The 57,425-nt window shown below is 35.9% G+C and overlaps 1 protein-coding gene and 1 pseudogene across 1 annotated transcript; one reads left to right on the forward strand and one right to left on the reverse strand.

The window, feature by feature from the left end:
* Positions 1–5,903: 5,903 nt before the first annotated feature.
* Positions 5,904–49,200, forward strand: LOC130239444 (putative ATP-dependent RNA helicase DHX57). Its single transcript, XM_056470650.1, is given in 25 exon segments — positions 5,904–6,007; positions 6,271–6,339; positions 11,781–12,200; positions 14,083–14,286; positions 16,623–17,497; positions 17,587–17,771; positions 20,594–20,715; positions 20,799–20,997; positions 23,412–23,536; positions 23,611–23,744; positions 25,127–25,181; positions 25,311–25,531; positions 31,306–31,422; positions 31,509–31,605; positions 34,008–34,181; positions 34,286–34,417; positions 34,419–34,484; positions 38,442–38,718; positions 38,807–38,902; positions 41,940–42,023; positions 42,104–42,241; positions 44,671–44,745; positions 44,815–44,949; positions 45,125–45,325; positions 48,853–49,200. Coding segments are annotated over 24 exon segments (4,278 nt in total). The 5' UTR covers positions 5,904–6,007; positions 6,271–6,337; the 3' UTR covers positions 48,997–49,200.
* A 1,375-nt stretch (positions 49,201–50,575) lies between these two features.
* LOC130239683 (galactose mutarotase-like) lies at positions 50,576–56,845 on the reverse strand (annotated as a pseudogene).
* Positions 56,846–57,425: the final 580 nt, after the last annotated feature.

Here is a 57,425-nt window from a genome sequence, read left to right on the forward strand (position 1 = left end):
CATGCCATGAAAAAATCAACCATGCCATGAAAAAAAAAGTTTTTTGCCTAAGAAAGTATTTCACAGTACTTTAGAAATACTCAAAAAATGTCTCTGTCCGTGTTTTTTTGAACTATTATATTTGATTTACAAAAGTCACACAAGTGGCAATTTCACATCTGTCACATGCAAAACGCATGTTTTTTTTCCCTCATTTAAAGTACAAAACATGTTTACAGATTGATATTTTTCTGGTCCCTAAATATAAACAGAAGTTTCAATATAATGTTAACATATACTTTCTATGTTAATTTATGTTTTGAGTTTTTACTGCAAACGTCACATCCATAACGCTGAAATTGCTCATTTATAGATATGAAAATGTCTTTATAATGTTTGTTATAACGTTAATGAACAAAAAAATCCTAAAAGATTTGATAACATTTTATAGTTTAAGCATGAACAATGATTTATACGTACAGAAAATTAAACATTTTTCTATATATATATATATATATATATATATATATATATATATATATATATATATATATATATATATATATATATATATTGAATTTTATTTACATGTTTCCTTTCAATTTATATTTGATGTTTAAAGATTAATTACATCACTATGCAAATGAGTGGTGACAAGTAATGTGTTAAGAGCATACTATGTCTATTGAATCATTCATTATAGAGCCCTGTTTAGAAATTCTGATTCATCTAGTAACAAAAAGGTCAGTCATAATAGTAATAATTAGTCTTTAATAATAAGTTTATTAAACTAAGTAATGAAACTTATGTTATTTTGTCTCATTTTTTTCCTGAAGCAAAGCGACTAGTGACTGTCACACAAACAAAACCATGATTGTCAGTACTTATAGAATTAAACAGCTTTTGTGGCATCCATACTCCTAAACAAAACTTTACAAAAGAACCCAGTTCCACCAGAATAGTGATGTTACTATCGAATATATGGGATCTCTGCAGTGACCATTTGGTGGACTAACTAAGGGGATGTATGAATTTCTCAAAGCAAAATATAAAGAGCATAACCACCCACAGATTGTCCTTTAATTTGTGAACCACCTGGTTAAACATTTATTTATGACTCATTCTGAATTTAATTCCATTATCCACATTCCATTACAGTATGGACGAGGAAGAGCAGCAACAACATGGAGACGGAAGAAATGGGTGTTTGGCATGCTAGGTGTAAAGGACAAATCTCGGCACCCTGTCTTGCGCCTTGTGAAAAGAAGATCAAGACAGCACCTCATCCCCATAGTTGAAAAACATGTACGTCCAGGCACAACCATTATTTCTGATGAGTGGAGAGCCTACAGAGGGGCTTTGGCCAATATGGGTTATAGACATTTTACAGTGAACCATTCACAGTGGTTTGTAGACCCACACAGTGGCGCCCATACACAACACCTAGAAAGAGCACGGTTGACATATAAAACAAACATATGGAGACTACGGGGGAACAGGACAGAAAAGATGCTTAAAGAACATCTCTCACTCATAGAATGGACTTACTGGCTTGCTGCGAAACACAAGCATGGACCTCTTGGATGCTTGATAAAAAATATCCATCATCAATTTCCTGTTTAGAGAAAAAAACTACTGAACATTAAATGCTATGGAATAGAGTACAGTTTTATTAAATCCTGATGTATGGTGTACTTTAGTTTTAAGAAATGTTGTCAAATTTTGAAAAAAGTTTTGAATTTGCTCATTTTCAACTGCATGTGAGATTAAAATGATCTGATCTAATAATACAGTTGATTGTTGTATTTGGTAAGAGTGCAAAATAAAGTCCTTGGTGAATGTTAATAATGACTTCAGTTCATTTGCATCTTAGTGATGGTAAGCACCTGCACATACTGTGTTGTCTGTGCACATTAACTCATTCTTAACTACTCATAGATTAACATAAACTCATGAGTTGTTAATGTATTGTTATGTCATGACTTTACTTTGGGGGGCACATCATGATTAACTCATTCTTAACTACTCATAGACTTAACGTGAACTCATGAAGTGGTTAATTTATTGTCATGTCATGACTTTACTTTGGGGGGCACATCATGATTAACTCATTCTTAACTACTCATAGACTAACATGAACTCATGAAGTGGTTAAGGCACATCATTGTAAAAGTATTATAAATTAGATGTACCTACACAATTTGCTCATCACTTATCATCTGATGCTGTTTAAACTGTACATTATGATATAAGGACAGAATACACAATAATTTCTGACACAATAAAGGACAATTGAGCAGTGCCTTGAGGCCCGATGCACTGTTACCACTCAGTCAAAACATGAATAATGAACATGTGATTAATAACAGGTAATAAAATGTTTTTTTTATATTGTGCCTTCCTTGAGGAAGATAATTATTCCATATATAATATAGATAATATATAGATAATTAACATACAATGGTGTTTTTCATGTACACTAAAGGTATTCTTTTTCAGAGCAACTTATTTTTAGCTTAATCTAAAGTGTTAATTAATACATTAATTAACAAACATGTACTAACAAGTAATTAAGGTAGCCGTTATTCACACATGAACTCATGTAACTCAGGCAGTGGTTAAGGTTAGTTCATGATTAGTTTATGCATTAACTCATCATGAGTTCATACTAAAGTAACGATTAATTTACATATTAGTACATCGTTATTCATGTAAAGTGTTACCGCATTACCTTTATTTAACAAAAAACAACTTAGATATTCACTTAGAAATTAAAAAGTACTGAGTTACTTTACTAGTTACTTCAAAAAAGTAATCTGATTACTTCCCTCACAACACTTCCAAAACAGCAAAACAAAGAAGTGTGACTTGTTATGAAGAGCTATCGTGGCGTCTTCAGAGCCCACATTTCATTGTCATGATAATTACAGCTCTGCACAAGTGACTTGTTGAAGACGGCAAGACTTTGAGCTGCAGGAGAATGAAAAGAGTGAGGAGGAGTGGACAAAGTGTGAGGTCTTCTAAAACAAAGCCGAGTGTGAAAACGGGGAGGGAACGGAGGAACGTCAGCACATACACATACAACTCAGACAGCGATGAGGGGATAATGGGTCTGACCCCCAGACAAAGGGGAAACATTAGCCTGTAAATGCCACCCAGGAACAGCAGACAGCGGGAGCCTCCTGAAACAAAAGGAGAAACGCTGAAACGTCCAACGATCAACACCTTCTGCATTCGTTTAAATACACAAGGCAACATTTGCAAAGAAAGCCACAGTTCAGTCCTGAAATGAGGGAAAATGAGAAGGCCTAGTTGTTTAGAAAGGCGATTGTTCGATGAGGGGAGTGTCGTAACCTAATCTGCTGCTGCAATAACAGATGCAACCAAACTCTCCACCCAGAAAAGAAAAGAAAAAAACATGGCGGCTTGAACTCACATAAGCTGATTGTTGGTGGGAATGGTGTGAGAGTGTGGTGGAAAGAGAAGCTGATTGTCCTGTGGCTCTTCGGTGTGGGAGTGTGAGGCTTACTGTGGGGGACAAAGGCCCTCTGTTTAGGGGAAGGACTGGGTTTTACCTGCAGAGGCTTTGATTTCTCCTTCTGGAGTTCCAGCTGGTCTGCAGAGTGACAGCGGGACATAAACACTGTCTCTGCAATGTGGAGATCATGAAAGAAGGTTTATGACTATCAACTTTTCTTGTTGATTAATTGCTGAAGCTTTAATCATGGTTTAGTACGCGGCTGTCTCGAATACTTGATTCTGATTTGTCAGTTGTGCCATTCCAAGGTATGTTATTCAGAGGGAACAACCGCTGAATAACCCAGGATCATCTGTGAATGCGTTCACATCCATTTACTAAGATCCACATTCATATGTATTTGCTTGTCTGTCACATTGCGGTTTTTGACTATTTGACACAGTCTTGTGAATATGCAAGTTGGTATATGCTCCATTCCAGAGATGGAAAGTAACAAACTAAGTAGATTTTTCTGTTATCAGTACTTTACTCCGCTATTTATTTTTTGACAACTTTTTACTTTTACTCCTTGCATTTTTACACAAATAGCTGTACTTTCTACTCAAATAATTTGTAGAACTTGTAGTACTTTCTACTTGTATATATTTATTTTTTCTTTTTTAAATATTTCCCAAATGATGTTTAACAGAGCAAGGAAATTTTCACAGTAATATTATTATTGTGTAATATTATTATTATATGATAATATTTTTTCTTCTGGAGAAAGCCTTATTTATTTTATTTCGGCTAGAATAAAAGCAGTTGTTAAACTTTTAAAAGCCATTTTAAGGTCAAAATTATTACCCCCGTTGAGCTATTTTTTTCGATAGTCTACAGAACAAACCATCGTTATACAATAACTTGCTTAATAACCTGCCTAGTTAACCTAATTAACCTAGTTAAGCCTTTAAATGTCACTTTAAGCTGTATAGAAGTGTCTTGAAAAATATCTAGTCAAATATTATTTACTTTCATCATGACATAGATAAAATAAATCAGTTATTAGAAATGAGCTATTAAAACTATTATGTTTGGAAATGTGTTGAAAAAAATCTCTCTGTTAAATAGAAATTGGGGAAAAAAATAAACAGGGGGCTAATAATTCAGGGGGGCTAATAATTCTGACTTCAACTGTATATGAAGAGTTTAGATGCAAAACTCTCTAAATGGCGTCTGAAATTTTCTTATAAAATGAATATTTTTATCAGTCTCCTTTGTGTATGTTCAGATATATCACTTTTATGGCAAAGAGTGAGTCCTTTTCCTGGTCTTTAAAATAAAATATCTCAACATGAACAAAGGAGGCTGAGGAAAAACATTAATTTTCAATGGAAATTTCAGACGGTACTTAGAGGTTTTTGCATCTGAACTCTTCATATTTTCAATATATTTAATCAAAAACAATTCAACAAATTCAATATATTTTGGACAGAATTCTGTGTAAAATGGAAGACATTATTTATAAAGATATACAGGCCTACAGAATTATTTTTAAAGTGTGTGAACATGAATGACAGCTGTTGTTTTTGATCTAATTTATATGTATATATGTATATATATATATATGTGTGTGTGTGTGTGTGTGTGTGTGTGTGTGTGCGTGTGCGTGTGTGTGTGTGTGTGTGTGTATGTATATATATATATATAACTGCAATAAACTGTTTCTTATTGCCAATGGAATATAATACAGGGAATATATTTGTGTTTAAATTCACAATATGAACAGCTGCTCACTTTGACTTTAGCCTATATAAGTTCTGTTTAGAATATGAAGTTATCTGTTCTGACTTACCGTGTTAAAGCATTTGTACATTTGACTGTAAAATTACATTGTTTTGGTCTTGGTTGAGGTTGTGTGTAAAAGTTCAAGCATTCAAAATTGGTGTTAACTCCATGCATTTTGTATCAAAGCCATAAGAAATGTGATAATTGTATAGCCTACAAAGACTGATATTGTGCTAACCGTGTTAAGAGTTTAGGAAAGTTGTTAAATGTTCTCAAAAAAACTGTCATAGCAATTGTAAAAAAAAAAAAAAAACTGTAATATTTATGATATATATTCTTTTGGTATTATTTTTATTATAATTTGTTTACATTATTTTCCTAAATGTTGATTTCGTATTGTGAATTTTATGTTTTGTGGGGTACAAAAAGAAAAAAAAAAGTAAAACTATGCTGTAGGTTTTATCACAATTAATCAGTTCACTAAAGTTATGGTCACTGCATTTATTGGCAACGTGTTATACTATAATATATAGCCTGTAGTGTAATACATTTTAATATAGTTTGATTAACAAAAGCTCTATTATTTTGACTTCAAAATACAGCAGCGAAGTAAATTCAAAGACTTTAAGCTTTTATTTTGTAACAAAAGACCTTTATTTTGAAAAGGAAGCATGTTTCGTTTTGATGCACTCGGCTTGCTGCAAAATTCCACCTGCATTTTCACAATCATACAAAAGTAGTTGTAACTGTACAGCAAGAGATTCGTGTATAACTTCAAATTGATTTGTGAGTTGTGTTCCATTGTTAAATATCATTTTAAACGGAACTGTTGTTGTACTTGTAATTTTCGTCTGCCTGTAATGCATTAACGTTACCATTTAAACGTCATCATAACTCAACACGTTGAGTCACTGGGTTTTCACATTTGAACATTTGTTTAGTGCTTGCTATCTTCATCAGCATAAAATCAACGTTGATAAGAAATTCTGATGAAAACATATACTAAATTGTTAAAAAGCTGCTTTAAAGATGTACATGATGTTTTCCAGGAAGTGTTTCATAACACTTGATTCATATGATTCATCTGAATGGATGCTCTAAAAGGTAGCTGAACTAATGAGTGGAAGGAGAGAAGCACGGGATCAAACTCGCTCATTGGAAGGAGAGGAGGAAGCGGAAGCTACGTCACGGATTGAGACAACAACAAGCTGGAGTTCGCGGTATCTGTAACATTTCTTAAAAATAACAACTTTAAGTGAATAAACAGTCATCGCTTGATCTGATCTGTGCTTGTTGTGCAATCATGGATGATGACTCGGATGAGTCAATGATAAATGAAAGTATGGGCTTTACAGAAGTATTTTCCAAAAAGAAAAACTCTAAACGTAAGAAAGCCATGTATAAAGAACAGGAAGACTATGAGGATACGCATAATGTGGTAAATGGAAATAAAAAAAAGACTAAAACGAGTGAGAAAGATAATAAGAAAGATCAAACGCAAAATGAAATATCAGGATATAAAGTAATGATGACGTTTGACAAAGGTACAGGGAAACATCTACATCCAATTGGGCTGTCTAAGGCTATAGATAAGCAAATCGGAACAGTTAGTTTGGCAAGATGTCTGGGACAAGGAAGAGTGCTAATAATAGTTAAGGACATTGCACAAAGAAATAAATTACTTGGAATTAAAGAGATGAACGGAGAAAAAGTAAGTTCTAGAGAAATTGGAGTAGCCAAAATGAGAAGGGGGTAATTGCAGGTGTTCCAATACATATTTCCAACAAAGAGATTGAGGAAAATATAATAGGAGGCAAAGTAATCAATGTGAGAAGATTGCTTAAAAATGTAAATGGGGATAGACAAGAAAGTATGAGCATTTGCTGACATTTGAAGGTAAAATGCCTGAAAAGGTGAAAATGGGATACATCAGCTACACAGTTAGAGAATACATTCCAAAGCCCTTGAGATGTTACAAATGTCAGCGTATTGGTCATGTAGCAGCAGTATGTAGAGGAAAAATGAGATGTGTGAAGTGTGGGGAAGATCATGAATATGACAAATGTACAAATGATCTAAAATGTTGCAATTGTGGGGGTCCACACAGTGCGGCATATGGAGGATGTGAATTTCAGATAAAAGCAAAAGAGGTACAGAAATTCAAGATAGAACACAAAGTTTCATATGCAGAAGCAGTCAAGAGCTGCCAGAAAAGGGAGATAAGAACAGAGGAAGTAATGATAAATGAAAAACAACTGGAAATGAATACTGAGACTGGGAACAGAAGGGAAAATAATTGTAATCACAAATGTATAAAGGAAAATGACTTAATAATGACAAAAGAGAACTTTCTGGTATTCATTGTCAAAGTGATTAATGTAACAGCTGTAATGACAAGCAGGTCAGCTAAAATTAAAACAATTCTAGATGCTGCAGCAGAGTTTTTAGGAATTACAGGAATTTCTGCCCATATGATTCATGACATTCTCACTCGATCAACAATAAATGATGCTTCTCAAGTTTCTGATTAGCTTAATGGTTATAAGTATTCTACAATGGAATGCAAGAAGTTTGATTGCGAATGGGCAAGAGTTTAAAAAATTTGTTTTAGAGTTAGAATATAAACCAAATGTAATATGTGTGCAGGAAACATGGCTTAAACCAAATATTCAGTTTGTTTTAAAAGGTTATAAATTGATACGGAAAGACAGGGAAGGGAGTCAAGGAGGAGGGGTAGCTACATTTATAAGTGATGAAATGACGTACAGAGTCTTGGGAGAGGTGGAGGGATTAGAGTGTGTGATGGTTGAGGTTTATTATTGTGAAAATTCACTGGTAATATATAACTTTTATAATCCGTGTAAAAACATTTCAATCAATTCACTTGAAAAGGTTGAAAGAGGAAAGAAAGAACTTTGGTGTGGGGATTTTAATGCTCACAATTGGTTATGGGGGAGTAAAAAAATAGATGATAATGGGGAAATAATAGAACAATATATGGAAGAAAGATCTTTAGTTTGCCTGAACACTGGAGAAGGCACTAGGTATAATATAATTGACAATACAGTATCATGTTTAGACCTAACATTTATTTCAAATGAAATAGCTAATATCTGTGAATGGAAAGTATTAAGTGAGAGCACAATTGGAAGTGATCATTTTCCAATAATATGTCAATTAAATGTAAGGAATTTAATAGTGGTCAATATCTACAGAATTGCTGGAAATATGAGAAAGCAGATTGGGTAGCATTTGGGAAATACTGTGAAGAAAATTTAGTAAAAGTAAAAGAGGAAACAGTTGAAATATTATGCAAGTCATTGACAGATTTAATAATACAATCAGCTAATTTATACATCCCTATAAGAACTGCAGGTGAAAAAAAGAGGAACATTCCATGGTGGACAGAAGAGTGTAGCAAGGCAATTAAAGAAAGGAATAAGGCATTCAAACAGCTTAGGAAAAACATGAACTTTGATAACATGCTGATTTACAAGAGAGCAAGAGCTAACGTAAGGAGACTGATAAAAATCGCTAAGAGGGAGGGATGGAGAAAATTTTGCTCGACGATGGGGAAAGATACCACCATAGATCAAGTATGGAAAATGTTAAAAAATATGAGTGGAAAAGGGAAAAAGAGAAAACAAATACCAGTGTTGATTGAGAAGGATGTAACTGCTATATCAGAAATTGAAAAGGCTAATATGCTAGGAAATGTTCTACAAAGATTATATAGTATAGAATTGGGGGACGAGTATGAAGAAAGTAGAAGGGAGTTTATGGAAATAAATCCAAATATTATGCATAATAAAATAAATGGAAATAGTTGTATGGATGTAGATTTTACAGCTTCAGAATTGAAAAGAGCACTGGGGAAATGTGCAAATACTGCCCCAGGTGGAGACAGGATAAGCTACAAAATGATTAAACATCTTTCAGAAAAAGTTATTTTATTGATTCTTAAACTATACAACAGAATATGGAAAGAAGGAGTTATCCCAAAAATGTGGAAACAAGCAATAGTAATACCGATTCAAAAACCAATGAAAGATCCTACAAAACCGGAAAATTACAGACCAATAGCATTAACATCAAATTTAGGTAAATTAATGGAAAAAATGATAATGAATAGAATTAATTATGATGTGGAGAAAAAGGAAAAATATAGCAAATATCAGTGTGGTTTTAGAAGAGGACGATCAACTATAGATGCATTAAGTAAAGTCACTAATGAAATAGAAAAAGCAATTAACATGAAAGAGTTTATGGTAGTCGTGTACTTTGATATTGAAAAAGCATATGATACAGTTTGGCGAGAAGGATTGTTAGCTAAAGTTGATAAAATGAACATAGAAGGAAAATTATATAACTGGATAAAACAATTTCTGAATGATAGAACATTTATGGTTCAAGTGGGAAATGCTCATTCTTCATCTTTTAATGCAGAAAACGGTATTCCTCAAGGCAGTACTATTAGTCCATTGCTTTTTAACATAATGATTAATGATATTTTCAAAGACTTAGGACCTGGGATAGGAAGTGCTCTTTACGCTGACGATGGAGCTATATGGAAGCGAGGAAGAAACCTAAAGCAGGTACTTAAAAATATACAAGCTGCGATAGATAAGGTAGAAAAGTGGAGTAATTTTTGGAGATTCAAAATATCGATCAGTAAGTCATGTTATATGATCTTTAGTAGGAAAAATAAGATATCAAGTGACATTAAATTATCAATATATGGAAAATCATTAGAGGAGGTTAAAGAATTTAAATATCTAGGGATTTGGCTGGATAGCAGGTACACATGGAAAAAGCATATTGAGGAAGTGGAAAAGAAGTGTAGGAAAACTTTAAATGCAATGAGGGCAATAGCAGGCAAAGAATGGGGAGCAGAGAGATCATTAATGCTCACAGTGTATCAGGCTTTAATAAGATCGGTACTTGATTATGGGTGTATGATATATGCGGCAGCATCAAAGACTATTTTAAAAAGACTTGATAGAATTCAATATAGAGCACTTCGAATGTGTATAGGAGCAGTAAAATCAACACCGGTTAATGCTTTAATTGTTGAAACAAATGAATTACCATTATATCTGCGTAGGGAGAAATTGGCGCTGGCGTATTGGTCATCTATTAAAAGCTATGCTGGAGAGAACATTGTAAAAGAAACTTTAATGGATTGTTGGGAGTATACAAATAATAGAGGAAGAGGATTTGGATGGGATATACATAATATAGCAAAAAAACACCAAGTATTTGATATAGTGGGTAATAAAAGCCCAGTATGGAGTGAAGTCCCCCTATGGATAATACCTGAAGTTGAAATTAATCTTGAGATCTTGGATAAAAGAAATGAGTGGGAGGAATCAGGTACACTCAAACAAAATGTATATAAGCATATAGTTGGAAAATTTTATGGGAGTACACAAATGTATACTGATGGATCTAAAGACCCAGACAAGGGTGTTACAGGAATAGGAGTGTGTGTTCCTGATTTGGAGGTATTTATAAAAAAAAGAACAACATCAGAACTGTCGATATATTCTGTTGAAATGGTTGCTATCATTGTGGGACTTATGTGGGTAGAAGAAGTGACACCAGACAGAGTTGTGATTTGCTCAGACTCTGCTTCAGTATTAAAATCATTAGCCAGTCATCAGTCATCTAGAGAAGATTTAATGAATGAAGTCTTTACATTAATATGGAGAATCCAAAGGAAAGGAATTCTAGTTGGGTTTTGTTGGATTCCAGCACATATAGGGGTGGTGGGAAATGAAATAAGTGATGAATTAGCTAAAAATGCAACTAAAAGAAGAGAAATAGATATTAATGTTCCATTAAGTAAAGGAGAAATTAAAAGTATTATTAAGAAAAATGTGACAATACATTGGCAAGAAGTATGGAATACAGATTTGAAGGGAAGAGGTCTATATAAAATCAAAAAGAATGTAGACAATAAAATGATTATTCATGGAAGGAATAGGAAGGAGGAGGGCATAATTACCAGACTGAGACTGGGGCACACCGGATTAAATGATTCATTGTTTTTAATTGGTATACATGAGAATGGATTATGTGACTCTTGTGACGTTAAAGAAACAATTGAGCATGTAATATATGAATGTTTAAAATATAGAGAAGAAAGAAAGGAACTAATTGAATATCTTAAGGAGAAAGGAAAGGAAGATAAAGATATAGGATACCTATTGGGGTATGAGTTTAATTATGATCGTATAGGATATAGGACTCTAATAAATTTTTTATATAATACAGGATTAGATAAAAGGATATAATAAAATAATATATAACTAATAATAATATAACTAAAATATAACTCATGTAAGTAAATAAAATAAGTGCTCTGTTACAAGTCTAGGGATTAAGGAGTTCAGTGTGCAGGGGGGAGGAGCTGAACACGCAGCGTCAACCGGCGCCTGGACTCTGAGGTCTGTGGGATTGGGGCAGAGCAATCACAGAATCTGGTTGCACAACTAGCACAGTAGGTGGCGATATGCACAAAGAATGCAATTCGCCAAAAAACGAAGAAGAAGAAGAAGAGTGGAAGGAGAAGGAGCAAACCTAACCGGGGTGGAGGTCGGTTTAATAAACCCAGGGGAGGTGGTGGTGGAGGAGGTGGTGGAGGAGGTGGTGGTGGTGGAAGCAAGAAATTTGCCAGTGGAGGCTGGGATGATGGAGATGATTTCAGCCTGGATTTTGGTCCCAGTCGGTCATTTAAGCCTCCCTCCTCTAGAGGTTCAAGAGGTGGAGGTGTCCGTGGGGCTCATGGTGGAAGAGGCAGAGGAAGATCTCAGGGCCTGCCTAGAAAACACGATGATGACGAGGAGAAGAGATCCAGATTTAAATCAGAACAAGTGCAACTTCCCTTGCAGAAGATTCACATGACGTCTGAGAACAAACTACAGGTCAAAGAACTGCTGCGGGAACTTCAGAACCAGGAGTATCAAACCCCAAACAGGTGAGCTCGTGTTTGCTTCTACAGGGGCAGCAGTCACAGTTTATTTAGTAGTTTTATTTCTGAAAGTATTGGTCATGTTTACTTTCTCTGTTGAGATTAATAATACGTTTTCAATAATTTTACGACACAAAGCAAGCCAACCAATTTCAAGGTGGATCGAAACATTCGAAAATATTAATAATAATAACAACAACAACAATTAAAATAATTAAAGCTCTAGTTATTAAGTTGAAATAGAAGAAGAGAAAAGAGAAAAAATAGAAGAAGAAAGGAAGAAACAGAAAGGAAAAGGTAGGAAAAAATTGAAAGTAGAAGGAAAAAAGTACAAGTGCAGCAGACAAAATAATGAGAATAATATTAAGGAAAACATTACTATAATAATGATAATATACGAATAATAAGAATACAAAGTAAAAAATAATAAGAATAACAACAACTATATATATATATATATATATATATATATATATATATATATATATATATATATATATATATATATATAAATAAATTATATAATTATTATTATTATTATTTGTCCTCCTGAATTCCCAACCTTACCTCACCTCACCTCCTCCCTATTATTGTTTATATTTTTACTTCCACTTTTGTTACTATTATTATTATTATAATTATTATTATTACTGTCTCTTCATTATCATTATTATAAGTATTTCTACCATTGTCATTATTCAGGTTGCTGATGTTGTTTAAGTAATAGTAGCAATCATTGTAGTAATAGTGATTGTAGTAGTAGTTGTGGTTGATGAAGTAGTATTTGTAGTAGTATCAGTAATAGTAGACGTCATTGATGTAGTAGTATCAGAATTAGTAGATGTTGTAGTAGCAGTAGTTGTCGTTGGTGTAGTAGTATCAGAAGTACCAGATGTTGTCGAAATAGATGGTGTAGTAGCAATCGTTTTTGCAGTAGTATCATTAGTAGTAATGGTAAATGTTATAGTTGTATCAGTTGTAGTAGTATCAAAAGTAGTAGTCATTGTTTTAGTAGTATTAGTTGTAGTAGTAGTAGCAGCAGCAGTAGTTGTAACATTAGTAATTTTCTGTAGTAGTAGTAATTGGTGTAGTACTTGTAATTATTATTATTATTGTTATTGTTGTCAGTTATTATTTCTGTCAATATTACTATTATTACATTTCTATCTTTGTTGTCACTCCTTACCACTAATTGATTTTTTCTCTCTATCTATTTTATTTATATCTATGCTATTTGCTTAATTTAATGACTATAATACAGTTTGTTTATGTACACAAGTACATAAATATATATATATATATATATATATATATATATATATATATATATATATATATATATATATATATATATGTGTGTATGTATATATATGTGTGTATGTATATATATGTGTGTATGTATATATGTGTGTATGTATATATATGTGTGTATGTATATATATATATGTGTGTATGTATATATATATATATATATATATATATATATATATATAAATATTGATGTATATATATTTATATTTGCCCTTATGTATGTACTCTGACCGTCCACCTAGTTACCTTTCTTCACACACACACACACACACACACACACACACACACACACATTGGTTTTTCATGTTTTTGTTGATGTTTTGTTTTCTTCGTATGTGATCCCATTTTGTGTACTACTTGCATATTCAAAAAAAAAAAAAAAAAAAAGCCATTCAAAAATTAATTTATTGGTTTAAATAGACTCCGCGATTGGCTATTATGTTTTTGTTTTCAGCTATTCAGCCACTAAAGCATTCAAAATGTTCTAATCAAATTAAAAACAATGGCAACATATATAATTATCAATTTACACTCAACTCCTCAAACAAACGCTAAATAATGTGTTCTTGTCATATAGTGGCTCTGATTTTGAAGGTGGAGAGGAGGAAGAGGATGAGGAGTATGATGAGCTGGACCATCGAGAGGAAGGTCAGTTCTGGATAACCCATGATGATGGAGTAGAATATGCAGAGACTGATGACTGGATGGAGGACCCTGTTGAGGAAAAGCACAAAAAACCAGAACCGGTGATCTCGCTGTTTGCTCTTGGAACTCTTTGCAGGTATACTGTTGCTAAAATTTGCATTATAAAGATTACCCTGCATAATTAGGTTAAGTTTTAGATTAAAAAGCAGCTATGCTTGCTAATAATTCACCATAAAAAAGTGAGTGTTTCATAGTTTTATTGTGCCTTTGTCTTTTACAACTTAATACTGTATGGTATACAACAATTATACAATACATCAGTCTACTTAAATGACCAAAATCTGCTTTATTTAGACAACTTTAAAATATACTTGAAAGACACATGATAAATAAAAGTTTATTGTCAGTGGATTTTTAGTAAAACATGACCAAATCAAATGTCATATACCATCCCATTGTGATAACAAATTATTAATATTGAGTATCATTATGTGATGTGTCTTTTAAGAATGTTATATATTTTTTCTTTTTGTAAATGTTAATTCATATTATAGTTTACCTTTAATGTACAATACAAGTACACTCACCAGCCACTTTATTAGGTACAATTTACTAGTACCAGGTTGGACCCACTTTTGCCTTCAGAACTGCCTTAATCCTTCATGGCATAGATTCAACAAGGTACTGGAAAAATTCCTCAGAGATTTCTCAGAGACATGATAGCATCACGCAGTTGCTGCAGATTTTTTCAGCTGCATATCCATGATGCGAATCTCTCGTTACTCCACATCCCAAAGGTGCTCTATTGGTTTGAGGTCTGGTGACTGTGGAGGCCATTTGAGTACAGTGAAGTCATTGTCATGTTCAAGAAACCAGTCTGAGATGATTGCGCTTTATGACATGGTGCATTATCTTGCTGGAAGTCATAAAGGAATGGATATGGTCAGCAACAATACTCAGGTAGGCTGTGGCATTGACACAATGCTCAATTGGTACTCTTGTGCCCAAAGTGTTCGCACAAGAAAGCATTCGCCACACCATTACACCACCACCACCACCAGCCTGAACCGTTGATACAAGGCAGGATGGATCCATGCTTTCATGTTGTTGATGGCAAATTATGACACTACCATCTGAATATTGCAGTAGAAATCGAGACTCATCAGACCAGGCAAAGTTTTTCCAATCTTTGTGCAATTTTGATGAGCCTTTGTTAATTGTAGCCTCAGTTTCCTGTTCTTAGCTGACAGGAGTGGCACCCAGTGTGGTCTTCTGCTGCTGTAGCACATCCGCCTCAAGGTTCGATGTGTTGTGCGTTCAGAAATGCTCTTCTGCATACCTCTGTTGTAACGAGTGGTTATTTGAGTAACTGTTGCCTTTCTATCAGTTCGAACCAGTCTGGTCATTCTCCTCTGACCTCTGGCTTCAGTAAGGCATTTGCACCCACATAACTGCCCCTCACTGGATATTTTCTCTTTTTCGGACCATTCTCTGGAAACCCTAGACATGGTTGTGTGTGAAAATTCCAGTAGATCAGCAGTTTCTGAAATACTCACACCAGCCCGTCTGGCACCAACAACTATGCCACGTTCAAAATCACTTAAATCCTCTTTCTTCCTGATTCTAATGCTCTGTTTGAACTGCAGCAGATCATCTTGACCATGTCTGCATGCCTAAATGCATTGAGTTGCTACAATGTGATTGACTGATTAGAAATATGTGTTAACGAGCAGTTGGAGAGATGTACCTAATAAAGTGGCCGGTAGGTGTGTATTGTATATACAATATACAAAATATACAGTATTGTACAGTAGAATTTTAACAGGCATGTTAAATCATTTTTGTAGTATATTAAGGTAACTTTTAATTAGGGCCAGACAGAATCTGCGGATTTATGCGGAATGATTTTGGGAGTATCATAACCTTATAAACCATAAAACCTTAATATATGAACAAAAAAATAACACCTTTTTAACTTGTATTTAATGTTTACAATACAAATCCAATTAGATCCGCTTTATTTGGTGAACAAACCAAGTCTTCTATATAATATAACTACTAAAAGACAGAAAATATTACTTTACGAACTGTATTGTGAATAAATAATATGAATATTTTCATATTAGTCAGTAATTATACTGAAATTAATTTAATAACTGAATAAATATAAAGTTACACACATTTACACAAGTAAATAAACGGAATCAATGATGGACTAAAAATCTGCGAAATTCCGTGTGGGCCTACTTTTAATTAATTAAAACATTAAACTTTATAAAAATTAGAATGACAAATTTATTTTTCTATAAAAATAACTGTATTATTATTATTATTATTATTATTATTATTATTATTATTAACAGAATTATGTGTGCAGATACTTTGTCTAGATTGTAGATGATCGATGTTTATAAGTACTAAAATTGTTTGTACTATTCATATATTAGCAACTCAGAATTTCCCATCTTGCAGGTATGGGTTTGACCGTGAGCGCAGCAGACAAGCTTTGGAAGCCGGAGAAGGAAGTGGATGCGGTGAGGTTGGAGCAACATTAGAGCTCCTCCTATCACAGATGTTCACAGAGCGATTTGGCTCTAGCGCCCTCAGCCCGCAAACATCTGATCCCCCTTCACAGGGGGAATGTGTAGCTTTGCGACAAGAAGAGGCCTTTGCTTTGACGGCAATCTACGGCGAAAGGTTCTGCGAGCGCATCAGTAATCAGGTTTGGACAATTCAGCTTGATTTGCTGTGGTTGGATGAACGCAGGATCAAACTTTCAGACTCTAAGCATTCTGAAAAGCGGCCAGAGTCCAATCAGATTTGCAAGTTTTACTTAAAGGGGGCAGGTTGTAAGTTTGGTAATCGGTGCAAGTTCAAGCACCAAGTTCAAGAATCAAGCTCTTCAAGAGATTTTTGTAAGGCAAGTCAACCGGGGTTTAGCAACACAGATGCTCCAATTTACCAGCTGGAGATTCGTTTCCAACCAGGCAGTTTATATCCTTTTCAACCTCCGCTTGTGGCCTTCAGTAGTACAGATGAATCACTCTCAGGGGCTGGACGTCTCAGTGTCACAGAGTATCTGTTCGGTCAGTCACTCAGTGCTTCAGAGGAAGGTGAGCCAGTAGTCTACACCCTTATTTCCAGCCTGGAAGAGGATGGTCCTGTCAGAGAGCTGCTGTCAGCTGCTCATCACAAGTATAGTACCCCACCTCCTGTGCTGGCTCCTCCCTCTGTCACACCGGCAAAGAGTCGAAGCAATAAAAACAATGCAGACAACAGGAATACAGCAACTAGAGATCAGTCATCCATCACCGAGATCACTAACCACAGAGTGAAACCAAAGGAAGGTAAGGAACCGAACATCCTAAAACCTCCATGATTTAATCATACTTGAAATAAAACTTCACTACATAATGAAAGCTCTGTGTTCAATTAGTTGCACAAATCCTGAGTGAGGATGAACAAGACGAAGGAGATGATGAAGATGACGAGGAATGTATCCCAGTAGAAAACGAGAGCTATGTTAACTTGAGGAAGAGGATGGTGAAGAAGACTGAAATCAGAACCGAGCAAATGCAGGAAGAGAACAAGAAGCTGTGCAGAGAGTTCAAAAGAAAACGGGTAACACAATTAATACCTGTTTTTGATGTGTCTGATGTGGTATGGTATCAGAATTTTCAGGTCATTTGCTCACACTCCTATTTCAAAAGAGTGTTGCAGTGATGATTTATTTTTCTATAATCTAGACATCATCATTAGCATAGCCAGACCTTCAGATTTCATTGGCCGAGACCATAGAGGGAATCTGATCAACATGTACACTGTGGATGAGTGTTTTCCACAGACAATACATTTGAATATTTGAGCTCATGAAAATAAAAATTTAAATATTTGTTTACTAAAGTAAAGTTTAATGAGGTACAGGTTATTTTTCAGTAAAATAAATCTTCTGTCATTTTTGAACAAGCATACAAGGTGTATGTACACAAGCTTAATACGCTGCACTGATTTTTTTTGTTACTAGAAAAAAAGGATGCATTTAAACTTTTAAAAGTACAGAGCAAAATGCATCTAAAGGCAGAGTGAACAAAAACATCAACAAATCAGGTTGTTTAATGTACAAAACTAAAATTTTTCTTGTCAAAAAATGCTCTTCTTACATGGGGCTCTATTTTAACAATCTATATGCAAAGCCTAAAGCGCAAAGACATGTGCGCATGGCACAAAGGCATTAAGGGCGTGTCTGAATCCACGTGTCTTGATGTTTGTAGTTCACTTTTTGGGGGTTTACCTACAAGTTCTCTCAGAAGATTACAATATATACAAAATTCCACTGCACGGGTTCTGACACACACATCATCACGTAACCATATTACTCCTGTGCTACAAGAATTACTCTGGCTTCCTATTAAATCACAGATTGATTTTAAGACCTTGATTTTAACCTTCAAAGCAGTGCATGGGCTAGCACCCGGTTACATCTGTGGACTGTTTTAAGAAACTTCGTAAGACTCTTAAGACTTTTAATTTAGGATGATCAATTTATTAACTTTTTATGGTTCATATTTTTATTGTTTTATTGCATCTTTTATTGTTGTGCTGTTTTGCTTGCCTTGTATTGTTAGTATTTTTCCTTGTAGCGCTTTGAGTTTAAGAAAAGTGCATTACAAATAACATTTATTATTATTATTATTATTATTATTATTATTATTATTATTATTATTATTATTATTATTATTCCCTTTGAGAGTCACTTGTGTCATGCCTTGGCGCATTTGCTATTTACATGGCGTCCTATATATTTAATTTAGTTTGAAGAGCGCAAAGATTTGTTTCAAAACTATTTCTAATTTCAGTTCTAATTTCCAGAAAATAAATAAATGAACAATAATAACAAAGTGTGGTCAAACTGAGCTGGATCTAAACACGCATCTTATTCTTAAAATTGCCAGCCGGCAACTAGCTCTCTGCAACTCTCACATGGTCGCCGATTGAAGCTAAGCAGGGCTTTGCCCAGTTGGTACCTGCATGGGAGACCACATGGAAAAGCTAGGTTGCGGGTGTTAGTGAGACCAGCAGGGGGAGCTCAACCTGTTTTCTGTGTGGGTCCTAACGCCACAGTATATTGATTGGGACTGTATCCTGCTCAATGAGCGCTGTCTTTCGGATAAGATGTTAAACTGAGGTCTCAACTCTCTGTGGTCATTAAAAATTCCCATGATGTCCTTTGAAAAAGAGTAGGGGTTTAACCATGGCATCCTGGCCAAATTTGCCCTCTGGCCACCAATCAGCTAGTGTGTGGTGTCTGGCGCAATATGGCTGCCGTCACATCATCCAGGTGGATACTGCACACTGGTGGCGGATAAAGAGATTCACTCAAAAAATATGTAAAGTGCTTTGAGTGTCCAGAAAAGTGCTTAATAAATGTAAGAAATTAATTAATAATCAATTCATTAATTAAAATTAGGGTTGCGTTGGTCTGAAAATAGCAACAAATCGCTCCAAACATATGTTGCGCCTTATTGTGCCAGGTGTATGATAGGGCGATTAAAGTTTTTGTCATGTTTCTTGTCCAAATATCTGAAAATTCTGATAAAAGAAGGAAGTGAAATTTTTTGTCTTGTTTTCAGAAATCATAAGTAAAAATTAAGCGAGATTTTCCTTAAAGAAAAATAATCCGGTTTTCAGTTTAAATTACTGCTAACCCAGATTGTATCCAGGAAACATAAAACCACACTTGCTCAACTTTCATTTGGTCACTCGTGCCAATGCCAAACGTAGGTTTCAATGGTGCCAGCAGCGAAAATCTTAGGGTGTGGACAATTTGAAACATGTTTTGTTTTCTAATGAGTCCACCTTCACAAGATTAATGCAAGAAGAATGGCTCAAAATCTCTCTGGCCACTGTGCAGGACTTGTATCTATCATTCCCAAGAATTGATGCTGTATTGGCCGCAAAAGGAGGCACTACACCCTACTAATGAATCATTGTTGTCCAAAGCCCGGCTTTTCAGTTTCGTTGTCCAAAGCCTATATAACTGGTGTTTTCACCTCATAATGCTAGCGTGTGCACTGTTTTCTCCTTTCTGATTGGGCAACATGGTTGAGTTCACACCAAATGTGAAATATTCAAATGAGGCAAATTCTGCACCTTTGCGGCAAACGCATTGCGTAATCTGCATTATTCGCAATGCAGGATGCCCTGACTTGTATCTAAAAATACTTAATTCCCTGATTGGTGTGAACCCATCATAAACACATAAAAGCCTTCTTAACATGCAGCACAGTGTTTTTGGTCTTTTCGTGTAGACAGATTTATTTTTGTAAATTAATGCGGGGAAATAATAAAAGAAAAACTCTATTGGTTGTGTTTCTACAGCTTTCAAAAAAAGAAAAAACTATTTTGATTTGGCTTAACTGATATTTATGTGCTTTTTCTTTCAGTCATCGAGGCGATATATATCAATGCAAGAGCAGAGGCAGAAACTCCCAGCATGGCAGAAGAGAGAGGCCATATTGGAGTGTTTGGTTAAGAACCAGGTTCTCGTCATCAGTGGGATGACCGGGTAGGACTGTGATCTGCATATTTACAATCTGTTAACCCTTGTTGTTTACATATCATATCTTATTTTTATTACTGTAACTTCAGGTGTGGGAAAACCACTCAGATTCCTCAGTTTATTCTGGATAATTTTCTCCTGACTGGGCGGCCGGATAGAGTAGCCAACATTATTTGCACTCAGCCACGCAGAATCTCTGCCATTGCTGTTGCAACCCGAGTGGCTCAGGAGCGAGCAGAGGCCCTGGGGCACTCCACAGGCTACCAGATCCGCCTGGAGACCGTCAGGGTAACACCACTTTACATACCAACTGCATGTCATAAGATTTTCATCATCTTTTACCATTTGTTGATTTATTATTGGTATAAATGATAGAAAATGCACAAGAATATGTCATTTTGTTTTGTAGATCAATTAATTTATTGACTTTATTTGTCATTTTTGTGTTTTCTTGCTTTTCAATTCAATTTTTAAAATAAAATAATTATTTGTAATAAAGATTTTTTTTTTTATCAAAAAACAAATGTATACACATAACAGATCCCAAAAATCCATTTTAAAAGCTGGGGTTGGTAAGATTTTTTGTAATGTTTTTGAGAGAACAGTCATAAAAACAACAATATTGTAAAATATTTTTAGAATCGTAATTCAGATCAATTCATCTTTATTTCTGTAGCGCTTTTTACAATGTAGATTGTGTCAAAGCAGCTTAACATAGGTGAAGAAAAAAGATACAAATACATAAAATATTTCTAATTGTGGAACATTCCAGCAAGTCAGGCAGGCAGGAGAGTAGTGGTAGAGTGCTGGTTTAGTTCTAGTTAATTAAAACGGATTCAGTTCCGTTTAGTATAAATGACACTGTTGAAGTTCAGTTCATTTTAATTCAGACTGAAAAGCAACTCCACTGATTTCTAACTGTTAAAAGCTTTCCAGTATTTTCTAGTATTTATTTTAAATGTAGTTTGTTCATGTAATGGCAAAGCTGATTTTCAGCAGCCATTACTCTAGTTTTCTTTTGTCGGACAGAGGGAGACTGAGCAGAGGAACACTGGGCAGCTTGTTTTTGTTCTGCTTCTTTATAAGTTTCAGGGTGTGTTGTCTGTAAGTGTTTATAAAGGCTGCTTGTATTGTTGATGTGTACGACTTTCTTATGACAAATATTGTTGGTGTTTCAGCTGTCACATGATTCTTCAGGTTCAGGTTGTCACATGATTCTTCTGAAATTATCATAGTTGAAATTAGTTCCTGTTGTGAATGTTTTGTGGACCGTGAACTTAAAGAAAGTTCACTTGAATGTTAAGTATGGATGTTCACATCGATGCTTGAGTATCGATATATCGATAAGCTTTTAATTTGGTATCGATATTTTTTTTAAAGTATCGATATTTTAACTATATTTTAATAAATTCTGCATAATTAAATGTTTTAGCGTCATTGACGCTTTGTATACAAGACGTTACACCAATCAATCTGTGGTGGAACGTGACGTGAGCGATAATGTGCCTTTCAGATAACTTACGTACTCAACACATGCAAATCGCACACTTCTGCATTACAGAATGACACAATGGCAGAGAGGTAACGTATCGTGTGTTCCTGCTCATCAGCTGAAACACGAAAAATATTTGTGATAAGAAAGTCATACACATCAACAATACAAGCAGCCTTTATAAACACTTACAGACAACACACCCTGAAACTTATAAAGAAGCAGAACAAAAATAAGCAATAAGCTGCCCAGTGTTCCTCTGCTCAGTCTCCCTCTGTCCGACAAAAGACATTATAGGAGTTTATATGTATACATTAATACATATATTATTTATATATATACATATAATTTTATATATATATATATATATATATATATATATATATATATATATATATATATATATATATATATATATATATATATATATATATATATATATATATTTATTTATTTATTTATTTATTTTATATATATATATATATTTATTTATTTTTATTTTTTAATACAGTTGAAGTCAGTTTTAAATTTTTATGAACCATTTTAAGGACAAAATTATTAACCCCTTAAAGCAAATTTTTTTGAGTGTCCACAGAACAAACCATCATTATACAATAGCTTGCCTAATTACCCTATCCTGCCTAGTTAACCTAGTTAGGCATTTAGAAATCACTTTAAGCTGTATAGGAGCTGTATAGAATCATGGCAACGATAAAATAATTCAGTTATTAGAAATGAGTTATTAAAACTATTGTGTTTAGAAATGTGTTGACAAAATCTTCTCTCCGTTAAACAGAAATTGGGGGAAAAAAATAAACAGGGGGGCTAATAATTCAGGGCTATATATATAAAATAGTAAACACAGCAAATAGTAGTATAGTATTATAATTTATGGTATAATAATTAAATATAAGTAAAAATAAATAAATAAAATAATAAATCAGAATAATAAATCAGCTCTCTCTTTCTCTCTCTTTACCATTAGGTGAATAAGAATAAATATTATTTGTCAAACATTGTGATGTCTTTACTTTTATTTCTTTTCAATTTAATAAATCATTGCTGAATAAAATATTTAGTTTCCATTTTATTTATTTTTTTGTTTTTGTTTATTTCTTTTTTCCTTTCTGACTGTGTGATTTTTGCATGGTAGTGTTAAGCAATAATACCTAGCCTATTAATATAAGTTTCTGTGTTTTGTTGTGCCCAGTCCTCCATCACCAGGCTGATGTTCTGCACAACTGGTGTTCTTTTGAGGAGGTTAGAAGGTGATCCTGAGCTCAGCGGCGTCACACATGTGATCGTGGATGAGGTCCATGAACGAACAGAAGAGAGGTTTGTGGAAAACACAAATGCTCATAAATAAACCGTCACATGAATCTAATACTAGCACAATACTTGTCTTGCAGTGACTTCCTCTTGCTGGTTTTGAAGGATCTGATTGTAAAAAGGACAGATCTGAAAGTAATTATGATGAGTGCAACACTGAATGCTGAACTGTTCTCACAGTATTTCAACAACTGCCCCAGCATCCATATACCAGGTAAACCCTACATCATTTATGTTTCATAAGACATTTGATTTTATATACAGCTCTGGGGGAAATATTTTTTTTTTAAGTTATTAAAACTCTGTTCTCTGGGATTTGTCGTTAAAAGGGGTTTGCCATTACGATGTGTATTCATTTAGATATCTTATTTTAATAGGATGATAGCAGAGTAAATAATAATAAATACACAAACACGTACTTATTATTATTTACTCTCCTAATGTCCTTTCAAAATAAATTATTTTATAAAAAATTACATTTTATGTATGCATTATATTTATTATTCATTGTTTATGAGCAATATAACACGAGTAGCAGTGCGATATGGCTGTATATCGGCACTGGTGGGAGGCGTGTGTTGGCTCGAGGGCGCAAGCTGAGTGCCTTAGTGTTCCCCACTAGTGCCGATATACAGCTATATCGCACATCCATAGTGATGGCAAAACAGGTAATTTTTGCTCACATATTAAGATTATAAGGGTGAATGGCATGAAGTGCCATCAATCTACAGATTTCCCAGTATTTCTCTGTAGCAATCCGGATATCATAATAATTACCCCAAAAAAGCCAAAGCAAAGCTAGCAGTTTCTTTGGTACCCAGTATAAATACACCACTACAAAATACAAAAGAGAAAGATCGACTTAGAACGTCTCTTACCTTGTTGCTTTTCTCCCCTAAGGACTTATTATGCGGTCTCTGTCGCCATCTTGTGGCGGAACGTCCACCGTCACTTTCTTTGGTCTGTTCAGACAGGCTGATGGCGGCCGATGCACTGACTCTAATGCTCCAAAATTATAAACCTTTTAAAATAGGCACTATCCTTATAAATAAAAAAGCCTCAAAAGTACATTATGTTGCCAACAGCAGCAATATTTGTCAAACTGAAGAGTGTCCTCTGTTTGTCGCTGTATGTGGGCGGAGTAATACACAAGGCTGAAGGGTGAAGAGGCTAGGCTGTACCAGTGCTAGTTAAGCCTTAAATGTCACTTCAAGCTGTATAGAAGTTTCTTGAAAAATATCTTGTAAAATATTATTTACTGTCATCATGGCAAACATAAAATAAATCAGTTATTAGAAATGAGTTATTAAAACTATTATGATTGGAAATGTGTTGAAAAACTCTTCTCTCCGTTAAACAGAAATTGGGGAAAAAATAAACAGGGGGGCTAATAATTCTGACTTTCTTGTTATCTTTATTATTATTATTATTATTATTATTATTATTTTTACATATGTATGTAGCGAGAGACATTGCCCCAATATTTAAGATCTTTTATATTTTACTTCTATTATATCACCTTTTTGTACCACACATTTCTTACCTTATTATTACTTTACATTTTTAAATACATTTCAAAATTCCTTCCATCTTTAGGACGTACTTTCCCAGTAGAGCAGTTCTTCCTTGAAGATGCCATTGCCAAGACCAGGTATTCACATCAATATCCAAAAAACATTTTGCTTTAAACACAATTATTTATTATTCACATGTATTCTTTACTAAATGATAAAAATATGAGAATTTTAAATCACCAGGTTTTTGTTCATTTGCAATAAAGGTATGTAATTGAAGATGGCAGTCCATACCGGCGCTCCACAAAGCAAAATCGTTCCTCCGGTCAGGGTGGTGCAACTGGGAAGGGACGGGCTCCTATTGAAGACTTTGATGATAATGATGACGGTGGCTGGTCCTTCACCTCCTTCAGAAAAAAGGAGTCCGTCAAGGACTCAGTTTCTGATCAGCAGCTCAGTCAACAGGATCTCACTGTCCGATATTGCAGTAAGAACAGTTTGAGTCATTACCAGTTGTTTTCTTGTGCTTGTTTTGTGGGGGGTTTTCAATGGATTGGTCTATGGACTGTTTGAGCAATTTAAGCTATAGTGTTTAAAAAACTACTCCCTTCTTGTAAAGTGGTTCCTATTATACTTTATACTTGTCAGCTTCCTTTAATGGCTAATGTTACTGTTTGACATCATACAAGATTGGTAATACTTCCATAATGTTGTTTTGGTTAGCGTTAGTAATGTATTCTTTAACATGAACTAACAACGAACAACTCATCAGTTAAGCATAACTTAATCTTTGTTAATGTTCGCTAAACGTATATCAATGTGTTAATGCATTAGTTAACATCAACTTATGGTAAACACTGACTTTGTTCAGGATTAGATCACGGGAGCGGTCGATAACTTTGGTGTAATTTGGTGTGGGCGGTCTAACAATATCGCTCCCCCGAGCGAGTGAGCACGCGCGCATCTACGTAGATGCTGTTCGTGTGTGTGTGTGTGTGTGAATGAGAGAGAGCGTGATGCTGGATGTCACTTTTTTGGTGCTGTCTATATATAAATAAAATAAAAATAAAAAATTGAAAAAATTTATATATATATATATATATATATATATACACACACACACACACACACACACACACACACACACATATATATATATATATATATAATGTGTGTGTGTGTGTGTGTGGTTGAATGAGGAAGAGAGGGAGCGTGATGCTGTGCATCGCTGGCTTGGTGCTGTCTGTCTGTGTGAATGAGAGAGAGCGTCGTGCTGTGTGTGTTTATACAGGCTTGTTATAGGATGTCTGGACTCTGTATCATCCTAGCTGGGTGGTTTTTTGGACTTGCTCTTCTGTTCGCGAACACATCATCTCTCCACTCCTTCTCCCCCCCCCCCCCCCCCCCCCCCAAAATTTGTTTAGAAAATAAACAGTGACCGCGAACCTTAAGGTTGCATGTACGCTATTCAGTTTTCTGAATGGTTTAGGCAAAAGCCACAGTTTGGTGACGCTGTCTGAGCCTAGCATCATAATTTTTTTACAATGCATGGTAATACCGTATACCGAGGTAAAATAGGGAGGAGGTTTGACGGTATCAAAATTTGGATACCGCCCAAGCCTATGCTAATGTTAATTGACACATTCTATTCAAATCTCTTTACATAAACAGCTTAGTTAGTTTGTTTACTTACATACACTAAAGTATTGTTCATGGATTAGATAACATTGGAAAAACATTAGATGATGTAGGTGATGTAAAGTAGATAATGTACACTGCAATAAGTTTGCTAATTCTCTTAAGTGTCAAAAATGATCTGAGCACAATTTTAACATCTAAACAATGTTTGGTCCCACTTTATAATACGTAGCCTTAACTACTATGAAGTTGCATCAAAAACAAAAATACAGTGTACTTGGTGTGTATTTAGTATTCTGGGACAACACAAAGGCTAATGAATGCTTTGTTAATGGTAAATCATGTTAGCATACAAACATGAATAACATGCACGTTGAAGCCAAGATTTGAAGGACAACATTTTAATTTAAGTTCCGATTCTCACCTGAACTGGTTTATCCGTACCTGCTTACTATTAGGATATTGGTTGTTTATTAGTAATTATGATTTTGTTCTACATTCCTAATCCTATCCAATACCTAAACCCATCTACTACCTTACTAATAATAAGCGTTTATTGTAAAGCATGTGTAAGTAAACATGAACTAATTAAGCTGTTCGTGTAGAGATTAGAATAGAATGTAACTTAACCTTAACAAAGATTATATAATGCTGAACAAAGTCACTGTTCATCATTAACTAATGCATTAAACGCATTAATATATGTTTAGTTAATGTTAACAAAGATTAAGTAATGCTTAACAGATGTGTTGTTTGCTGTTAATTTATGTTAACTAATACAACCGTTGTAAAGTGGCACCAAAAGATCTTGCATGAATCCACTACAAAAGTCCACAGATGTGTTTAAATATTATTAGTAACTGTTTGGTCTCACTTTATATAGGTGGCCTTAACTACTATGTTGCTGCATCATAAGTAAATACAATGTACTTAATGTGTTCATAATGAATTGCAGAACACTTCTGGTACTCCTGATGTGGGATTTGGGTGGGTTTATGTACAGGTTTAGGTAGGTTAAGAGTGGGTTGAGGTCAACAGGGATGGTCAACAGTGTAATTACAGATGTAACTACATACAGCTATTTAATCACTCATAAGTACAATGTAAAACATTTACACAAGTACATTGTAACAACAGGGTGTCCACTGGGTCTTAAAGTATTAAACGTTGATAAATCAATTATGAGAAAACTAAGGTAAAAAGTCTTAATCCCGTTTTTACGAGGTCTTAAATTTAGTTCAAGCGTTGTCCAAAGTGTTGACTCCACAAAAGCATAATATATTTATTTTCTTTGATTAACTTGGGCCGGGTCCATCCGGCCAAGCTCCTCTGTCTGGGTGATCATTTGTCATTTGCGACAAACGCAGGACGCTCTCCACATGTGGGCAATTTCTTCCGGCCCTCCAAATAGTGTGACCAAGACATCAAAAATAAATTTAGTTCAGTCGAAAAAACGGCCGCTATAGTTATGAAGTAATGTGCGTCTGTTCAATACAGCACAAGCTGCAGTTGAAGGCTGCGCAGAGCATGAGTCACCTGACATTAAGCGAGTGAGTGGTGCTAGCAGCCGAAAACAGTTAGATACTTTAGCATATTTCCGAGCTTATAGCTACACCAAGGCTAATACCCACGCACACTGGATTAACTGTAGCTGCGGGCCGTTCACATCTCGCGTCTTTTTCGCCTGCAAGTTCTCTATTACAATATTAGATTATATGCCATTTATTAAAATGATTATGTAGGAATGTGAACGCAGATGATAACAACATTTCATTTAAATACTAACCTAATATAAAGCTTAAAGAGCCCCATATTATGGGTTTTTGAAATGCCCTTCCATGTAGTGTGTAACACAGCTCTAAGTGAAGTGAAATATCCAGCTAAGGCTTAAATCTGTAAGTGTACAGTGTTTAAAACTATTGATTCATCTATAAAAGAGTCGACTCATAGTGCTTCAAACGAGTCGTCTTGTTAACGAGTCATTAGGTGTTTCGCGATGACGCAGCTACGAAACACAAGTAGTTGGGCGCGCAAACCCGGGAGATTTGAAACCTGCGGCCCCGCCCGCTAACAGAAAAAAAAGTCTCACACACACACACAGACAGACACCGGTCGAATGAAGTCACGCTGTGCAGATGGATATTATTGAGTCTAATTAAAGAGGAAACCTCAGCATTATAGCCCTGCCTTGAGCAGTTCTAAATGCTTCTGAAAACTATATGCTTTCAAAGAAAACTTCATCAGTTTGTTAAAGGAAGGATCAGTGAAGACTGTCTGAACATGGATCAGAGCATCATGGATCAGTTTCTACCCCCATTTCACCAGTGTAAGTACGTGCGATTAAAATTATTGCCTCGTTTACTCTATCTTGCAAATGATGTATTTAGTTGTGTTTAGTTACTTGTAACCGCGTGTACTGTATCAGGTTAACTCTTTATATTCTCATATCGCGTGTAAAGCCACGTTGAAAACGCGACGCGTGCCGCTTTGATTACGGATCGTCAGCTGTTTACACACATGCAACGGTCAAGTAATGTGTGTGTGGGTGTGTGTGTGTCTCCCCGTGTGTGTAACGCACAGGTATTCGCGGATATAACTGAGCACCGCGCCGCCTCAATTCAGCCGCTCATTTATGGACGCGCCGGCCCTGTGTGTGTCTCCTCGTGTGTGTGTAACGCACGGGTAGTCGCGGATATAACTGAGCGCCGTGCCGCCTCAATTCAGCCGCTCCTTTATGGACGCGCCGGCCCTGTGTGTGTGTGTGTGTGTGTAACGCACGGGTATTCGCGGATATAACCGAGCGCCGCGCCGCCTCAATTCAGCCGCTCATTTATGGACGCGCCGGCCCTGTGTGTGTGTGTGTCTCCTCGTGTGTGCAACGCACGGGTATTCGCGGATATAACTGAGCGCCGCGCCGCCTCAATTCAGCCGCTCCTTTATGGACGCGCCGGCCCTGTGTGTGTGTGTGTGTAACGCACGGGTATTCGCGGATATAACTGAGCGCCGCGCCCTCTCTATTCAGCCGCTCATTTATGGACGCGCAGGCCCTTTGTGTGTGTGTGTGTGTGTGAAAAGAGTAAGAAGACTGTGACTAGGAGGCTAGGAGATCTCCTCGCCAGTTCTTGGACTTTTGCTCAATAAAATAGTTAGTCGTCAGTATTTTCTAGTCCATCGTCTGTGTTTACATTCACCCACTGGCAGCCAAAATCCACTATGAAGCGTGTATGCACTGTGACTACTTTTATATTGTAGATTAGCAGCTGGGCATTTCACTCTGTCTCGCGCTGAAGCCTGTCACTGTCGACCAATCGCAGCAGGCTGCCATTGGTCCAATCAGCGCAGATTAGCTTCGCGCTGAGGACGGGTTTGGGAACAAATGAATCGCTGAACGATTCATATGGGAGTCGCTGGGATAATTAGGTAAAAATAAATGCAGATTATAAGACCATCAAAGTGTTGTTTGACCTTGCATGCATATTAGACTGTTGTTGGAGACCCTTACAACCTAAATATGACCCTATTTCATCTATAATATGGGCTCTTTAAATTTACATTAGACATGATAACCGTAAAACCATGTTGGGTGTCTTAAGGAGCAAAAATACAAGATATGGGCTCTTATATGCTGTTGTGTCATCACTTATATTATCATATCTCTCCAGCCCCTCATTTGGGATGCTTTTCATGAACTGGCCCCTATGACAAACTAATTGAATAGCCCTGCCATAGAGCAAAACAGACGGCAAAATGGGAAAATGCAAGTTTGCATACTCCTGGTTGGAGAAAGACGAGTTTAAACAGTGGCTGAAACCTGTCGCTGAAAACAACCACATAATTTATTCTTTCAAGGATTGTTTCTTCCGAACTTATCCAAGTTCTGTTTCACGGCTGTGCTCATTCATTTATTTAACTACTACGGTTTATTAACGACTGTTTTATTAAGTTAAAGGTTGATACTGATTAGAACTTGAAAGTGGCGATGAGGTCTTAAAATATTCTGAGAAGGTCTTTAAAAAGTCTTAAAAAGGTATTGAAATTACCTTTAGGATTCCTGCATTAACCCTGAACAAATTATTGATTTAGTGCAAGTGCATATTAGTTAAGACCACATAAAATAAAGGAATAACATTTAAAATTTTTATTTGCATTACAATATTCACAGTTAATATAAATTTCTCTCAAGGGCATGAGGGTTGCTTGAATTGCATTAGTTTTGTGCTGTCTGCATAGTCAAAGTAAACAGATCTAATATTCTGATACACATGCTTTGTCATCCCTAACCATTTACATGCAAACTTTTTGACATAAAGCTGAGTGCATTTGACAGCTGACATAAAAAAAAAATACTTTTAATATTCATTTGTCTCTTTTGTATTCAAAGAAAGTCTAATAAAAATCCTTTGACCCTGAAGGGGCATTTGCGATGTGGTGTCATAAATGATCTGTGGGCCGTTTTTGAACTGAAACATTATAAATGCATTGTAGGGACACATGAGATTTACAAAATGGCATAACTTTAAAGTCATTTTTTAAATTAGATGTGTGTTTGTGTGTTTGTTTGTGTATATTGTTTAAAACACTGAACTCTAATGAATGAGTAATCTTTGTTCATATCTTGTTAAGATTATTCAAAGTCTGTGGTGAAAACATTGGCTGCTATGGATCTTGACAAAATCAACATGGACCTGGTGGAGAGTCTGTTGGAGTGGATTGTTGATGGAGACCACAGCTACCCTCCAGGTAAAAAAAGCATCATAAAACACTGCATTTTGTCTCTAATAATAATTACAGCCTTCTTGACGATCGATTGTTTTTTATGTGCACAGGGGCTGTTTTGGTCTTCCTACCAGGGCTGGCTGAAATAAAGCAATTATATGAGCAGCTGCAGTCTAACAGGATGTTCAATAATAGAAGAACAAACAGGTATGTCGTTCTAATGGGGCCAGTAGTTATTGTTACTTGCAAATTGGTAGTTGCATAAAGTGCATAAAGCAAGTCGATACGTCAAAAAGCAAAACACATTTTATCTAAAAATCAACTAAAGAAAGACTATTTTAGAGCCTATTTGTTTCTAATCTAAACTTTTTCTTGTTTATCAAGATTTTATTTTATTTTAATAAGACAACCCTTGTCCCCTTTCTCATAAGCATACATAAAAACAGATGTATTGTGTCCCTCAAAAGTTTCATTGAAAAATATTTGTCCAGAATGGGTGTACTGCTGTGAACATATCATCACCTTAGAATTATAAGGATCTATCTGACATTTTTGTCAAAATGGAGTTATTCATATATTCGTATTAAATGACAGCTTATTTACATTAAAAGATGTTTTTTTATAAGTTGTTAACATTTAAGACTTTTTATTTAAAAAACAAATGTTTCACACATACTGTTTGCTATGGAGGGAAAAACTTTGAAGCTCATATCTCAAAATCATTCAGAACGCAGATAGTACCTTATAATTCCAAGGTGACTATATGGTAAATGTAAATGGTTAGTGGCAAAAGCCATTGAGAATAGTAGAAATTCAGCAGTGTACCATTCGAATTGGGAGAGGAAATTAAATAAAAAATTATAATAATGTAGCAAAATTAAAAGCGCAATGTACGTAATGCCTTTGTATAAACAAGTACACAAACATTTAAAGATTGCAAATCGCTGTCGGCACCAGTAGCCTTGTGGTTAAGTACGCTGATGTTGTGAAATTTCTCTAGCTGGCTCACAGCACCAAAACCAAAAACCAGGGAGAACTTTCGGGTATCTACAAAGCAGAATCCTTTAATAAGACGAACTCGTCATAGAAAGAACTCAGTTAGTTCAGCAAGCACTAAGTTTTTATACATTTTACAAACAGTGACGCATAGATGTGGGGACAAACCTAAACAAAGCATGCAAATGAAGTTTTGTTGTCAGCAGGGTAAATTGCCTTTCCCGCCAGCCCCAATATAAGTACTTATTCATGATACATTTAGCATGAACACAAAGCATTCAAATAAAGTACTGGAGACAGCCACTTGACAAGCTTGAAAGTATCACCCAAAGACAAAAGAAGAGTCGTTGAGACGATGCCTTTAGCATTTGCATCACTTTGGCACAGTCAGTGCTCAAGAAACCAAGAGATTTTAAGATCTGTCACACCCTAGCTAGAGTTTTGAATGAAATGAGCTAATTAATAACCAAAGAATATAACATTTCAGTTATATATATATATAGATTATTGATAATTTGGAACTGGATTATATAAATGTATATTCCCACACTGACATATACTGTAGCACCATGGTTCTCACAGCGACCCGAGTTCGATTCCCAGCTCAAGGTCCCGTGCTGATCCATACCCTTTCACTGCTTCCAATGCGTTCTTGTCTGTTCTCAACTAGCCTATGCCAATATAAAAGGTGAAAAACTGCCAAAAATAATAATAAAAAAAGATTGTAAAATGCTTAAATCGTAAAACTCGATTTTCTATAAGTGATTTATGTTGTACTTGAAGGGCATGAAATGTTCCAGAAAGAAGTGACAGTGCCAAACCTCAGTTAAAGTCGACAAATAAATGAAACCCCCGAAATTACATGAACTCCGGAGGAAATGCGGATAGCGTGGCGTTATAACATGTAAAACAGGATGCTGAAAGAAACATTCAAAAGCAACTCATGTTAACACCTCAATCTTATTATTGTCTTAATAAGATTAAGGCAAATAATTCGATTACTGATGTCCATGTAAACACATATAATCAGTAGTGTAGAGAGACGAATGTGGAGAAAAAGTGCAGACTGAAGTTGAGAATCACTAGTACACTATACATATTAGGGCTGCACGATATTGGAAAAAATGTCATTGCAATGCTTTATTTTCTGTCATACATACTGCGATATTGAGTATAATCAAAGACTATAGAATACTCAAGACATGTCACAAAAATTGATTGTGTGGCACTTTTTTTGTTTATATAACATAATATAGCCTTCATTGAATATACATAATTATAGTTAATCTTTTAAAAAATTGCAAACATTATAATTCTTGTGCCTGAATAATTTACCTATTGACAAATATTTCAGTAACTATAATTAAACTTCACAATGACTCCACAAATCAGTGTTTTCAATGTAGCTCCTGAAATAATCTCTGACTATAATCTAGATCCTGCTATGTGACTATTGTGGATGAACACATTGTGGTATCGATGCTGAAACGATATATGTGCAGCCCTAATACGAATAATATTTATAATAAAACAACATGTGACCGGACATATTTATTTCAGATTCTCCTGTTAATAGTTGATGGTGACATCTTGTTGGTGCGTAACATTTGCAGGTGTGTAGTTTATCCTCTACACTCGTCCCTGTCCAATGAGGAGCAGCAGGCTGTGTTTACCCGCCCACAGGATGGTGTAACCAAAATCATCATTTCCACAAACATTGCTGAAACATCTGTCACCATCGATGATGTGGTGTATGTCATAGACTCTGGACGGATGAAAGAGAAAAGGTTTGATAAATGTACTACATATTGGGGATGATGCTGATATTTCATGAACCATGTAAAAGCATTTAGCTGAAATACGCTAAACATTTGGGTTTTGTGTGCGATAGGTATGATGCCAGTCGCAGTATGGAGAGTCTAGAAGATGTGTGGGTGTCCCGTGCCAATGCTCTTCAGAGAAAAGGCCGTGCTGGTCGTGTGGCATCAGGGGTTTGCTTTCATCTGTTTACAAACCATCGCTTCACACCATCTGAGCCAACAGCAGCTGCCGGAGATCCAGAGAGTTCCTCTGGAGCAGCTCTGTCTAAGGTAAGCATCATTAAAGGACAACCTGCAATGCTATACGTACTAAGTAGATCTACTGTAAAATTTTATATAATATCTCTTTAAATTGGAATAGCTTAGAATAATTTTTGACTTTTACTTGATTAACTGGGGTTTAAGACACTTCATATTCAGTGAAACTGTTTTCAATTTCACTGAAATTACTGTATTTGAATAAAAAGAGAAACTTAAATAATGTATTTTTAGCAAAATAGTTATTGCAAAATTTTACATCTACACAGTTATAGTAAGGAATTATTGGCTCCAGGTTGATAAATTATTAGAATTTGCTATGTTACTATTATTAAGTAATCAAAAAAAAAAAATTCTGATAATTCAGTGGCCCACAGTCAATTATTCCACGTATTAATTGTTCTCATGCATCTTCTCATTTGCAGATTTAATAATTTGTTATATTTATCTTATTCCGTGAAGACTCTGGGCCCTATCATACATCCTGCGCAATAATGCGCAAGACGTGTTTGGCACAATTTGTTGCTATTTTCAGACCAGCGCTGGTCTCACGTTTTGCGGCACGCTGTTTAAATAGCGAATCCATTTGCGCCACTTTGTAGACTCATGAGTGTTCCAGTCTATAAAGGAGGTGTGTTAAGGTGGTTTGTTGTCATGCTGCTATTTTGAGGAACTGATATTGACCAACTAAAAGCTGGTCTAAAGTCCAGTGCAGAGCGCGTTAGTTATGTGCCTATGCAGGTTTAAACGCTTACACATTGCTTAATACACACAGGATGTTCAGCAACACACAAATATCTTTACATATGGAAAAAAAGGATTAAAATGTTACAAAAATTATTATTTTATACATAAATATAAAACCCACTGCCTCTATACCTCCTTCTTCACGGGGGCTTTTTTCAGTTTATTCGAGACTCGAATCGAGATTTGCATTTGTATAATGTTATTATTATTAGCTGTATATTTATTATGTGCATATTTATATTTTTAATAAAAACAAGTTTATATTTGTCCACCTGTTGGGTTTTGGAGACGTCTGCATCACCATATGGGGCATAAGAATAGGATGTGTGTTTAAATAGCTTTTTTGACCACACTTCATTATTATTAATCATTTATTCGTTTGCTGGAAACTATAGAGCCCCCTGTATTGTTGTTTCAAGTTTAATTATTCAGTTACTATACTCAAGTACTGTTAAACTACCTAGAAAAACAAAAAGTGCGGTTTATTTAAGGGCATAGTTCACCCAAAAAATGGTGGTTTTAAACCTTTTTGATTTTCTTTCTTCTGTGGAACACAAAAGTAGATATTTTGGAAAACTTCTGTTTGATGGTACCCATTGATTTATATAGTAAGAAAAATACTATGGAAGTCAGTGGGTTCCATCAACCAGCATTCTTCAGAATAACTCATTTTATGTTCAACAGAAGAAAGAAACTCAAATAGGTTTTGAACATTCCGTCCGTCCGTCCATCCATCCATCCATCCATCCATCCATCCATCCATCCATCCATCCATCCATCCATCCATCATTCCATCCATCCAAACTATACAGAATCAGCCCAATAATATTAAAATTATGAATTCTTTTACAAATACAGCTATTTAAATGCAGCTTTGTTATCTAGTAAAATTTTTGGTCCCACTTTAAGTTTCCTTAACTACTATGTACTTGCATCAAACAATAAATACAATGTACTTACTGTGTTCATAAAGTATTTGAGAACACTTGTGGTGCTCTTGAGTTGGGATAGGGGTTGGGTTATCGACAGGTTTGGTGGTATGGGTAGGTTTAAGGGTGGGTTAAGGTGTAAGGGATGGTCAACAGTGTATTTACAAGTGTAATTAGAGAAGTTAACTACAGATGTAATTACATACAGTTATTTAATCAAGCATAAGTACACAGTAAATACATGTATTTACACAATAAGTACATTGTAATGAACTATTAATTTCTGTGTAAGTACATATTAGTTAAGGCCACTTAATATAAAGTGGGACCAAATTTTTTTTATATGAAAATATATTACAAAAAAAAAACATTGCAATGTCAGTTTTTTCCTGTATAATGCCACTGTAATTGCCCGTTGTATACCTGAATTTAATTGAAATGACAAATTTCTTTCAATGGGTTATATGCACAGCTAGTGTTATTTGCCCTAACGACAAACTTCCGGTGAAAGGTTAATGCTACAATTTTTAATGTAATGCAGTTCTTTTAACAGAATGGATGTTGCAATGTAATTAAAATATATTCAGTTTAATTATTATTATAATTATTATTATAACCTTTATTTTACCAGGAATAGCACATTAAGATTAAAAATCTCTTTTACAAGAGCGTCCTGGCCAAGATTAGGCAGTATACAGTTCACATGGGTTTAACAAAAAAAAAAAACAGGTAACATCATTCATCCATCAAAACACGCATACAATGACAGTTAAAAACTATTCAGAACATCTAGAGGCCAATGTTTCAAACTCCAAATCATTTAAAATCTTTTTAAAAGCATGTAGTGAAACAAACTCTCTAAACTGCAACTTTGTTTGGAGGTTATTCCATGCAAAAGGTGCTGCATATTCAAAAGCCTTTTTTCCCATTTCAGTATGCACCACATGTACAGATAATAAATAAACTTCCTGAAACCGAAGGCTATAGTTGGAGACAGGTTTTTTACAAATGGAAGTTTGGAGATATGAGGGCAGTAAACTCAGAATAGATTTATAAACAAAGATGTGCCAATGCTTGAGTCTACGAGTGGACAAAGCAGACCATCCTACCCGAGTGTACAGCACACAATAATGAGTGATGGATTTAAGATTTGTTAAAAACCTCAGTGCACCATGGTAAACAGTGTCTAAAGCAGGGGTGGGCAAACTCGGTCCTGGAGGGCTGATGTCCTGCACCATTTAGCTCTAACTCTAATCAAACACACCTGCTTATAGATTTCTACTGATCTCAAGACACTTATTAGCATGTTCAGGTGTGTTTGATTTAGTGTTGGAGCAAAACTGTGCAGGACACCGGCCCTCCAGGACCGAGTTTGCCCACCCCTGGTCTAAACCATGCAAACTCTGAAGCATGCATATAAATAACATCGCCATAGTCCAATACAGACATAAAAGTTGCAGAAATGAGCTTCTTTTTTGCATCAAAAGAAAGACCAGATTTAAATCTAAAATAGAAGCCAATTGCTGAACATGAGGGCCAAAGGTAAGAGTGTCATCAATTAAAATTCCAAGATACCTGTGCTGGGACACAAATTCAATCTCTGAACCTTATATAGTAGTAAGACAGATTTTGAAGAATTTGTTTTGACTTGGAAAACAACATCAGTTTTGTTTTATCAGCATTTAAAACTACTTTCAACGCAAATAATTTGTGTTAAACGACATTAAATGCAACCTGTAACTGAGAATGGGCCAGATTGGGTGTAGATGCAGCTGTGTATATAACTGTGTCATCAGCGTAGTAATGAAAGTTGTATTTTGACATTTGATCAATATTATTTATATTTATTAATATATATAATGGACTTAAGCATTCATTTAGTTGTTCATTGCTTGTAAAACAAGATGAAGATCTGTTTAAACACAAGCACCTTCAGGAGCAGCAGGCGAGCATAGACATGGCACTGGACAACAGGATTTAATACAGTGCTTCTTGTAGAGTCTCATACACACTTTATATTGTATTTCAATCAGGCAGTGAAGATCATAGATTTTTAAAGAAAACGGACATTAAACACATCGATTTTGTAACTGCATACAGTTCACCGGAAGCGCTTGAACTGGCATATAGCCTATTATAATGTAAGTGTTATCTGGTTTTGCATGTTGATCAAGAGTTATTGTCACTTTAAGTCTAATGCCGTTTTATTAAATGTGTCTCATATTTGGGTTTTGTTGTTGTTTTCCTGTTTATTTTTGTACTTATTTAAAAGGAATTGCATTTTTTCTCCCAGGGTTAAGGTGCTGGAGGTGTTTGCAGAGCGTCCTCTGGACTCTGTTTTCTCTCAGCTGATTGAGCCGCCCACAGAAGGCAGTTTGGCAGCAGCTAAACAGCGTCTGTGTGCCCTTGGTGCCCTGACTGATGAGGAGTCTCTAACTCCACTGGGCTGGCATTTGGCCTGTCTGCCAGTCGACGTGCGCATTGGTAAACTCATGCTGCTGGGAGCCATCTTCCGCTGCCTGGACCCTGCCCTCACCATCGCGGCCAGCCTGGCCTTCAAGAGTCCATTCGTAAGTCAATCAATTCATAATAGAAATCATCAGTCTAATGCAGTATTTTTTCCTGAGATGACTGTTTTCTTGGTGACTGCACTCAAAGGTGTCTCCATGGGATAAACGAGAAGAGGCTAATGAGAAGAAGTTGGCTTTCTCTCTGGCGAACAGTGACCATCTAGCTTTAATGCAGGCGTACAAGGTCAGTATTTTCAATTTATTAAAGAACCCTGAGAAAAATGTTTAATTGTTACTTCAGAAATATTTAGCAGCACAACTGTTATCAAGATTAATGATTTGTGATGGTTCATGTGACATTAGCCGGTTTTCATCCTAACACGAAGCAAATAATTTCAAAGTTCGGTTTTTGCTTTTTAAGAAAATCCTAAATGTAAATTAGGTGCATTACCATCAAGTTGTCAGAGCGGCTGACTGCATTAACCTAGTAACCAACAGTAAACAAGGCAAACATAATCGAGTCGCATGTATTTAATGTGTTATTTGGCAAATGCATTTTCATCTTCCATTATTTGCATGAATCCTTTTTCTCACAAGTCAAAAAACCACCTCAAGTGAACGTAAAAACTATGAAATTAGCCATTTTCATCAGTAGTTTCTCATGTGATGCTTCAAAACGTGCATTAACACAGGGTGATGGTAACCCTGGCTGCTGAAGGTTGAAGTAATGGCTGCTGATACATCATACACATTAATAATAGGCATGTATTTAATTATGTGTTCAAAAAGCAAAATGAATTATTTTAAATTGTATTAATTTTCCTCAGTTTTACTGCTTATTTGTATTTTATAATAAAATGATTGCAATATTGTAGCCTTATAATGTTTTTCAATTCATGATGCAGTTTAATAATAGTAAATGACATACATTTTGCTATGAAATTAAGTTATTTTACTCAATATTCACTCATAATCCACATGTTTTTAGTATATCCTCTTTAAACATTGCTCATTTTCCATAGACCTGCTGTCGGTAGATTTTGAAGATAAAACCAGAAACACTTCTGTTAATTAGATTGTTATACACTTTCATCATCTGATTCTAATAATTTTAAATAGCCCATATTATACATTAAAAAGGGTCTTATTTCGGTTTTATGGATCTCCAACAACATACTGATATGCATGCAAGGTCAAAAAACACTTTCATAGTCTTATAATATGAATTTCATTCATTCATTTTCTCTTCAGCTTAGTCCCTTTATTAATCTGGGGTCACCACAGCGGAATGGACCGCCAACTTATCCAACATATGTTTTACGCAGCGGATGCCCTTCCAGCTGCATCCCATCTCTGGGAAACATCCATACACTCTTATTCACACTCATACACTACGGAAAATTTAGCTTACCCAATTCACCTGTACTGCTTGTCTTTGAACTGTGGGGGAAACCAGAGCACCTGGAGGAAACCCACAGGAATGCAGGGAGAACATGCAAACTCCACACAGAAACGCCAACTGACCCAGCCGAGACTCGAACCAGCGACCTTCTTGCTGTGAGGCGACAGCACTACCTACTACGCCACTGCGTTGCCCTAATATGAATTTATTTTGACCTAATTATCCCAGCGACTCCCATATGAACCGTTCAGAGATTAATTTGTTCCCAAACCCCTCCTTAGCGCAAAGCTAATCTGCTCTGATTGGTCCGATGACAGCCTGTTGTGATTGGTCGACAGCGCTCAGCGCGAGACAGTATGACACCCAGCACGATTTGTCAAGCCCCTGGTTTGCCAACATTGGTATAGGATCCGATCTCAGTGGACGCCAGAAACACGCTTCATAGTAAAACTTACTCAACAGTGTTATTCAGACACCTTACCACCAAAAGCAGTGTAGTTAAACATCAGCATATTGCTCCATTCTTAACTATGATACACTTTCAGTATTAATCCACACAGCAGCAACACCTAAACAGCTGACGGTGGCCATAGCAACCACAAACGGCCGTGGAACACCAGCTCACAAACGCATTCAAATTCGTAAACAAAGCGGCACGGGTCGCGTTTCAACGTGGCATTAGAGCATTAGACGCGATATGAGAATATAAAGAGTTAACCTGATACAGTACAAGCGGTTACAAGTAACAAAACACAATTGAATGCATCATTTGCAAGCTAGAGAAAACAATGAGAGAAGCCATTTACTTACAGTTATGAAATGTGTCGTGGGCCAGGTCTTTTATTTTGGAGCTTTTCTCCCTTCTCAGCTATAACTTAGATCATTTCTATTTACAATCATTGCTGTGGCACTTCTTGCCTGAAGTGTTATATGTTCTCAGGGCTTACATGTACTCTGCTTTGCCCAGAGATCACATCCCCAGCCAGGGGGTGGTAGCGCTCACCAGAGCTCCTCAGTTGCAGCAGGCTGCCTGTGTGCCTAATAAACTGGCTTTATTTTGCACGCACCCCTGGTGTATTGTCTGTCCATTCGTCTCACAAGTCTCATACATCAGTAGTCTTTTCTGATCCTTCCTTTAACAAACGAATGAATCGCCCATTTCCCTCACACTTCCAATAATATCCAGGTAAGCACAGCGTCTTCATGACTCATGATGACTTCAGGATCTGTTTGTCTTTGCTGCTGGGTTAGTGGGCGGAGCCGCAGGTTTACAATTTCCCGGGTTTGCGCGCACAACAATTGGGCGGGGCTTATGTTTCGTAGCCACATCACGCTGAAACGGCTAAAGACTCGTTTTGAAGACGATTCATTCTAACCACTGAGTCGACTCTTTTTTTTTAGATGAATCAATAGTTTTAAAAACGGTCCACTTTCAGATTTGAGCCTTAGCTGGATATTTCACTTCATTTAGAGCTGTGTTACACACTACATGGAAGGTCATTTTCAAAAACCCACAACAGGGGCTCTTTAATACTAAAAAAATCTGATCCTAAAAGGCTTGTGCTTCATCCCGCTTCATTTCGACCATGTTGAAATGTATTTTTTACATTTCACCCTCTTAATTAGATTTTTCTGTTCGAAATAAATAAATCAAATCAAATAATTTATAAATTATCGGTTTTCCAAAATACATTGAATAATTAACTAGGTTCATATAATATCAGGGTTATGTAATTTTAACCTAATCAGATGTAGTTCAATACATGTTTTTATTTATTTATTTATTTTTTTGCAGTTCACTCAATATTTTCATGAAATGTGCTTGTTTTATGAATGTTTTATACATCATGAAGTCATGTACTAATGTGTGTTTGTTCAGGGTTGGTGTAACGCCGCTCAGACGGGCTTTAAGGCTGGATATCAGTACTGCAGAGAAAACTTCCTTTCAATCCGAGGATTACAGGTAATCCTGTTCTCTGATTGGCTCACTATAGATGTCAATCACACTTGGATAACTTTTTTGTTGTGTGTATTCTCTCTCAGGAAATAGCATGTCTTAAAAGGCAGTTTGCAGAGCTCCTGTCTGACATTGGCTTTGTGAAGGATGGGCTGAAGGCCAGGGTCATTGAAAAAATGAGCTCGAAGGGAAGTGATGGGGTGCTGGAGGCTACAGGTTATGAGGTAACTGATTCTCGAGGGCTGGGGCAGAAATAGACTTGAGAACTGGAATTAGTGTATGCACTAACATAGTAGAAATAGTAAAAGAAGGTCTTCTATATAGTGTTTCTGATTAATTAAGCCTCATTTAAATATTTTCCTACATTTTGTGATGTGTTTAGTGTAGAGAGACAGAGAGATATTTACATATACAGTATCATGATGGCATAATGACTGTGTCGCAAGATTTGATTTTAACCTTTAAACTGAAATCTGTTTGAAGAAATTCATTTTAATATAGTTTGTCTTAAATGTTTATTTTAGGGCAATTTAACAAGTGATAAATAGCATAATTCTGTTAGATTAATAGAAAATTAAATTAAGTGCTGCATTTGTGTTATTCTAAAGAATCTAGTCTATAATTATTAGTAACATTTATGACATTATAAATTAAGCAACTAATGGCAGGCAAATTGTGCAAGATGATTTATCCAAACTCTATCTCATCTCAGTAATCTCAGTAATGAGTGCTTTTTGATAGTGGTAATATGTGAGTTTGCTGAGTGGTGGATCGAAGTTTGCATTGTAAAAGATTGTGTTTACTTAAAACATTGCAGTAACTCTATACAAGATGCAGTGTGTATGGAAAGTGTTCAGACCCTCTTAAATTTTTCACTCTTTATTAGATTGCAGCCATTTGCTCAATCAGTTAGTTATTGACTGAAAAAACACAGAATTGCTGACTTTTTGCAGATTTATTAAAAAATAAAAAACTGAAATATCACATGGTCCTAAGTATTTAGTCCTTTGCTCAGTATTTAGTAGAAGCACACCTTTTCATCTAGTACAGTCATGAGTCTTTTTGGGAAAGATGCAACAAGTTTTTCAAACCTGGATTTGGGAATCCTCTCCATTCCTCCTTTTAGATCCTCTCCAGTTCTGTCAGGTTGGATGGTAACTGTTGGTTTACAGCCATTTTTAGGTCTCTCCAGAGATGCTCAATTGGGTTTGGGTCAGGGCTCTAGCTGGGCCATTCAAAAACAGTCATGGAGTTGTTATGAATAACCTTCGTTATTTTAGCTGTGTGCTTAGGATCATCGTCTTGTTAGAAGGTAAACCTTCGGCCCAGTCTGAGGTCCTGAGCATTCTGGAGAAGGTTTTCGTTCAGGATGTCCATGTACTTGGCTGCATTCATCTTTCGCTTGATTGCAACCAGTCGTTCTGTCCTTGCAGCTGAAAAACACCCCCACAGCATGATGCTGCCACCACCATGCTTCACTGTTGGGACTGTATTGGACAGGTGATCAGTGCCTGGTTTTCTCCACACATACCACTTAGAATTGAGACCAAAAAGTTCGATCTTGGTCTTGTCAGACCAGAGAATCTTATTTCTCACCATCGTGGAGTCCTTCAGGTGTTTTTTTTATTATTTTTTATCAAACTCCATGCTGGCTTTCATGTGTCTAGCACCGAGGAGAGGCTTCCGTCGGGCCACTCTATCATAAAGCCCCGATTGGTGGAGGGCTGCAGCGATGGATGACTTTCTACAACTTTCTCCCGTCTGCATCTCTGGAGCTCAGTCACAATGATCTTTGGGTTATTATTTACCTCTCTCACCTTTACTCACCCGATAGGTCAGTTTGGCTGGGAAGGGTTCTGGTCGTCCCAAACATATTTAATTTAAGAATTATGGAGGCCACTGTGCACTTAGGAACCTAAGCAGCAGGATTTTTCTTTTTTGTAACCTTGGCCAGATCTATGCCTTGCTACAAGTCTGTCTCTGTGCTCTTCAGGCAGTTCCTTTGACCTCATGATTCTTATTTGCTCTAACATGCATTGTGAGCTGTAAGGTCCTACATAGACAGATGTGTGGCTTTGCTAATCAAGTCCAACCAGTATAATCAAACACAGCTGGACTCAAATGAAAGCGTAGAACAGGGTTGTCCAAACTCGGTCCTGGAGAGCCAGTGTCCTGCAGATTTTAGCTCCAACTTGCCTCAACACACCAGCAAGAATGTTTCTAGAAATCCTACTAAGAGCTTGATTTACTAGCCCAGGTGTGTCTGATTGGAGTTGGAACTAAACTTCGCAGGACACTGGCCCTCCAGGACCGAGTTTGGGCACCTCTGGTATAGAGCCATCTCAAGGATGATCAGAAAAAATGGACATACTTAAGACCAGGTGATATTTCAGTTAAATAATTCTGCAAAAATGTCAACAATTCTGTGTTTTTCTGTTAGTACGGGGTGCTGTGTGTACATTTATGAGGAAAACTTAAATGATTTCAGCAAATGGCTGCAATATAAAAAAAAGTGAAAAATTTAAGGGGGTCTGAATACTTTCCGTACCCACTGTATATACATAATGACAAAAGCATATATTCAGTAACAGATAATATGACATAAGTAACGTGTCCACAAAATGTGATCTGTTAATATTCTCTTCTACTGTAGGCCAACCTGAACTCTGACAACACAAAGCTGATGTCAGCCATGCTGTGTGCAGCCCTCTACCCTAATGTAGTCCAGGTCAGTCTCACTCATTTCTCTGGTAAATGTATAAGATGTGACTGTTTCTTTAATAAAATGTGTGTTTAGGTGAGATCTCCCCAGGGGAAGTATAAGCTCACTAGCAAAGGAGCTATGAAGATGCAGCCCAAAGCAGAGGAACTGCGCTTCATGACTAAGAGCGATGGGGCCGTCCACATTCATCCCTCATCTGTCAACTTCTGTGTAACTATCTTACATTAATTATATTTGAGCTAAATTTAGCACCCAAAAATGTTTTGATTAATAACAAGAAATGTTTAGGGCAGGACTTGGATTATAATAAAAATCATTGTTAGGATTCAATAAAATTGAAAGCATAATGCTGTTACATCTGACATTTTTTCCTCTGTACATGTAGGTGCGCTACTATGACAGTCCGTACCTGGTGTACCATGAAAAAGTGAAGACCAGTCGAGTGTTTATCCGTGACTGTAGCATGGTCTGTGTGTATCCCATGGTGCTGTTCGGCGGGGGACAAGTGAATGTGGAACTGCAGCGTGGACAGTTCATCATCTCTCTGGATGATGGCTGGATCAAATTTGCTGCTGCGTCTCATGAGGTAAATAAATCATGAGTACACTAGGGACAGGGAAGCTGGTCAGAGTTGATGGGAACATGGATAGAGCCAACTACAGGGCGATCTCAGGGTGCTTTCACACCTGTAGATTAATTGTTTTGTTCCGAAACAGGGATTCAAAGTGTTACAATGTTGCTCTTTGTTCTTGGTGCCGTTCACTTTCACACTTCAAAGTTTCTAAATGGACAAAAATAGCTAAAACAAGTCACGTGCGAGTAAACTCTGCTCACATTGGTCAGAGTTTCACGGTTTATTTTGCAGAGTCCCGCTCAGCTGTCATGCGTCCATATTTTAATTTATGGTAATGAGCAATAAAACATTATAAGCGAAAAGCTGCGCTTTAATTTTGAATGGTGACACCCACAGACATCGTCACCAAGTTTAAATAAGAGGTAAGACTTTCTCATACATAGCCCTTGGCTACAATTATGCATTATAGGCTTTACATTATAGAGAGAAATAACAAATAAACCAAGACTGCTGTCGATCAATTTTCTTAACGGATAAACATCTCTCTTCATATAGCTGTATATTTCTATTACATATTCATAATCCAATGTGATATAGCCAGGTTCGGATTGTATTGCTTTCTCACTACAATCGATCTGCTCCAGAGTTCGTTTCAATTGACCCCTAGCTAAGCCACACCCAAAAACTGCCACCCACCAATCGTGGCTTAGCAACCGTAGCTATGCGCAGGGGCTTGGTCAAGCTTTCGAGCTAGGGAAACAGGCCAAAGTGTTGTGCATATAGATTGTGCAAATCTAATACTCGGTATCCTAAAACTTTGGACAGGGTGGTGGAATTTTTTTCCCTTTTCAAAACCAAAAACCCAAGTGGAGAAATGCCAGCTTGGATCAAGCTGTGTGAGGGGCGCTAAAGGAGCGGAGTTATGTTGGTGTTGATATTCCTGACACATTCAGTAATAGACGGCAATAACTCACACACCTCTTACCCTAAACACATCTAAACTGTTTTTTATACAAAAATACAAAGCAGGTTATGTTTCACAGCTGTCTTTTTCTTTTTTTCGCTCTATATTATGAGCACTGCTCCGTTTAAGCCTTCACCATAGTAATTTAGTCATACTAATAGCGAGTAGGTCATGATGAGTTATTGATCCGGAAAATACGAATCTGCGAATCTGTTGCTAACTTCACTGAACTTCATATTTCCATCTGTTTCAAGCTACGAATATTTGAAATTACAAATCAACTGAACAAAACAGAGATGTGATCACAAACTGAGCACTTGGAATCAATATTCTTCACCCGCAGCTGTTTTTCATTCATTTATAAAGAGCACACAAACATACTGACAGTAATACATAACTTACTGTACACTGTTACATGCTAATATTCGGCACAAATCCACCAATTTCCCCTTTCTGGCTGCTCTTTCTATGAATATGTAAAAGCTCTGTCCATGCGTGTTTCTTCGTGGGTTAGTAACGCTATATTTCATGGCACAACAATAGTCTATCTGGCGTTTTGACTGAAAATAGAGAAATCACGGTTAATTTAATTTTTTTGGTTCTTTTTAAATTTCGCCTCTCCTGCTGAGCATTAGCTAAGCTGTTGAATGGTCAGCGTATGAGGCGGCTAGGCTAAGCTAGCTTCAATTTGATTAAGTTGTCTTCTAATCGGTTGCCTAATATGTCATGAATATACCCCTGTAATGTATACTGCAGTCCTTTTTTGTCTGGCTTTCTCGGATATCTCACCTGTTCGCCAAAAATGACATATCCCTGGCAATGTCTGACACCAGCGGATAAGCATTGTAAAAACCGTGCCAGGCATGAAAGCTTGACAGGCGTAGCAACAGTAACTAAGGAGGGTGGGGCTTAGTGAAGGGTCAATTGAGCCCAGGCCACCTCATTCAGGTGATCTCAGACTGATTGTTTTGGCGTGGATCCGAGTGCGATTGCTGGATTCACATATCCCAAACGAACTGCACTAACTGGGAAGACGCGGCAGGTTCCGGAACAAAAGTCTAGGGGTGAAAGCCTTAGATCCTTAGATCCCTTAGATGAAAACCTGTTAAGCCAGGGATACACCAAGCCGACGTCAAAGAACTGGCAACAATAATAACAAACTGTATTGTCGCCTCATCTGGTCCCTTCTGGACCAAAAAGCTGCAAGTGAACACAACAAACAGATGACAGCCAACTGAAATGATTCTGGACCTGTGTGAGAGAATGCATCTTTCAATACACGCAGATGGCATTAGTCTGTATTGTCATTCCACGAAGGGAAACAGGAACTAGTGCTGCACACATACAACTAAACCAAGCAGCATTCACTAGGGGAGAGAAAAAAATTAATGCATCGTGATTCTTTCTCTAATGATTCTGGATCAATTCTCTAAAGTTTCCAACCATAGATCATGGTAGTGTGGGCCTGCTCGGGCACGAGATCTAAACAGAATCTAAGCAGAATTTTCATCATTTGGACAGATTAATAATTACAGTTGTGGTGCTTCTGATTTGTTGCGTGGCCAGCTTCAGGTCACTGCTCGAATTCCTTACACACCCGAAAGTGAAATCAAAGCCTTGAGTTGTCATTGCTGGGGTGCCACTCTGTGCAACTCACCTGGAGTCCCAGCGGTTTTAGAATCACTAAAGGAGGCGGATGGGATAGTATTTCATTACAGCACACTCCATTATGAGTGAAGACTCGTGGCTTGTGCTCTGCAAACATGGGTTGTGAATCAATGGGATTTAAGCCTACAATACTGTGTTGCAAAACATAAAGAAGCATTACTATGTTTTAAAGCTGGCTTGTTTTAGAAAATGAATATGATGAATATTTAAACCTAAGTTTGAAACTTAATACAGAGATTCTGATTATTAAACAAGCATAGAAAACTCTAGTTCTGGTTCAAATTTAAAGATGTAAATGTACAGCAGAGTTTAGAATCGGATTATGACCACCAAAATCAGAATCGGATTGGATGTTCCCATGCATTGATTCAATAGCTGAACCAGCCAATAAGAGCGCTCTCTTTTACCAATGGCTGACATCTGATTCTGCATGCTGAGTCCGATGAGAGTCCGATGAGAGACTGTGTGGAACACACTAAACAAACTAACCTGACAGACATGCACTGACTGCTCGATGCTGCCTAACGGCCGAACGTCAGCTTTGTGTATCCATGCATTTAATCTTAGAAGAAAAGCTGGTAGTGTCTGCAAAATGCTTGATATTAGGGCACCTTCCAGCATGAGAAAGTCCCTAAACATACAGCCAGAGCCAAAAATATTCACGTGTTAAAATGGCCCTGTCAAAGCCCAGACCTAAACCAAATAGGGTATATGCAGAAAGACTTTATTTTTTAGTAAATGTTCAAGGGATATGAATTCTTTTTCAAGGCACTGTTGTATAATAGTCTGCTAAGGTGGTGTAACAGTGGTTTGGTGGCTCTAAACATGAATATTCTGTAGACATAGATGCTGGAATGGTGGTCAGAAAAAAAAAATACAGTGTTTTAATACCAAACTGTTCATGTAGGTGGCTGAGCTGGTGAAAGAGCTGCGGTGGGAGCTGGATCAGCTTTTAGAAGAGAAGATCAAAAATCCCAGTATGGATCTGATCAGCTGTCCTAGAGGATCTCGCATCATACACACAATTGTGTCACTTATCTCAACACAGTAACGGTTTGTCAATCAAATACACATGGGATGTTCACCTGAATACCTTATAACACGAGTTGAAGTTTTGTTGACGTTCATTTTAGATTCATTCTCTTTGACGGACTAGTTTGTTGAATTTTGACATTGTGTGATTCCACACAAACAGTATCTGAATCAGAGTCCACGTTGGACTGCTTTCAATAAATATCTATATTAAAAAAAAGTAGTAACAGATTGCATGTAAATGAATCTTGAATGTATGGTGTGAGAGATACATGAACGTACTTGTTAAATATTATAAAAGACAATGGTGTTTTGAGTTCTTCTATGATGATGATGATGTGAGACTACTATGAAATCTGCCAAATAATGCATTATCAAATGTAGGCCTGTGCAATTAATCGAAAATCCGGTTTCGATTTTGGCTTCTAACGATTATGAAAAAACATTAATCGAGATAAATAATTTACCGCCCCCTTTCCAGTTGTACACATTTGTTGCTTGTCATAGCTCAGTTTGACGTGAAAATGACTAAAAGCATGTACTGTAATGTAACTTTTGCAGCACGGGATGCGCATCATTCATTGGTGTACATTCGAATCATTCATGTTTTTAAAAGCGTGAAAGAGATCGCATGCTGTTGTGTGTATGCGCTCAAGCTCAGAGACGAGCAGAGCACACACATCAAAAGTCATCTTAATGCGAGCGCTTTAATACATGCAAATTTGTGCCAACCCTCATTTGTGTAATAAACGAGTTGAGAATCTAAAGACATGTCAAAGTGAAACCATTAATCAGAACCGTACTTCTCTTAAAGTGACAGAGCACAATATTCCTGCTGCCGACTGTTTTTATCAATCAAACAACAAAAGGACAAAATCACTCACTGCTCTTAACTGAAGGACTTTTGTAGCTAAAGTTTGTTTCATATTTTTATTCTATTGTATTTATTTCCCTTTCCTTATTTACAGGGAGGAAAATAACTATATATTAAATTATGTATACTGTATATAAAATTATTAGCCCTCCTTAATTATTAGCGACCCTTTTCCCTCCAATTTCTGTTTAATGGAAAGATTTATTTTCAACCCATTTCTAAACACAACAGATTTAATAACTCATTTCTAATAACTGATTTCTTTTATCTTTGCCATGATGACAGTACATAATATTTTACTATATATTTTTCAAGATACCAGTATTCAGATTAAAGTGCGATTCAAAGGCTTAATTTGGCAAGTCATTGTATAACAGTAGTTTCCATCATATATATATATATATATATATATATATATATATAGCTTAAAGGGGTTAATAATATTGACCTTAAAATAGGTTTCAAAATATTTAAAACTGCTTTTATTCTACCCAAAATAAAACAAATAAGAGTTTCTCAAGAAGAAAAAATATTATAGTAAATACTGTGAAAAATTCCTTGCTCTGTTAAACATCATTTGGGAAATATTTAAAAAAAACAAAAATTCACAGGAGGGCTAAGTTTTGACTTCAACTGATAATCATTTTGAATAATCGTGATTATAGTAATAATAATTAATGAATAAATAAAAACAATAATAATGACCAAATAATGACCAAAATAATCATGATTATAATTTTTCCCATAATCGAGCAGCCCTAATCAATTGTAATGAACATGAAACACCAAGATTTGTGGAATTATTTAAAAATAAACCATTTTCCCCAGTTAACTTGAGTAACAAAACATTCATTTGATTCTATTACGTTGATGTAATTTATACAAATGTTATAGATGCATCTTTAAATGTATGCATTTTTGAGTAATTCTTTTAAGGAATTGACCCAAATACCTCAAAAGTACTATTACTATTTTGTAATCAAATTACAGGATTTTATTATTGCACTAAAATCAATACATCATTACTGAAATTCATGTTAGTGTAAAATATCTATGGTAGGAGGAACATATATGCCCTACTGAAACAAGAATATTATGGGCAGTTGTAGAAATACAACATTAAGTAGCAGTACACAATGGCCATGTAATGTTATGAGTGTTGCTGAATTAACTTTATCCAATTATAATTCACATCTTTCTGCAATTTCACACCACAGAGAATGTGAAGCGTGTTGTATGCGAGTATGTCTCTCCTGGCCTCAGCAGAGCATCTGGAAAATGGGGCTGAGGAAAGAGAGAGAACTATTAATTCCTTTGTTTTAAATGGACTAAAGCAAAATTATTACATGCAGATAAACATGTACACAAATATGGTCTGTATACAATATATAGTGTACTATACGGAACTGTTCAAAAGAGTGGAATGATGTTTGTTTAAAGGAATCGTTTTCCCAAAACTAAAAATTATTTACTCGCACTATCCTTCACTTGTCACAAACCTATTTGAGTCTCTTTTGATTATATTAGAAGTTACTTTGAATAATCTTGTAAAGCTGTCTGATTGACCTTCATAGTATTCATTTTTTCCTATTATGGGTGCCAATGGTTGCTGGTTTTTAACATTATTTGAAATATCTTTTGCATTCAATAATAAAAAATCTGAAGCAGTTGAAGGTGTATAAATTAGTGAGTACATTTTTTGGGTCAATTACCTCTTTAAATATGATGCCACATTTTTACAGTATGAACAAAAAAAGCTGCTATACTGTGAAATAATTTCAAGGCCATTTTTTTATCCATTTTAATATTTTGAAACATGATTCCTATTCCAGACTTCAGTGCCACACAATTCCTGTGAAATCACCATAGAATGCTGATTTGGTGCTCAAAAAATATGTATTATCTTTGTTGAAAACTAAATGTTTTGTTGTACACTGTAAACAATTATTGCTTTTTAGTTGAATCAAAGGAACTTTTAAAGTCATCTCAACTTGCATCAGTCAAACCGACTACAAATATTAATTTTAGGTAACTAAATAAAAAAATTTTGAAACATGATCAACTCAATATTATTTAAAGTAACAAAAACATTTGTTTTCGTGACATTTTGTCATATATTTAGTGTAACTAATCATTTCTTTCAGGATAATTTAATGCATCTTTTCTTTTTTTACATTATAAATGTTGTACGGTTGATGCATCATTACTAAATTAAAGTATTAAATATAAAACCTTATTAACGTCACACTTTACATACATCCAGTGATACCCACTTTTAATTAGATTACCTGGTTAACAGCATCAGGCCAATTTTGGGTCTCTAACAGAAGGCACTGTGCTTGGAGTAAGCAGCTCCACCTTTGCCTTTCACCCGACCCATCCAGAAAGTTGGAGGTGTAGAACTGAACCCCAGGCTGCGTAGTGCTCACCTCCAGAACACGACCAGTTCCAGGATGCACCACTCTTCAGAGACCAACATGTGCAGTAAGAAACATACCAGCAGATTTACAAAACATGTGACTGCAGTCCCTTAAAAGTGTGCATTGAGTGGAAAGTTATGTGGGTGACAAAGTTATGTGCTGGGCACTTTCTTAAATTTCAACAACAGCTGATAGCTACATCTAAAATGGATAACATAATGGTGCAAATACAATTAGCTGACTAACACAAACAACAATAGTAAGTTGACGCACTAAATTCAGGAGCTCAGACCACTCTGGCCAAACACCAGATAAGAAAAAAAATTTCTAAAGATGAAGCAAGGCCTCAGGGTATTGAATTTTTCGTTTTTTGGTGAATTAAACTTTTAAGGGCTATGAAGAGTAATCACATGACAAATTAAATTTGCTCTTACCGTGCACATTTTCGCTCCAGTTGAGGTTCACCGGGTAAATACAAACAGAAGTTGTGATCAAAGCCTGGACCAGACAGTTCTTTCAGTCTAGACCCAAGGATGACAGTTTCCTTAGGTCAAACGGGGTCTTCTTCCACAGGTTTAACCTCTCCTGTACATAATAATGCTAAATTGCATTTGACAGTTTCTGACATGGAGTGATTAAAGAGTATAAATAAAACAAAGTGATGTAAATACCTGTGGGTATCACTGTATCATCAACAGGGGAGGTAGGACTCGCTGAGATGGTCACCTCATGGTCATAAATATCAGGGGTTCCCTGCAGAGAGTTTAATGAAAGCATTTGATGACAGAAATCACATGTTGTTTCATTTAAGGTGTGTTAAAAAAAACCTTGAAGAACTGACTGTTCAATTATTTTCATATTTAACCATTCATGAATTAGAAAAATCTTTGATATTTACATATACATTTCGCAGGTGAAAGGCACTGGAGATTTCATAGCTCAAATGTAACTCATTTGAAATGATTAGGTTTTGCTGCACCTCCACAACCATCTCTCCCACACACATAAACTATATGTTTAACAATGTGGCTAAGTGACTGAATAGTAATGCATATGTTGGTTTTTATACATGATGCAGTTGCAAAGAAATGTATTAAAAGATTTGCCAGCGGCAAGAGAATTGTCCTTGTATGAAAACATTGTGGTTTATAAAATTTATTTTAATCTGATTCTGAGCTCTAAACGTATATTTAAACATATTTTAAAATTTTTGTGTTAAACTTGGTTAGCTTGATTAAACGGCACTATACAGACAACACACACAAACAAACATGATGTAATTACTTAAACTCAGGGCCCGGATTGGCTAATTGGGAGGACCGGGAGAATTCCCAGTGGGCCGGTCCGTTATTGGTCGCGAGGGCTGGAGTCCCTAGCTGCTTGCACTCTCAACATTCACCACTTTTTCCATTTATTTATTTATTTGACCATAGTCTCACTCTTTTAATCATTATTTGCCGCATCTCCGCTCTTTTTATTATTTTCTCGCAGCCCCCGTGAGCAAAATGCAGCCTCCAGGTTAATGATGATGTAACTATCATTCAACCCCCAAAACAGCGGCACCTTGGTGTATATAAGAATTCGAATAATATTAATGAATATTACACCTGCTTAATGCAAATCAGATGATTCACTACATTAATAAATCTGACATAATTTAATCAGAAATCTAAAAAGGGGACAAAAAGATTAAGCCATCAATAGAAAGTAATACTGTGGTTGAAAGAGTCTTGCAGATGACTTTTGCAATACTTTTTCTTCCACACGCACTGACAACAGTGCCATTGTGGTCCAGTGGTCAGCACGTTACGTTACACTGCCGCCGGCCGGAGTTCGCACCTCGCCTGAGTAATTTATTTTTTGTTGTTTTCTTCACTTTTAGTGTTAAGACATGTATCACTGTTTGGGTTACTTATGTAGGTGTTTGTGTGACCACCGTTACAAAGGACTGATATCTATAAAGAATTTTGCACCAGAATATATATTCAGATATTGCAGGAAAGGACATTGTGATGTTTTAAAGAATAATGTTGGAGATTTAGCTACCCTTTAATGTTCTCATATTTATGAAAAACATTTGAAGTTCTAAAGCAGCTGTGTCCTTGAAAAAGTCGTGATAGTGTCATTAGAAACTGAATTGGTAATGACCTTATTTTAATTTAGTCAGTCGTGAACTGAGGTGAGCTGGTCTAAGGCTTAAAACTCCAAGGCTGAAAAGAAGTCCCACCCGGCCCTGCTTAAGCTTATGATAAATTCAAGTGTCTACTTTTGCTAACTTGTCTATGATTAAAGTAAAATTTAAGACAACCACTGTCTCTTGAGTTATGTAATCATTTATTTTATTATTTTATGTATTTATTTGTTTCATTAAATAGTTATTTTGTGACTTTCTGACCTGAATAGTTATTAAACTAAGCAGTGCAGATGGATTTTAAATGTGTCAGTCTAAAAATAATTATATAGATAATTATAAACAGAGTTATAACTCATTATGAGCATGGGATTTAAAGACGTGTTATCGGAAAGTTTTTAAAACCTTTCACTCTACCTGTCCAGCCAGGTTGAAGTAAGAATGGTTGGTGAGGTTGATTGGTGTGGTGTGGTCAGTCTTGCATGGTCACAGCACGCTCAGTGTGCTCTTCTCTAGTGTGTAGGTGACAGAACCTTCAGGTTTCCAGGATAGCCTTCATCACCATCTGGACTACTGTGACTCAGTTTCACTCCATTATTCACGGCCTCTGTGCTCCACACAGCCTACAACACACACATTCTCTTAATCTGCAAGAATATGCGTAAATTATGTTGGACCAAAGATGGGTTTTCAGTCAGGAGTGATACAATCTTTTGTTTGTTTACCTTGTCAAAACCCTTCAGTCCTCCATGGAGAGCATTGGGTCCATTGTTTATAGCTAGTTTAATATTCTTTCTCATTGATCACAAAATGGCCCTTGGCAATGCGGTTTGCAACCCGGCCTACAACAGCTCCAAAGTAGCGAGGATTGGAGAAATAACCTAGCTTGGGGAAAAAAAGGAAATTAATAATTATTTTTATTCAATAAAGTTAGAACTGGAAATACATCAGCCAGGAAAATCATCTCTTTAGTTGATCACAGCAGTGATGTGTTTGACTTACAGCCCTCGTTGTCCACAAAAAATATCCAAAGGCCCAAATTAACTTTGACATTTCCATTATTTTAAAGAACTACATTTCTTTAGGTTTCCCGATTTTTAACCAATTAATTTACCTGACCTTTCTTGATTGAATTGTTTACTTAGTGAGGAATATTACAAATATTTTAACTTTCAATTTCTACTCAATCATTTCAGATCTTGGCTTTCATTACAAGAATTTCCTAATTTATATGTTATTTGAACATTTAACAATCACATTTTAAAGACAAATTTAATTGTTTTATCTTGATTTTCAGACGTTTCAATAATTGTGAAGCTTGCTTTTCCTTTAAATTGCTTTAGGTGATTCTGAGTACCAACTGGATGTTTGCTATGATACCAGTAGTTAGCATCCCACACCCTGGTTTAAAACAAACAAAAATAAAAAAACAAACACAAAACAAAACAAAACACTGGATTAGAGAAATCTTAGTTTCCCTTCTGATTGTTTCAAAGTCTCCAATCTAAGATTTTAATAAAGTGTTCAGGTAATTCAGTCAATTTGTTGGCCTTTTTAAGAATTTATCATTTGCTAAATTTTTTTTTATATACTTTTATAAATAATTGTTGATGGTGACTGACTACACATCAAACCATACCAGAGTAACTTGGAGATTTTTTTTCAATTAACATTATGATTACAATATTTGTAAAATATCTTTGGATAGCCACATAGTATAATTGAAGTAACTTAAATAAGACGTTTTTTAGATCGTGTATTTATATATATATATATATATATATATATTATATATATATATATATATATATATATATATATATATATATTATTGTACATATATTAATATTTTATTGTACATATATTAATATTTTATTACTTACAAGTTCTCGTCAAAAAACAAATATAAAATTGTTCTCCAATTAATCGAATTAATGTGTTTAGAGAACTAGCTGAGATATTAATTAGAGAAAACATTACTTATTTACTTTTATTTTCCTGTGAAGACATGTGACCGGAAACAGTAGAGAAACTAACTAGTCAAATAATCATTACAACTGTCTCTATCAGCACATCAGTCGAAAACACCTGCCATTCACAGTACCCAAAGGCTTCCTGACTTTTATTTCCATGCACTGAACTGCAGAACTTCCTTCTACATCATCGAATCCCAACACTATATCCGCACTTTGACCGCTGCGATCTGCTGTTTTGATGGACTTTATTCACGCAGCCCAGAGAAATGATCTCCACCACTGATACTCGCTGACCGCAGGATCCATCTCTCCACTGGACCCAGAGCAGTGCCGAACTTCTCTTTACGCACTTCGGTCATTATAAACCAAGCTGTTGGCTCTAAACAGGTGTTACAGGACAACTGTTGCAAGAGAAGTTACAGCACTGCTGACTACACTAAACAGAGTTAATAAACTACAAAGTACCGCCCACTCTTTCAAAATCTCTTCTGCCACAGAGGAAGGTTCGTTGTGTCGTACTGCCACCGTCTGGATTGGGAGAGCATTGCGCGTGTATAAATAGCCATGGTATTTTGTGTCGCTTAACTAAAACCCTAAACTTTAATGTGCAATAACTTAAAATCATAAAAAATATGCACATGGCTAAAAACAAACATTAGAAAACAGCTCTACACACGACACACTTAAAACTAATGCGATGCAGTTACAATTACTTAGGTTTCTGATAAGTTCTATTCTAAATTTACAACACTAGTATTCAAAAACAACAAACCAAATCCCAAATGTCTAGACAAATATTTACATATATATGTCACACATTTTGTGACATTCTGACCTGGATAGCTCTAAAAATAATTGCAGATAGATTTAAATGTGTCAGTCTAAAAATAGAAAGTCCTGGATATGCTGTGCTCCTCTTCTGCTTCCAGTAATTATCTTCACTGAGACAAATTACATTGATATTAGATTTCAAAAGTCTGAGATGACTAATGAAAATGCTTGAAAAAAAAAAGTATATATATATATATATATTATATATATATATAT

Source organism: Danio aesculapii, chromosome 13 (assembly GCF_903798145.1).
Source record: "Danio aesculapii chromosome 13, fDanAes4.1, whole genome shotgun sequence".
Taxonomy (NCBI): domain Eukaryota; kingdom Metazoa; phylum Chordata; class Actinopteri; order Cypriniformes; family Danionidae; genus Danio; species Danio aesculapii.